Below are 59841 nucleotides of genomic sequence, written 5' to 3' on the forward strand. Positions count from 1 at the left end.
TCACAAGTATCTCTTTTTATCTATGATTGCCTTTTTTGGATGCTGTTGTTTAAGAACTCTAATAGGATGTTTAAAACACCTACTGGAGATTCGAGAAAAGTTCTTTCAAGTATCTAAATGGTCCAGTTTGGATGAAGGTGAATAGTCCTCTCTTCAACCAACAGAAGGCAGACTGAAGGTGAAACAAAAAAAATCTTGGAATTTCCTTATTGGATTTTTTGCCCCGAGTCAAGCCACTGCCAGGCATAGAGCCTGGAACAGAGTTAGGCACTCGGTTACTATTTACGGAATGAAAAAAACCTGGTAGGTAGCGTTTTAAGAATGGCAGACTCTTGACTGATGCCTAAATGCTGGTCATTGGATTTCTCGGTCAAAAGCTGTATGTCAGAACCAAGTGGGGAGCCTTTTTCATGGGCACATGCCCCACCTCCATTAGGACATCCTGGCAGGTGTCCAGACATGGGTACTTTGTGAGGTTTCTCAGGTGGTTCAGATACAACCAATCACACACACCCGCAGGACCTTGTTTCTCTATGGTTCCTGCCAGGGCTGACATGGTGATGGGTTTTTGACCGGAAATGAGAAGTTGCCTTCGGTCAAATGCCTGATTGTGTAATAAGGGCTGTAAACTCTGATTCCTGTCCTTACAACTGATATTACTACTTTATTTAAAAAAATTAAAAATTTTTTTTAAATTTAAATTCAATTTGGTTAACCTGTAGTGTATTATTAGTTTCGGAGGGTAAAACTGACATTATTACTTGAGTTTAAAAGACAAACCGTCAGGTCAGCATTTCCTCAAGCAAGTCCTGTGGAACACACACGCTGTGAGATGCTCTGACGAAAATGCTCTCTGGTCAGGAGAGGCTCCTGAATCAAACGCTGCCAGCCCGCCCCTCAAATGAGTGAGTGATTTACACTATAACTGTCATTGTGTGGCAATGTGTCAGTTCTGTGCTAACAAGACCCCCTGAACTCAGTGGTTCCCAAATACGCTGACCCTGGAACCCTGTTATTCCCGGGACACTGCTCCCATCCTGTGGAAGCGCCACAACAGGCATGCAGCCCTGACGCAGCCAGCCAGCCAGCCAGCCAGAGCCAAACCGGAGTGATGTTAATTTCAGGACTGTACCAGGTACTCTTTTATCATACCACGTACTAGAAGTACGCATTTCACTCAGCAAATCTGCACTTAATATGCAGGACTCCGTTCCTGGGGCGCAAATTATTAAAACTATTAAAACTCTCAGCTATAATTATATAATCTTTGTGATAATTAGGCTGGGTGAACAAAAACTACTTGGGTGTTAAATTCTCTTTGTGGTCATGACATTTGACAGCTTCCTCAGAAAGCAGCCAGGGAACCTTACTGTTTTTCCGGACGGAAGTCTACATTGCTTCTACATAACCCTGCTGGGTACTCTACTGTCCTCACATAACCCTGAAAGGGAAACTGGGCCCAAAATATGGTTCTTCACTTTGGTGACTGGAAACTCCCAACTTTAGCTTACAGAATACTGGGAGATAAATCTCTTAAGATCACAACTACTAACTCTTACCCCAGAGCTGCTGGTGACCATATGCCCAGGCATGCGGAGCAGCCCGAAAGAATGAGGTAAGACGAGTGGAGGAGTGATAGGGAGGGAACCTGAGTTTGAGTCACTAGATCCAGTCAAGGCTACGGCTGTGGCTACCTCTGTTCTTCAAGTTCTATGAGCCAGTTATTATTAACATTTGTGCTTAACCAGTTTGAGTTGTGCTTCTAATAACACTATGAGTCATGACTGCTACACCCTTCCCCGAGCTCACTCTCACCTACTAATGGCTGTCCCGGAGCCGAAGACACATGTGCTAAAACAAGTCTGTGGGTTAGCACAGTGTGCACACCAAGGAATGCTTGGTTTCTTAGGAGGCGTAATGGATTTAGAAAACTGTTGACAAAGGAGCTGAGACCCCCACGGAGAGGAAGAGGGCCGGCAGGCACCTTGAGCAAGGAGCACACATCTCGTCTGGAGTGAGAGGACTAGTGCCTTCTCGAGAAACTAGGCCTAAGGAGTTCATTTGTTCAGTCTTGTTGTGGGCCAGGCTGTGACACTGGGCAAGACATTTTATTAATGAACAGGATCGAGGGTGCATTTGGAGGTAGAGAAGTTCGGAAGCGTACCAGAAGTTATAGCCACAAGAACCTGTCTCCACATAACCACTCAATGTGAGGAGCTAGACGGCCCCCCAGAAGCGAGGTAATGAAGAGCTAAGGCAGTAGAGGTCTGTTTTCTCAGCCCTTCTTTGTATTTTTGTGTTAGGACTGATCCTTATTTGAAGGTCATAGGCTTTTTTATACAACAAGGTTCTGTTTGTAATCTTTTTTTATGAACACAAGCTAGTTCCCAGGAACCTCAGGGGCAGGGATGCTCACTAACCTGTCTTGTCCCTCATCTTTGAAGAGGTAGAAACAGGACTCAGTCCTCGGTGTTCTAATGGCCAGGCCATACTCCCTGAGTGCCAAATTTGAGATTTTTAAAATTCATTACAAGGAGATCAACCTGTGAGCTCTAATTATGAACTGCATGTTTTTTGTGTTCTCCCAAAATTCGTGTTGAAGCCCTAACCCCCAGTGTCTCTCTTTGGAGATGGGACCTCTAAGGAAGTGTTTCAGGTTAAATGAGGTCGTAAGGTGGGGCCCTGATTTGATAAAATCAGTGTCCTTACATGGCACCAGAGAGCCAGCTCCTTATCTCCTCACACACGCATTAAGGAAAGACATGTAAGGGCACAGCAAGGAGGTGGCTGTCTGCAAACCAGGAAAAAAGTTCTCACCAGAAAAGGAAGTGGCTAGACACTGGATCTTGGGCTTCTGGCCTCCAGAACTAGGAGAAAATATATTTTTGATGTTTGAGCTACCCAGTCCATGGTTATTTTGTTATGGTAGCCGGAGCAGACTAAGACATGCGCCCCCAAAATGATGTCAGTGATGAATATAAGCAGATTAACTATAGGACACAAAAATAAAAAAATGATGACCTGCTCACCATACTTACATTATTGCTACTGCTACCTTCTTGTCTGCTCCCAACCGGGGCAGAGAAATCCTCTTCCTCAGCTCTTCCACATCCCCCTGTATGGTACAGCTGCGGTTGTAAAAGCAGAACTTGAAGGTCACCTGATGCTGCAGTCTGAGACTCACTCTGCTTGAAATATCCCCAGACTAGAGCCTCACACACATTACACAATTCAATTCCAAAGTCAACAAGCTTTCCTTGAAAATAGATTTAATCTTCCTCAAATTACAAATGTTCTAAGTCTCTCTCCAAAACCACCACCAAAGTTCTCCTCTTGACAAATGAATTTTCTGGGGAAAAATTTTGAGGAGAGTAAAAGAAAACATCACATTTTTTTTTTTTTTAATGTTGATCCATCTAAAGGCACATAATCAAAAAATGTCAGTGTCTGACCTGCCCACGAGGTGTCTGGATCACTCCTTCCGAAGGAAGAAGGCAGACAGGAGAATCACAATCACCGCTGTGATTTGAGAACATTTTCATCTACCGTGTCAGTTAACACTGGCATAATATGCAAAGGCCAGTGGCGCTCAAGGGAAGGTTTCATGGAGCAGAGGATAACAGAGGAACAGAAATGGGGACAGGGGATGCCTTCTGAGAAGACTTATTTGTGTCCAGCTGAACATTAACAGGCCAAGAGTGAAAAATCGACATTCTGTGATCAGTGACTTCACACACAAGCTCAAGTTCTCTCTTTCTGGCACTACTGACATTCCCACCATTCTAGCTCCAAATTCTAGAAAAAGAGAAAAAGATCCACAAAAATAGAGAATGTCAGAACTGCGCATTCTGAGCCCGGAGGAATGGCACCAGTTACGTCAGTGCTTACGCGCTTCCGTGCAGGGAGGCCGCCACGCGCTGGGGATGCTCTGCACCAAGGGCCCTGTGGGCTAGTGGCGCTTCGCTTCCCCCGGCGCAGCTCCAAGCGCAGGGCTCCGAGTGCAGCTGACCTACTTGGCCATCTTGCGGATCATGTAGTTGAGGATGCCCCCGTTGTGGAAATAAGCGAGCTCCACGTCCGTGTCGAACCTCATGATGGCCTGGAAGGTCTTCCCGGTATCCAGCTGTGACGACAAAGAAGCAGAGGAGAACCAGTGGGGGAGGAGGCCAGGTAGCTGTGTCAGGAGGGATGCCCCCCCCACCCTCAGAGCTGCCCCTCAAAATATGGTCCACACACCAGCGGAGCCAGCAGCACTGGGGGGCGCGTGCCGTCCCTCGCTCCAGCCCAGACCCAGTGAATCCGGGGCTGCATTTGGACAAGATCCCCAGTCGACTCCTCTGCACAGTAAAGCACCGTGGGGTACAAATGATGGAGGTGACGGACACATGAGGACCAGGTCTCTTGGGGCAGCAGCTACTAGTGACGCAAGGGATGGTATTTTCTAGACCCTCTCCGGGAGCTGCGGGTTGGCAGAAGTCTCATTAAGGTTGTCCCGTAGGCAGCTGGTCCAGTTGCTGACCCTGGGGCCTCAGCACTGGGTACCTGCCTTGCCGCCCCTCACCTCGGGAGCTGTCGCCTTTACCTTTAGGCTAATCAAAACCTGGGGTGAGGCTCAGGAATGGGTGTGTCTGTTCACATTTTGATAATAAAAGGTGTTTTTTTAAGATCATGTGAAAATGTCCTGTCTCCGAACTTCTAACACTCTTTTCTGGGCTAAAGAGAGACTGGGAGTCAGAGGAGATAGTGGGGCTGGCTGGGGTTGGGGAGTAAGAAAGGAACTGATGGTAACTCCATGAGTAAAGAGAAATAAGTAATCCATCAACAGGTGCAGGGGGGGCACCGGTTGTGTTGTGAAGGCAGAGCAGGTGCCAGCAGAACTCCTAGGTCTAACGCACTCCTACTGACTGCCTGTTTTCCTTCCAAAGCCCACTCATTCCCTTCTCGCGGGTTTGATGATGAATGCACGGTCCCGTTTACTTGGACCTGGCACAGGGAGGCTCCAGCTTACCTTGACCTGCACTTTCATTCGTGGTGTGAGGTTTTCTGGAATGATGATGGAGTATCGTTCCCGCCCTGTGAGTCCCAGGGTGTCTGCGGTCTCCCCAGGGAGATATTCGAGGGGAATCACCCCCATTCCCACCAAGTTACTGCGGTGAATGCGCTCATAACTTTCAGCCAGGACAGCTTTGATTCCCTGAGGAGCCAAGACAGTACTTTGGACACAGTTCCAATTTTCTTTAGATACACAAAACTTTACAAAAGGCTTCTTCAGTCAAAACTCCTCTCACACCTAAATTCTTTTTAAGTACCAATGAGTTGTTTACATAAACAGTTACTCTAGTTATAAATAACACAGCAGCTGGTCTGAACTGACTGCCTACAATGTACAGGCAGCATAATAAAGTGGCTTCTCTCATCCCACCTTCCACCAACCCTCGGAGGGAGATGCTACCATTGTGCCCTCTTCACCCACACGGTCAGTGGTGGTACCTGGTAATTGAACCCATGCAGTTTGACCACACATTTAGCTGCTTTGTGATACAACATCTCTTAACACACTTCCATTGTATCTGGAATCCACACCGCAGAACAACATAAATTTTTCTTTTCTCTCCCTTGAATAGGTGCAGACACAAAAGACTTAACCGACAAAGCAACTTTCAGAACATACTACAGAGATAGGAAATGATGTGCTGCTTTTGCAATTCCTGTTTCAAGAACAGGAGATACTCTATATGGATCCGTGTGCACATGTGTTCACTCTGAGGGGGAGTGGAGGCTTTGTAAACACGTCCGATGCACGTCCCTATGCTGGGTAAGGGCTGCTTGCGGCTGCGAACCAGTCGTCCAGCCCCCTCTGCTGTGAGGAGAGCCCAGCACTGCTGCGCGGCCCAGCCCGGGGCAGCCGGAACTCTCGGGGCCGTTCCGTACGGAAGCCTCGGGCCTAGGGGGCCCCTCGCACGCCAGTTCTCTTGGCCTCCTTCAGCTCTTACAGTCTCCACCGGCTGCATTTCTACTGCCAGCCCCATCCCTAAAACCCTTTCCTCCTCTGTAATTTCTCTGGTTCTTTTCCGCAGCTTCTAGAAAAGGCAGGCTTTTGACATATTACCAAGTAATCAAAGAACATCTTTTGTTCCCCCCACAAAGCAATATGATTGATAAAAAACAAAACAAAGCAATAGGTGTGATGTTCAAAGAGATTTATCGAAGCCTGGACATCCGGAGGGCTGCCTGCCAGACCCCGCCTTCTTTACTGGACGTGTGGATATCACCGTATGCGGTGTTTCCCAAGGTTTAATTTGCTCGAGCCATAAATCCCTGAGATTGGCACCAGCTAAGTCATCTTCCCCTACCCTGAGAATGCAGGCTGAGCAGCAGGACTCCTCCCTGCTTTCGGGGCCAGGAGATGCTCCAGAGGTAAGAAACATCTGCTCCCTGCACGGCCCCTCCATGGGGACGCCTCCATGGGGACGCCTGAAGCGGCTCAGGCCCTGAAATGGCCACAGGTTCTCAAGAGCTGTCTGTCTACATCCAGAGAGAGCGTCCTTCACTCTTGAGAGTCCATAAGCCGACTCAGAGGCAGTGAAAGGCCACTGTAAGAAGTGCACTCCCCAAGTCTGTCCAAAGCACCGGTTCCTTACTTTTACCCTTCCCTGAACCTCCTGAGGGACAACACGGGAGCAGCATCTGGGCTTACAGCTCGCCTGGGACAATGGCCTGAAATACTTGGCCCGTCCTCGGCCTGAATATTAGGAAAACCATGCCATTTTTCCCCACAAAAAGAAGACATACATACACACATTTGAAAATAATTTCAGAGACTTCACAGACCCTCCTCCCAACTGCTCCATAGACACGCCCAAAGGTCCATGGTTCCCAGAATAGGAGTATCTGATCTATGGGACCGGTTCAACTCTGGATTAGCCTTCACTGAGTGAGGTAAAGGCAAATCCGTGAAGAAGCAGGAGCTGAACAAACATCACATGCTTTCCTGAGCTAGCCTGCTGGGGTCCCTCCACGTCACACTCACCAGGAGGAAAGGGCCCTTGGCTGCCCAGTCTCGGGAGCTGCCTGAGCCGTATTCTTTCCCGGCCAGAACGATCAGGGGAAGGCCTGCCTGCTGGTACTGCTCAGCAGCATCGAACACGTCAAGCTGAGGAAGAGAAAAGCAAGGTTTACAGATGCAGCAGAGTGTGGACACAGGCCAGGGGGACCTGGTGAGAAGCACAGGGTCTTCAGTGGCCCAGTCAACACAAAGCCAACAGAAAACTCAACCAATCAGTGGCCTGCGTTACAAATCTCCAATTCACCCCTACCAATGAATTTTATGTTCTTTTAACTAAAATGCCTAGTTTTTGTCCTGGTTTTAGAAAAACATTCAAATCCTACGGCATCAAGGGAAAAAAAAGAAAGTCGATCAGATTTTTCCCCCTCTTCCATTGATTAAACTATTTTAAAGCTTAGGAAACGGAGAATCCCACCTAAACCTGGGTTTTGACTCAGTCTAGAGACTCAGTTATGGTCACCTGTAAAGGGCAGCAACCACAAAGAAGGTGACGTGTTCTGAAATTATATAAAATGCAAACATACATACACTTATTTGTTTATTTTAGATAGAGAGCGAGTGCAGGGAGAGGTAGAGGGAGAGAGAGAAGCCTCAAGAAGACTCCCCACTAAGTGCAGAGCCTGGTGGAGGCCTCGATTCCAGGACCCTGAGATCATGACCTGAGCCAAAATTAAGAGTCTGCCGCTTAACACTCTGGGTCACCCAGGCACCCCAAAATGCAAACGTGTATCAGTCACCCTTCTCTACAAGGATGTCAAGGCAGAGACAGCAGAAACACGGGTGGAAGCAGAGATCAATAAGGGACAGGAGAGGATTAACTAATATTTTGGTATATATGAGAAACATCTTCCACAAACAGCTTCATTTGTTTCTCACAAAAATTCTGAATATTCTGCTGTGCCAAGACTTCACAAAGACATTTGATATCATTGCTGGTGATATGAAACAATTGTTCTTCCTGGCTACTTAAGTAAAAAAAAAAAAAAGAAAGAAAGGGAAAAAAAATCCCTCAAGAGAGGGTTTCCTTCAAAAGAAGCTCTAGAAAGGTGTGTAATCAACCTCTCAAGTAAGCTTTCCCAAACTACTATTTCGGTGGGCTGATGGAGCCTGTGGTTAGCTCCACATGACGTTACCCAAATCTGGGGAGCTTATAAAGCAACGGCTCCCTACACATTCCCTCTCTTCTAAAGATGAGGACAGGGGCGCCTGGGTGGCTCAGTCGGTTAAGCGACTGCCTTCAGCTCAGGTCATGATCCCAGGGTTTTGGGACCGAGTCCTGCATTGGGCTCCTTGCTCACCAGGGAGCCTGCTTCTCCCTTTCCCTCTGCCTGTCTCCCCTGCTTGTGCTCTCCTGCTCTCTATCAAATAAATAAAAATCTTTAAAAAAAAAAAAAAGAGGACATAAAATGTCCGTTATTGTTCCTTTCTATCTCCAGTATTATATTTAAACTACCAGTTCTCTATTTCTCCATTTTCGTTATCAATTTCCTGCTTTGATGAGGATTTAGTTCTCCCTCTCTTTTTAAAAAGATTTTATTTATTTAATTGAGAGAGAGTGCATGTGTGAGTGGAAGGAGGGACAGAAGAAAGGGAGAGAATCCTGAAGCAGATTCCCCAACTGAGTGCAGAGCCCAATGCAGGGCTCGATCCCAGGACCCCGAGATCATGATCTGAGCTGAAATCAAGAGTCAGACGCTTAACTGACTGGGCCACCCAGGCGCCCCGGGGATTTAGTTCTCTCCCCAGCCTCCCAATATAATTATGTCATACGTTTTGAGTAAGTCAATATTTGGTGTTTGCACTACACTGACTTATGTGGATGTTATTTATAGCTGAGTCAGATAATGTACTCTGAATTCCTTTTCTTGGTAATCAAAAAAATTTCCACTGGAATTAATAATTTTCTTTTTGTGTGTGTACTCACCTGTTTCTATGTCACTACCCATCAATTAATCCCCAAACACTCTGCCTAAAGTACACATCTTCTCTAAAGACATTCAAATGTATCAGGCAGTCTGTCATTTAAAAATCTCTTCCGTAGAGATCTCTCTCCAGGAGCTTCAGTCCTGTTCTAATTTGGACTGATTCTTCTCTAGATGGTGCATTCCTGTGATGGAAGAATCTTCCTTCACCAACATCCTGGGAATTGCCTGCATTTCCTTTTCCTGGATCCTACAACTTCCCCTTTTTTGGCTTATTCCCTCATTTTGGTAAAACGCATTTACCAAGTAGCTTCCTGAGACAGGGATTGAGGAGTATTTTTAAAGTTTTTGAACCTGAATGTGTTATTACTTTAACATGGGACATGGAATTTGGGGGTGCAAGCCAGTCTAAGTTTCCAGTGTTGGTTTGAGCACTTCTGATCTCCAGCACATTGCACAGAAGCTGTCTTCCCCACTTTGGAAGTTTCTAGATCTTCTCCTTTTCTCTGCTGTTCCTAACTTCATACCGATGCAATTTGGAGCTGGTCTTCCATAATCATGTGGGTATTCAGTGGATGTCATGTTGGAGTTGGATCTTGAAGTCGGGGAATTCTCCTTGTGTTACTTCCCGGGTAATTTCCTTTCTTCTCTTCTTAGCATCTCTGTTTAGTCAGATGCTGGGCCTCCTCATTTCAGTCTAATTTTCTTATATTTTTTTCTCTAATTTTTCCTTTGTCTTTCTGTTCTATATTCTGAGAGATTTTCTCAACGAATCAACTTTTCCTGTGAAATTTTTTTAGGGGCTTTTTTTTGTTAATAGCCTTTTCTTTCTTTTTTAATTACTATTTTTTATCAAGAGCCCTTTCTCGTCCTTTGATTACTTTATGCCAACAGGAAATCATTTCATCACTCTGAGAAGATAATCTTTTCTTCGTTTTCTTCTACACTTTGCATTATCTCTGTTTTCTTTCCCTTCCCCACCGTTCTTTGTCTAGGTCTGTCTTTCAAGTTCAAGGCTTCGCTCAAATGTCTGTATCTCTGATTCTGTCTCCTTATTTAAGATGAGGCTCTGAACATCTGACCAGAAATTCTATGTCATGGCAGGGCTTGTAAATTCGTGAGGTTCACTGTGACAGTCAGTATACTGGAGGCCCCCCAGTGTCTATACTGCACATCTTTCCCCTTGTCTCTTGGGCATTCTACCAGCTAACTATCTTTAATAGTTTGTTTAACATCCCTGCTCTTCACTGAACACCTATCTACTGGGTGCTGACTTTGTGTTGGGTCCTGGTGATCAGTGATTACTTATAAACAGTTTGCTTTACCAAAATATAATCTGTTACAAGTGAGGTGGTATGGGTGGTGATCAACCGCACTGATGTTGGAGCCAGACTCCCTGGGTTTTGCTTTGAAGATTGTTTGATTGATTGATTGGGGGGGAGGGGCAGAGGAAGAGAGAGAAACTTATGCAGACTCCGGGCCTAGCACGGAGACTGTTGCGGGGCTCGATCTCACGACTCTGAGATCTCGGCCTAAGTTGAAACCAAGAGTCGGATGCTCCACCGACTGAGCCACCCAGGTGTCCCCAGACTCCCTGGGTTTTAATCTCCATTTTTATTATCTTAAAAGATGGACAATTATGGTACCTCCCTCAAAGGGTTGTTATGAGGATTAAATAAGTCAATATAGGCAAAGAGTTTAGAACAGTACACGGGATGCAGTAAATTCCATATAAATACTAGCTGTTATTATTTTTAAGTAAGTCAGGAGGGTGATTTCTCAAGTAACTTAAACAGTTCTCAAGCAGCTCTGCAGCGTCTGCAAAGGGAAGGGAAGCAACACCGAGGACCCATGACACGCACCAGATACTCTGCTCTGTGTTGTATACACGTCTTTCCATTTAAGCTTAAGCCTCAGAGCCTTACAGGGTGGATATCCTATTTCGCAGGTCAGAAAAATGAGGCTCAGAGAGGGCAATAACTTGCTGAAGGCTCCACAGCCAGTATGTAGGACTCAAAGCACAGGCTCTCCCTCCCATCTGGGAATGAAGAGTTCCAGCTGTAACAGGCCAACTGCAAAGGGCTCCCGTCAGGACCCAGGCAGGCCTCCGCGGGCCTCTATGTTCCTCCTCCTCCTCGTGGAATGGGGACTTAAATGCTAATAAAGTCATACAATAGCACCTGTTGATAAATGTCCTCTATCTTAACCTGGAAGTTCCCCCTTAAATACTCTGAACTGACCACATTTCACTCAGAGGCTTTGTAAATTCAACTCCCAGGAAACCACGAAGCAGAATCTCTAAGCAGGAAGAGAAAGTTGTAGAACTTAAAAGGGCATCTCTGTCCGTGATGAACTCTCTCAAAACAAGAGGTAGCATGGGGCTATGAAGAAAAAATGAGACCCAAAGGAAAGTGACTGTGTAAATATCCAACCTCCCAGAGCCTGACAAAGACACAGTACTCACAATTTCTCCAGAAGGCAGATGTATAGTCTGTGGTGCCTGCTTGTTCAAAAATTTGTTTAATAAGCGAATGTTGGCAAACGTCCCCCGTGCCATGATGGCATCATTACCTCGGCGGGAGCCATAGGAGTTGAATTCTCGTGGAGTCAAGCTAATAATGTAAGCAGGAGAGGGGCTAGGTTAGTGAACGGAGCAAAGATAAAACTTAGCTTCCATTAAAAAAAAAGAGAAAAACCATAGACCCAGATATCCCTCTAAGTCTACTAAGCATCGCTTCTCCAAGGCAGCAAAGCTGTTTCTGTATCTTCTGCTGAGGGGAGAGTCAGAGGTCAGAGGTGGGGCAGTGAAAGGGGGAAATCAGCATTCTCCCAGGATCAACTTCTAGTCTTATAAATCTGGGTAGAAAAACCAGGAGGAACTCTAATGAGTATTTATTTTACTGATTCAGTAGGGTAGCCTAGAAAACTTCACAAGAGATAAAATATTCAAAATGGGTAAGAAAAAGGAAACCAAAAGAGTAATCAGTGTGGGCCAGTCAGGTGGAGTCAAGAATGAGGGAAACACAAAATACATTCTGTAAACTACCTGGAAGGGGGTATAAATTTGTCCCCAAGTCATCAAGAACTCAATGTATTGGGCAGACACACAACTGGCAACATGATTTACATTTCTCATAAGATAAAAATCAGAGTAGTGCCAAAGAGACAGAACAGCTCTTCCTGGTCTTGAAATCAAGGAAAAATCTTGTCTGCGGGCTCCAGTTAAAGGCCACTTTGTGATAGCAGGAACATCTTACAATTAACACAGCGGCTAGCTCACCGAGCTGTTTCTTAAAATGCTAGGATGTATGTGTGAGTGGTAATCTGATCTCACGGTGAGATGTGATCTGAAGATTGAGAGTTTAGGCTTCAGGAGCAGGTGAGCATGTCTATAAACTCCTGAAATTATATCCAGAATGTTGGGGATACGTGCACTTTTCTGGGAAGGTATGATATTTCTTTTCATTCAATTCCCTATACAGTCCATGTCTCCAAAGTGTCAACAATCAGCAATCAAAAAAATCACTGCTTGTTTCCTTAGTTTCTTTCTCCAGCCTCAACCTCTTTGTTTCGCTGTTTGTTGGTGAATCCTTTTCTCCCATTCATTCATTCATTCATTCATTCAACAACTCTTTATTGAGCCCCAGCTATGTGCCAAGAGCTGTTCTCAGGGCTTGAGGTAGATCACGGAACGACACAGATGAAGATCCCTGCCTTTGCAGGGCTTACATTCTAAAAGGTGGAGACAAAGAAATAATCAAAATAAGAAAATGAGTATCTTACACAAGTGTTACTAGATTGTGGTTAATAACTGAGGGGGGGGGAAAGTAGATTAAGGTGAGGAGAACAGGAGTCCAGTGGGGGTGACCTCATGGAGGAAGACTTGAACTGGCAAGGGAGTTAGCCAGACAGCTATTCTGGGGAAGAGCATCCAAGAGGAAAAAACAGCCCGCTCAACCAAAGGCTCTCAGGCAGAAGGGTATTTGGCCTTGCCTGGAACATTCAACAAATGAGGCTGCCACCGGTGTAGCCAGAGCGGCGTGGGGGAGGGGGAAGAGCAGGGATTCGCCGACCCCTCTCGAATATCACCTGCCCTTCTCCGCTCGATGACTCCCACTCAAAGTACAATCATATCCCTTTAGAATCTTACCATATGCGTCTGTGTGTAAGAAGTCCCTGTACATTTAATACAGTAGTTGCCCCATGTTAAAAAAAATCTTGAGATGGACTCCTGTGCATCCCCTGCTCCAGAGGTGGGCTAGCTTCTGAAACTTCCAGCACTCCTATCTCTGGGGAACGTGGAATACTTTTGCTCTGAACACGACTGTCCCATAGGATGCACCAGGAGGAGGCAGGGACTGAGTGGGGCTCAGTAGGGTGGGGAGGCATGAAGAAAACACCTCAGCCACCAGGAAAGCGAGATGGGGCCAAGGCCGTTTTCTTCTCCCACTGACAAAAAAAAAAAGGAAAGAAGGAAAGAAAGAACGAAAAAGGTGTTGGATTTTGTTCTTAGATTAGCTCTGGGCCCATCCCTGAAGACACTGATTCGGGAGGTGCAGACGGGAGCCAGGAATGTTGATCTCCCCAGATGATTCTCATGGAAAGTCAGATCTGGGACGGACTCCGATCACTCTTGGCGTATTAGCGGACAGTAGGTAATACTGGGAGAGTACCCATTGAAGTCAGTCTGTGACTGAAGGATCGGCCGATGAATGTGGCAGCGGCAAATCTGTAGTCAGTCACTACGTGTCTCAGGCAGGAGGCGGCATCGCAGGGCAAGGGACACCCCTGCCGAGTGCGCCGCAGGCTGAGAGCAGAGCCTGGACTCTAATGGGGGCACTTGCGCAGAAGGAAGATCCCCTCTGCTGGGGTTTCCTTGCTGACAAATCTCCCAAGGAAGCTGGGAAGCAGTAAACAGATAGGGTGACTGGTTTTCAAGCCTCAGGGTTCACTGAAAAATCAGTCTGATTGAAAAGAGAACATGTGAAAAGAAATACTGGCCTCATTCACTCCATTTCTGCCTTTTAGTCTTTCTTCCCCTCACTCACACTTACCCTCTGTTAGTTAAGTACCGAGCAGCAGGGCTGTTTCTTGCAATATTTCCAGCCGGAGAGATGTGGTCCGTTGTTACGGAATCCCCCAAGTTTAACAGCACGTAGGCATCCACTATAGATTTAGGGGGCTGGATATCCAAAGTCTAGCAAAAAACACAGCAAGTTAGTGCTGGCTCAGGTTTTCTCCAGCAAGTCACCAGGGAGTCTGAACAGTTTCCACAATGCACCGTGGACCCAAACTGGATGACAGCTGTACATCGCTGCACAGAAAATTCTAGGTTTTTTGGTTTTATCAGGGGTGCTTAGAAAAGTAAGGTGAATTTACTCAAAACATTTACATCCCACCCCTGAAGGGAGGCAAAGTATTGAGACTATTCCCTCAAAAGCAATAGCGATACAGCTGCAAATGACCTTCTCTGTCTCCACATCCAGGGAACTCAGATGCTGAGGACAACCAGAATCCTGACTTCCACTCCCCCCTTCCCACCCAGGAGAGCACAGACTCCTTGATCGTCAGTTATATGTAAGATTTCCCTTATTTTTTTGAGTATAAGGTTTAAATATAGCAGGCCCGGGGATGTTGTGCGGGGACAGTCGATCCCTCAGACTTTTCTATGTCCAGGTGGTACAGGATGGCCAGGGTGTCTCCACACAGCCACACAGAACCCCTGGACAGAGACACTGTAGGCCCATTAGAACCAAACACCCCAGCTTCTCAGTATTGTCTGCTCGGGTTTGTAAAGGTTTCAGTGGAATGCGTAGTCAAATCAAGGACAGAGGGTAATCAAGTAGATTCTATAAGGAAAGAAACATTTTGAAAAACTTATTTTGTTAAAAATAAAATCATACCAGGTTTTCAAAGAACGGTGGTGACTTAATGTATGTAGATTTGGGATTCCAGCAATATAGCTTGTCCGATGGGGCTGCTAAGGCATTCCAGCTTTCATTCACGGTCTTACAAACAAAAAGATAAAAGAAAGAAAAGCAAATCTAATCACATTCCACTCTAAGGAAAGTTTGACATGCAAGAAGAAACTATATATTCTAAGAGTACAATAAAAACCATTCTTAGTGTAAGACCCTCCAGGTACGCCAAGTGAAACAGTCAGACAAAGACAGATACCATGACTTCCTTGATATGTGGAATCTCAAAAACAAAACGAACAAACAAAGCAGAAACAGATCCATAAACACAGAGAACTAACTGATGGTTGCCAGAGGGGAGGGGAGGTGCGAGGATGGGCAAAAAGGGGTACAGGGGAGGGGGAGGTACAGACTTCCAGTTACGGAATGAGTAAGTCACGGGGATGAAAGGTACAGCGTAGGGAATTCAGTCAATGCTATTGTGACAGAGTTGAACAGTGACAGATGGTAGCTACACCTGGGTGATGCACAGAGTTGTCCGATCACTACGCTGTCCACCTGAAACCAATGTAACATTGTGTGTCAACTATACTTCAGTAACACCAAAACCAAAACAGTTCTGATTCTAGTCACACACAAGAGCTCCTTTACACTAAGACAATCTCATGCCCAATGACTTAAAAATACATATACACTGTGATAGGCAGCCTTGAAGATGGCCCCAAGGACCTACCCCCCACCTCCCTGGCATGCACACCCTTAAGCAGTCACCTTCTGCTGAGTGTGGGCTGAACCTAGTGACTCATTTCAAAGATCAGGTTATAAAGAGACTGCCTTCTGTCTCTCTCACCCTTTCCTGCTTGCTCTGATGGAAGCCAGGACCATGCTGTGAGCTGTGAAGAGACCCCCGAGCAAGGCAATGAGGGAGGCCTCTAGCGAACTGTCAGCAGGGAACTGAGGCCCTCAGTCTGAAAGCCTATGAGGCGTATTATCCTGCCAACAACCATACAAATGGCCTTGGAAGTGATCCTCCCCCAGCTGAGCCTTCAGATGAGCTGCAGCACCAAAGGACACCTTGGTTGGAGCCTGAAGGCAGAGGCACCCAGGTAAGCCACACATGGATTTCTGAACCACAGGAACCATGAGATAATAAATGGTGTTTCTAAGTTTTGGGATAATTTGTTGTACAGCAATAGATAACTAATCCATACACATAATATAACTTAGAAAACAATAATTCAGATAGTACCAAAGGGGAAATTATTTACTCTCTGAAGACTGGCGGAAGTAGACGTCCAGGTCATGTGGACACTGGATAGCAAATGACCGCTGCTATGCATTAAAGTCAGCTTGAACTGTCTCCACAGGGCCATGACCCCGGCCTTTGGAGAAATGCATTTAACCCAACGCCCAACAAGCTTGCTCTGACCACTTCCTGATGAGCAACTTGTGGGAGGGCATGGTGCATGAATCTATCCCCATTTGACCCTCTTCCCCAGAGAGTCTGCTCTCTTATTTCAAACCCAAGCCCCAGTCAGCATTCCTTGGGTCAGCCTAACACAGATGGCAGAGAAAGGAATAACATCTAAGGGTCTCAGAAAATGATACTGAGCACCCCCCCACATTTTCTCTCTATTTGTCAAATGCTCAGAAAGGTTGGTTTATTTATTTATTTATTTATTTATTTATTTATTTATTTATTTCAATAGTTTGGTGCTCTCTCCTCAGTGGCTTTTTAAGCATCCAAATAGTTCTGAGAGGTATATCCAACCAATGAACTCTACCTCAGTGACACTTGGGGCTGGGGCGGGGGGGGGGTGCTGGCTAGGAATCACACACAACCTAAGGCCTCTCTTTTTGAGGCTGCTGCCAAATCTGGGAACCTTGTCCAGATCTGGGAACATCTGGGGAATGTAGAGTGTGTAAAAATGTAAGTCACAGGAGAAAATGACCGAGAACCACTTCCTTGGTTATCTGAAGAAAGAAATGTGACTTTCTCTAGTTTCCACCGCCATCAGCCTCGGGGTCTGCAGAGATGCCACAAAGGAACGGCTATCCCCTGAAAAAATGAGGGCAGAGCGGGTGGGGACCTCACCTCTATCTTCTGGTAGACCTCCTTAAACATGCCAGGGATCACGTACTGACGCTCCACCGCCTGGATCTCGTCTCTGGTTGGCCAGATGTCTTTCAGAAATACCTGTTGTCCCTTTGCATTGACCCCTGAGGAAAACAGGTTTATTAAGGAGAAGAACTGCATTTAATCCCCCATTTTCATGATCCCATCCAGTCAAATCCCGTTCTCTGTGGTAGAAATGTTCTGTGAAGTCCATGCAAACACTGTGTAGTGAAGCATGAATTGCTGGCGCCGTGGGATGTGGGTTAGGCTCCTGACAGCCTCTCGTCACAATGTTTTCGGCACCCAGTCAATACGTAATCTTGCTTCATGTGTGCTTCGGCTTAAAAACACCTTACCTAGTACATCCTGCTGATGCGTTAATGCCGAAGTCCCAGCCAACAGCACTACAACTCATGCCTGAACAAAGTCTGCCTCCCACAAGGCACCCCACAGCCTTTCTGGGCTTCCGTGCGCTAGGCAGCACTTGGGCACTACGCTTGGGGGCTATTTTAAAAAGTGAAATCACCAAAACCACAAAAATGTGGAAAGACATGGCACTACACAGAGCACGAACAGGATATGTATTTACAGTGTGAGAGCTGAGGGGAGAAGCAGAGCCCTGCCTCGTTTGGCTGCAGCTGAGAACGCACACGTTGAGTGACACAAAGCCTGTACCCCTCTGTGCGTGTCTGCAAATGACCATGGAGGCAAGACGAGTCTTGATTTGGGGGTTAAACTACATTTTAGTGAAGAGGCAAATCTGCAAATATCGAATCCACACATAATGGGATCAACTATAGCTCTAGTGGGGCTTTCCTAAAAGTGAATTGAAGGGGCGCTGTGTCATAGTATTGAATCTACTGAGAACGGACTGAGGAGGACACAGCAAGACCTCCAGAGGGAAGGAAACAAAGCATCATTTCTCCAGATTTGGGGAAGTTGAACTATCTGGGATGTGTTCCTACAGAGGATACGTTAAAACAGTGCCTCGCATTAGATAAAAGCAGGAGCTAGAAAGAGAAGAACTGGGGAAGAAGCCAGAATAGCATGCTCTCTCTGACTTTGCAGATTAATTTCCTTTTGTCGTCCCTTGTCCTTGGTTGCTTCTAGTCTGTTCCAGTTCTGTCTTCGCCATGTATGGGGGAGAAAAGAAAAAGACTCTCCTCATCTTTGTTAGTTCTAGTAATCGTTATTTATTAAGGAAGGTGGTCACTTTTCCTCCAGTGATATTTTCAAATTCACCGGAAAACAAACAAGGGCAGCCACACAAACGACATCTTACCCAGTGGCTCTTTCTCAAAGTTGATCCTGACGGTCCCAGCAATTGCATAGGCTATCACCAAGGGTGGAGAGGCTAAATAGTTGGCCCGGGTATTGGGGTGGACTCGACCTTCAAAATTCCTGTTCCCAGAGAGTACTCCGACAGCGACCAGGTCTCCCTGAGTCCGGCAAGAGAAAGATCAGGTCACAACGGAGAAGGGGCCCAGGCTTCTTGTCTTAGACCACCTGCTGAACTCTCCCATCACGGGGGGAGTTCTTTAACCTCCCTTTCAACCTGGTCCTCTGCCTGCAGGGAGAAGAGCACACATGGGTGTCCCTGGGGAGACACTCTGGGTCAAAGGACACCGAGAGACATGGTTTCTGCTCCCGAGGAAATCCCAGGTGTGTCAGAAGGCAGCATCCTGGTGACTTCGCCACCCGGGGCCTGAGAACAGTTGAAAGCTAAAGGAAGCCACTCTGACCTCCATCGGTTCTGTAATTCAGGCAAACCAAATCGTGCTTCTCAACGCTACAGAATTTGCGGCCAAAAATCAAGGCCATGCAGTGTAGTTTTGATTCCACTGTTTGCGTGGAGATGTGTCTGACTTGGAGCCAGGTTTCCGGTGACCAGGCACACAGAGGCCTGGAGCTGTCTGTAGTGCAAGAGCCCGTGTGTGCCAGGCACTGCTACAAGTCCTTCACGTCCATCTCCGTGCTCACAACTCTGTGAAACAGGTCCTATCATCGCCAATTTACAGCTGGGAAAACTGAGGCACAAGGTAGACCGCTAGTCAGGTTAGCTTGACTCCAGAGACTGTATGTCTAAACACATTCCCTGCTGCCCTGGGCCTTCCTGAGGCGACCAGCCTTCTGGGCACACATCATATGAAAAGAGCCAACAGCTCCGAAGCCCCACAGGCTCCTCGGCCATTACCTGCGTGATGGCTTCGACCACAGGTTCAGGTAAGGGCCCGCTGTTGCCGATGCAGGTCATGCAACCGTAGCCCACGACATCAAACCTAGGCGCAGGAAGAGAAGCAAGGCGGAGAGTGAGTCTCAATGAGCTGCTCTGCCGAGGACAGTTCTAGAGACCGCTGACTTAAAGAGACCGGCAGCACGTGGAATAATTGTAGTACTGTTCCTATAAAGCTTTCACTCTCAGGAGGGTTGTAAAAAAAACAATCCTTCTCATCCAGATTAGGAATAGTGTGGAAACTGGAGAAATTGTATTTGGTAACAAATGACTCATTTATGCCAAGGAATTAAAACATTTTTAGCCATGGTAAGTGATTATTTTCATACCAAACAGCAGCCTCTCAGTTGCCGAGTCAACGCTAGCCCATCGCATAACCTCCGTCAACTGAGAAAATGCACCCCGTCCTCCAGAAGGGTGCAGCACGACACCATAGCACAGGCTTGATTTCAGCCCTGCTTTGCCCTTCAAGGGCACCCTTGTCTGATGAACAATGAGCACAACTGTCCACAGGAGGGCCTGACTCTGTGGGGACGTAAGGGCTGAAGTCTCCTCACTGGCTGACAAGACTCATTAGATACCATCAGATGAGCTGATGTGTGTTACATGGTGACGCGGCGAGACACATGTGGAATGAAATACAACCCGAGCGCCGGTGTAAAAGAAAATTCCTCCTCACCCAAGCTGGGACAGGTACGGCATGACCCCACTCTCTCGCAGGTAGTAGGTGACCACACCGCTTCCAGGAGACAGGCTGGTTTTGATGTAAGGCTTCACGTTCAGGCCAGCATTCACAGCTTTCTTGGCCAAGAGTCCTGTGAAATGGTCAACACCAACACAGTGTGGGGTGGCTGTCCACTCCAGGTGCCAGGGCGGGTTCAGGAAAGAGACCGAGCCCTCGGTCTGCGTCGCCCGCCACTGCCTGACAGAGCCCCCATTCGTGGTGCTTTCTGCTCTTTCTGCTGCCGAGCACCAACCAACAGCTCACTGGCCCAAAGTCATTTACACGGACGCAGTAAACTCAGAATTAGTCAAGGAAATGGAGAGAGATCGGCTTTTTTTTTTTTTTCTCAAGAGATAAACTTAAAAACATTGAGGAATATATTATAGAATAAATTTTAACTTTTGGAGGGAAAGCAGTCTTTCTAATTACGTTTTATTTGGATGAAAATTATAATTGGTAGGGCCCTTTCTTAAAGGATATGAACTGTGTACTGGTTGGTGAGGAATGCAGTCAGTCTAGAGTAAAATTCTAGTCCCCAGGTATTCTTTTAAAGTAGAAAATCAAGAGCTCTAGGCCACTGGAATTTTGGCAGATACAGAGACTAGTACAGAAACACTGGGTGCTCTCTTAACAACGTATCATAGAATTTGGAAAGAAATGAGGAGTGGGGGTAAAAAGGCACAAAAAGCTATAGACAAGCTGGTGACTTGTCTTGAGGAAACTTGTTTGCCCCAGACAAGAAAACCTTAGGGGTCAACAGATGAATTCTTGGACAAAGAAGGTTTTCCTTATGTACTTGGGCACTTTATAAAGAAAGAACTCTTCAATGATCTTTGGTCTGTGGACACAACAGGAACTCTTGGGAATGATAAAAAAAAAATATCTGGACACTAAAGAGACTTCTATTAATAAAACTCGGCATGTAAATATTAACTATTTGACCAGAACTGCGTAACAGCCAAGTAAGTTTTATCAGCCAGTGCCCCGTGCCCTAATTCAGATGCACTTACAATACTTCTAAGAGACTGAAGTCCAGTGTACAAAAAGGCCTATCAGGGGTTTTAAAGAGACTAATCTGTGATATGAAAACAGTTTTTTTTTTTTTCTACAGTCTGACACAAGATTCTAAGCTTTACCAGAAATTCATCTTTTTTTTTTTTTTGCTTTCTTCTACTTATTTTCTGCTTTAATTCTAAAGATTAGTATGTATTAGGTATTCTACTTTACATACTTTGCTTTGAACACTCATTATTGTGTAAACACTTCTGGACCAATGAATCTCTGCATCTGGCAAAGACAAGGTTCGGGGAACTACACGTAGATTCAGGTAAGCCCCAGGGTTGTGTCTTGAGAGATTCTCACCCACATGTCCACATGACCACGGGGAGGAATTCAAATGCACTCACCTGCTCCTAACATCACAGACGGGTTACTGGTGTTTGTACAGCTAGTAATAGCAGCGATGACCACCGACCCATGAGTGAGGGTGAATTCGCTATTATTATAGATAAACGTCTTCTGGTCATTATGATGGTCCAGAGCAACCTGGAATCCTTTAAACCCTTGCTACGGGAAGGAAAAAAAAAATGGAAGAAAAAAACCACAGTGAAATGGTCTCACTTTAGAAGGAAAAGAAATACCTTGGTAACTATAATTTTAAAAGCCAATTTTTAGCAAAATATAAACATCTCATCTGAAATGCTACAGAAAACTGAAAGTCCTCTTTATTGTTTTTAAACCTTTATAAAAGGCAGTCATAATTTCTGACTCTTCCTCTGCTTTGAAGTCCTATTAACAGTGACTTGCTTCTCATCTCAAAAATGGAAACGCTATAACTACAAATTTAGTTCCAAATTAGTCTAATTAAACCCGATGACATTATTGTAGAGCTTCATGGATATGAACCAAGGCCACTGATTCTAACATGATGGAAACTTAGAAAAAGGTGTCCTTTTGGCCAGATTCAACTAATCATGGTCAATAAGGCAAATTAAGTACAGCTGAACATTTGGTGTCATGCTGGTGGCCCCAGGATAAAACTTATCAAGTATCTTAATCATCATTTGGGGAGATGTTCATCGAAAATCTGCATAAAAGATGCTAGGTACTTTGTGGAGTATAAAGGTGATTCTGACACACATCATCTACTCAAACATACAGTCCAATAAGGGAAATCAGACCTGCAAATAATATAAAGGACCAGCAATGTAAGTTCAAGAACATGGATGCCATCCAAGGGTTTCAGACCAAGTGTCATCAAGGTTCAAACGAGGGACCGATGACTTTCTATGAGATGTGAGGCCATGCTGTGGAGTCTGAGAGACACCGACATGCAGGGAGGGGGAGGAGCCATCCAGGTGGGTGGAGGAGGGGCATGAACGAAAGTACAATGGCCAGGAAAGCTGGGGCAAGTCTAGTACACAGTGTGATGAGAGTTATAGGAAAAGCAGATGTGTGGGCTGAGTTGTGTTCACAGATGGTAAAGGGCTCTAAGGAAGCTGTGTGGCCCTCGGCTAACGGGAGAGGCACCGAGGACTTCAGGATGGAGAAGAAACGCCCTCAGCGTCAGGCTTCGGGAAGCTGCGGGGTGGTGGTGGAAAGCAGCGTGGGCTCTAAGACACGGGGCACAGGGCTGGGTTGGGAGGGGGGACTTCCACCTGCCTCTCCCCGGCCCCTACCTTGGCTCCGAGGCAGTTCTCAAAGTCCTTTTTCATGTCGGTTACAGCGACTTTGTCCTGAGGCCTTTTTGGTCCACTGCAGCAAGGCACGACCGTTCTCAAATTTAATTCCACAACCTGTCCACCCAAAAGAGAAGGAACTCAAGAAGTGACATCGTACCTTCGGAGAAAAAAAACGCAAGCTGGGCCACAGAGCCGAAAACACCACAACCACAAAAACAAACTAAACCATCACATTCATAAACAAGGACTCAATGTTCTTTTTAATGCTTAAGGAATGAATTTCCAAAGATCAGGACGGGCATGTAAGTGGCGTGGGACAGGCAGGAAGCCTTGTCACCTCCCAGAAAGACCAGGGTGTGCACCCAGCTGCTGGCCAGCGTCTTCTATGCATCCGTCTTTGCAAAGCAGCTGATGCATCCTTTTTAATGGTGAGCTTAGTTTGAGATGGGTTTTCTACTAAGATGATACATAAACCATTGTCCTTTTTTCTAAAATGACTTGGTAGGATGCCGCCATTCAGGCATCAATGCCAGGCAACGGGCCTGGGTCTGATTGCATATTTCCGTCCCTCAAGTATACTATGAAACAAAACCAGGATCCCACATCTAGGTGACCCTCTGGGCTTGCCTGTCCAGAAAAATGTGGAATCAGTTTGCCCCCTAGAAAATGAATGAAGGTAAATCACTGGATAAACCGGAACTAATTGCCATGCTCTACCCCTATTTCTTTTTCTTCTGCAATGATGAGATGAGCCTTTAAACAGCCCTACTCCCTCTGGCGAAGCCATCTTCAAAGGTCTTCCACATTAGGGGAGTCAGTCAGTAGGTCAGAAATGGGGTGCCCACTCAACTTAATGGCCAGGAGAAAAGGAAGAAGTTATTTTATGTTTACAATCCCTTATCCTCTTAATTGTTTCAGTCTTTTAAAACCTTGTTCTTCTGTGATGACTTGGCGGTGACTTATTTCCTACAAGTACACCCCCTCAGAAAAAAACATACACAACTATGGGGCGCCTGGGTGGCTCAGTTGGTTAAGCGACTGCCTTCGGCTCAGATCATAATCCTGGGGTCCCACAATCGAGTCCCACATTGGGTTTCCTGCTCAGCAGGAAGTCTGCTTCTCCCTCTGACCCTCTTCCCTCTCATGCTCTCTATCTCTCATTCTCTCTCTCTCAAATAAATAAATAAAATCTTTAAAAAACAAACAGACAAACAAACAAACAAAAAACATACACAACTAAAATCACTGCCTCCAGGAAAAGGAAACACTCTCTCATACCTGGGCAAAGTCTGGGTCTTGAGAGGGGTCACTGAAATCCCGAAACATTCCTACAGCTTGAAGATACTTTTTCATCTGCTTTACTTTTTCTTCATCACGACCTAAATGGGTATTTTAAGAAATAACAAGTAACAGAGGTTAAGATTTCCCGGTGAGACGAATGCCTCCACCAGCAATTACACAAGGAAGGTGCATTTCGCTTACACACACACCTCAAGTTTTGCTGATATTTCACCTTTCTGTCTAATATTCTGACTCTCTGGCTCATGCTGCTATTTACTGGGGATCATTCACTGATCTGGACTATTTTCTGAAGCAGATTCTGGTCCTACCTGTAAAAACTCCCCCTCTTTGGTCCTCATCCTCCATTCAGAGGACCTCAGGCTTAGCACATCGTCAGAGCACACCTTCATCACTAAGATCACTTGCTTCCCATCAAAGAACCAGTAGTAGAATACCAGCACAGACATCTAGGTTTCCAGAATACCTGAGCTCTTTCTACTGGCCACACCACGTCTATGTTATATTTCTGAAATCCCGACAACCATTTTGATTCCATAGAGAAAAGGAAAAAAAAAAAAACAATAAATGTGACCATGTGCACTCCAAGGGGCAGAGGCAGAAGGCAGGGCTCTGATCCTCAGAGTTCCAGGAAGCCTGACCCAGGGCCTTCCGCTCTCACGGGTCTGCACTTACCCGTCTGCACCAGGTACTTGATGCTAACGTCATCAACCGGGAAGAAGGCAGCAGTTGCTCCATACTCTGGACACATGTTTGCAATTGTAGCTCGGTCAGCAATGGACAACTGGGGTACGCCTGGCCCGAAAAACTCCACAAATTTGCCCACTACCCCCACCTGGCGCAGGTGCTGAGCAGCAGAACAAGAAAAAAGCTTGAGACTCAACAGCCCATCTTTAAAATGCAGAGCTAGCACTTTGTAATTCTTACAAACTAGCCTGGTGAGTAAACATAAAAAATAAACTGGCCCAACATATTTTTGATTACTTTAAAAAATAAAATTTAAAAAGTAATGTTAACTAAATATGGGGAATCTTGGATTGGATTGGATCCTGGAACAGAAAAGGGTCATTATTGAAAAAACTGGAGAAGTTTCTAGTTTAGTTAATAGTGTTGTACCAATGTTCTTAATTTTGATTAATATACCATGGTTACGTGGGATGTAAACATTTGCGGAAGTTGGGAGTTTTATCTGTAAATATCTGTATTTACAGATAAAACTCTCCTGTAAATCTAAAACTATGTCAAAACAATTATTACAAAAAAAAAGGAAAGGAAAAGTAATGCCCAAAACACAGATAACATTAATAAAAGTTTTCCAAAGTGAGAAGGATTTTTTCTCTCTAATGAGATCACTGGAAGCGCCTAGAAGTGCTAAAATTTAAATAAATTCTTTCACCCTAAACAGTCTTGCACTAGTAAATAAGGAAGAGGGTATAACGAACAAATTTCCTGAACACAAGTACAAGTTCATTGTAACCGAAAGATCTAGCCAGTCTGACTCCCATCTCTTTTCCAGACATGCCATCAGCCAGGGCTGGGGCCTCCGCGGCTCACCTGGCCCTGCACAAAGCCAATCTCACCCGCAGTGTGGACAGCCACACCGACAGGCTCTTCAGGTTACGGAGGCTTCCGCTAAATTCTATGGGCAAGTCCTACATCATTCTACATTTGAAGAACAATGCACAGACCTCTGTGATAAGCTACAGTATTCAAATAAATGCCATTCCAAATTCCATAGGGATTAAATCAAAGAGAAACATTTTTTGGACTTTAACAGGATAGTAGTTATCCCTAACACTCCAGGCCTCCTAACTTTACAACCAGAAAAAACTATGGTTGTGATAATAAAAAAAATCACTTTTCTAATAATCTTGCAAAATGAAACTGCTCTCCTTTTGCAGAGCAAGCAAATCACACACACACAAAGAAAAGATTATTTCTTGCAAAAGCTAAAGAAAAAGGAAAAAAAAAGTACTATTTCCAGCTTGGAGAAACATCTGTTACAATAATGTAACTTTGAAGGGAATTTAAAAAGTCAGACATTAAAGTCATAGAAACAGTTTGTTATTTACACATAAAGAAGAACCATGTGGAAAAATGTAGTCAAAGTATAAACACGCTTGGGAATGAGTCTTACAACCTTGGGATAGCGCTTATTTCTAGGAATGCGGAGGATGGCCTTAGCCATAAATATTTCATTTTATTTCTTAAAAAACACCCACAGGGAGAGCTCTGAAGCAAATGTGGCAAAATGTTACCATCTGTTAAGTCTAGGTGGTGGTGCATATGAATGCCATTTTAACTTCTGTGTATTTGAACTCTTTCACACTTTCAGAATATTTTTTTGAAGAAAAGGAGCCATGCAGCCGAGGAAGAGTAAAATGGACATTAATTGTCTAAAACTTAACCACAGAACTCTCCCCTTATCTCATCTCTTTTTAATAATCATCAACATCCTATTTCCTAGAGCACATGGAAACCAAGAGGGACTCCATCGTGCATTTGCTCCCTGTCCTTTGTCCCAGAGACCATCCAAGACCACGGGAGAGGCAGCATATCGTTACCTTGGTAATGGTGAGCACGATGTCAGTGGACGTCACCAGAGGGTGGGGATTTCCCACCAGCTTGTAGCCAATCACCTGCGGAAGCACCATGCTGATGGGCTGGCCCAGCATGACCGCTTCTGCTTCGATTCCGCCCACTCCTGCAAGGAAGGCATGACGGAAGAACGCTTTCAGTGTGCCTCACTATGTCCCTCAAGCATAACCCAACCCGCTACAGTGCTGTGCTAGTGTAGTAAAGTGCTTTACTAGTGTAGATCTGGGGTCTGTAAAGAACAGCTATCTTTTCTGGATTTCCCTCCACAGAATTTTTAACAAGTATTTCTCAGAATGTGGTCCCCAGAACACCTGTATCAAAATCCCCTTGATTCTACACCAAGTGGAGGATGGGGTTTGGGAGTCTCCATTTTTTAACAAACAGCTCAGGTGATTTGCATTTATTCTAAATGTCCCTAACCTTTATTCCAGTTCATTCTTCCAAACATTATTACTGAGTGCCTACTAGGCATCAGGTACTTTTCTAGGCACTGGAAATCCAGCAGTAAACAAAGGCATGCAAAGTCACGCTCCCGGGATGTCACGGGATCAGTGGAAATCAAGCTACACACTATAGAACAGCATATATGGAATAGGAACCCCGGAACGATACTCACCCCAGCCGAGGACACCCAAGCCATCAATCATGGTAGTGTGCGAGTCCGTGCCCACGAGGCTGTCCGGGTAGTAAGAGCCATCGTGCTCGAATACCACTCTTGCCAAATACTCCAGATTCACCTGGTGGATGATTCCGGAGCCGGGGGGGATAATCCGCATGTTGCGAAAAGCCTGAGAACCCCACTAGAATCGAGAACGCAAAGCACACCATGAATACCCGCTGCGTTTCTCCGCAGCCCATCTCCTTGGCACCTCTCCTTGTACCCAGGTATATAAAGAAACAACCAATGGAACCAAACTCCGCCCGTACCTTTAAAAATTCAAATCGTTCTCTATTTCTTTCAAATTCCAGGTCTTGATTCTTCTGTAAACTGTCTGTCCTGTTCAGAGAGAAAAGCTAAATGTATAAATTTTAAGGCTTCAAATGTTACTAGTCGAACTTATAGGTGATAAACACACTGGCAATTTCGTCCACAGGCTTGCTGGGTGGTACTGATGCATTCATTCACATGGGAAAGGAGAGGCAATCGGCAAAAGTAAAAAGAATAATCATTATTTGCTTCAAGTGATCCCTACCACACCTTTAAACATGGTGAATAGCAAACATTAAGTGAATTTAAGTTGAAACTAATCTAATCACAAAGCCTGACTTTTAGGAACAGATTCTAGACACCTGACATGTGGAGACGGCCAGACAAAGACAGGTAGGTGCTCCTTGGGCAAAAAAGGACTAGAAGCACTTAGCATTTACTCGACAAAGACCACATTCAGTTACCACACTGATTGTTTTCTCTAGGTGTGAACAGTCTCCAAGGTAAGTGTCAGTTGCTTTAATGGAATCAACTCCTGAGGGTGCCTTAGAGCAGGGGGCCACAGATTCTACCTCCACAGGCCAAGTCCAGCCCAGTATTTATACACGTTTGGCCCTGAAGCAAGCCAATAGTTTTACATTTTTAAAAGTTGTTAAAAAAAAAAAAAAAAAGGATACGTGGGCAGAGACAGTATGTAGGCAGCAAAACCTAAAATATTTACTCTTGGTCCTTAAAAAAAAATGTGCTGATCCCTGATGTAGAGTATGGATGTCTGTGAGTGTGTGTATGTGTTAGCAAAAAGCAAAAGGTAGAGAGAAAGGAGATGCCAACACAGGGGAACGAGGTAGGATAAGAATGCTGCCCCCGAACAGCAGAGCCTCTGGACCCTCTAGACCAGGTGCGGCTACTCCTGAAGGTACTCATCTCCTTCTCACTAGTACACTGAGGCCTCCATCCACATCCCCATTTCCAATGTCTCTGGGGCACCTGCATCAGGCATACCTCGGACACCACACAGTCAACGGGTCAAACCCTAATGCATGAGCTTCCTTCCCGAATCTCATCCCCATCCCCATCTGTCCGTATCATCTAATGACCTCCCCTCCCACCACTTAGTTTTTTACAACTATCAAAGCATTTATTCCAGAAATAGCCTAACTGGCTCCTGTCAGTCTATTCAGCCTACCTTTGTACCGTCACCAGAATCCATTCTCTAAAACACAGATCATGACCCATCTGGAACCTGCCGATGGCTTCCCATTTTCTACATGAAGTATGAATCCCTTGCCTTAAAAAACAAAGTCCTTCCATGTGACTCAAGCTTCCTTTATAAGTCCTCTGCTATCTCCTGGTCCAAACTTTCTTCAACTTCAGCCACACCGAAGCCCTCAAACTCTCCCAAACCTCACTTCCCTCACGCTCCATTCTCTCCGTGTAGAGTGCCTTTTCCAGTGCTTCCCTCTTTGTAAACCCCCTTTGGGACCTGGAGCAAGTGATGCTCTCGGCAGAACCCTCTAGACTCCCCGGGTCAGGATGATTTGCTCCCTTCTCCGTGGTTACTACATTTACCAACCGCACTGTGTTCTTTACTTTCTCTCTTCTAAGCTAACCTGTTTCTTCAACAAATACTCGCACACAGTAGGTCTGTTACATGGATTTAATTTTTAAAAAGGAAGGAAGGCATCTTTGGGACACTGCTCTTAATCATATGGGGCCTCCCCTAGCTCTTCTGCTTGGAACACTTGTGGACGACCAGTCGGGGTCCCTTTCCCTCTTGCCTCCAACACTAGAAGGACATCAGAGCTTCTCCCAGCAGAAAAGCAGGGTTGGAAGGGCAACATTCACCCCGGAGAACGCTGGCAAAGTCAGTCTGACGTAAACAATGTGTCCACAGGACAAGCAGAAGCCAGAAATGCTGAGGCTGTTTTAAGACAGGTTAATTCCGGGTAAAAACCCATTTACGCATTAAAACAAAACATCTTTTTTGGCTCAAATTAACAGTTCTAGTTCCTGGAATGAATAAATGGACCTAGAATTCGGATTCTTCTACCACTCAGAACTTCCCTAAATTCACCAATCGACTGAGCTTTAAATAAGGTCTCTGAATATCAATGGCCTCACAGACTAAAGAGGAAATTTCTCCTTAGTTACATAATTTGAATTCAGATTTGGACGTATGCCAAAGTTTCTGAGTATTACATTTAATGGTACTCCAGAAATTCACAAACAGTATTTACAGAGGAGACAGTTTCCATACCCATGAACTCCAGTCAGAAATTGTTATGATATTCTTATTGGGACTTTTTTTTAAAAGATTTTATTTATTTAAATAAAATAAGGAGAGAGACAGCGAGAGAGGGAACACAAGCAGGGAGTGTGCGAAAGGGAGAAGCAGGCTTCCCGTTGAGCAGGGAGCCCGATGTGGGGCTCGATCCCAGGACCCTGGGATCATGACCCGAGCCGAAGGCAGACGCTTAACCGACTGAGCCACCCAGGCGCCCCCTGTTGGGATTTATTTTAAAAAAAAGGTTATTTTAAAGAAAACTTTGAAAAACTTAAATGAGTTAGGTAGACTTTCCATTCCTCAAAATGGTGAAGCCAATTATTATTATTCAAATCAGGCAAAGAGCTCAGAAATACTTAAATGAGAATATTTATCATCCGAGCACCCCTTCACAGTTTTTCTAGCTCATTTCTGGAAATAGCTGGAAATCAGCACAAAGCACACAGTTCCACAAAAGTTGAGACATATCACATTTAATTCCTTGCAAAAACGAAGAGCGAGCCTGGGAGGTCAAATTGCAAAACCAAACTCGAGCAATAAAAACAAAACACCACCAGTGAAAACACTTCTAATAGAAATGTTGTCTTTAATTTAAAAAAAAAAAGTGTTTGCTAGATTTGGATATCAGTTTGGATCAAAGTCCTCCTCCCCTCCCCCCACCCCCAGAATTTGCTGTTTTCATAATAATGTTTTCAGTAGTGCAGTATAAATGAAAAGGGTCCATAAAAAATTGAAACCAGAGTTGATGGATTTCAAGGTTTAAAGAGGAAAAACAAATTACAGTGAACTTCGTGATGACCCAGATTCCTACTGCTTAATAAACAGTCAGGAGCTCTTTAAATTTTGAGTCAAAAGACTTCAGACTTTAAAACAATTCAATTCTGGGGCACCTGGCTGGCTCAGTTGGTTAAGCGACTGCCTTCGGCTCAGGTCATGATCCTGGAGTCCCGGGATTGGGTCCCGCATCGGGCTCCCTGCTCTTCAGGGAGTCTGCTTCTCCCTCTGACCCTCTCCCCTCTCATGCCCTCTATCTCATTCTCTCTCTCAAATAAATAAATAAAATCTTTAAAAAAAAAATTCAATTCTGTCCCCACCAGTCCTTTCACCTTCCAGGCAGTGAAATAAAGGTAAATCATCAACACCAGTGAGAATCTCCAAAAAACATAAAGTTGCCCCTGATTTTGTGAGGCTACTTTTATAACTTCTGAAGTGGGGTGTTAGGAAATATCCTTATTCTCAAATAGAATAACATTTTGTGTATGAATTTTTAATTTTTCCCTTTTGACACCAAACCATTAAATTGAGCTCATGTGATTTAAGGGAAAAAAAAAGATAAGCTGCCTAAGGATGAGGTTAGAGTCCGAAGGAAAGGGAACAGCTGCTGAGGATCTGTTTGTTCCAAGAACCATCAATTCAGGGGACAAGGCAGATTTCTCTTTGTCCTGAGTTTATCTGGTTTGGATATTGGCAACATTCATCTGAGAACAGCCAGTTACCACAATTCTCTTGAGGCTGAATGGAGCCCACTTAAATCCACAAGGAAAGCAAGTATTTTTTTTTTCTTTGAATGGTTTGTTTCATACTCTTAAATGACTTTTTATTATAAAAAACATAGCTTCTTATCGTCAAAATAAAGAACAGTTACAATCCCACAGATAAATCATTTAGCAGCTTGTCACCTCTTTTTCTAATCTTTTAATCTCTGTATAACTTTTCATCTAGCTGAGATCATGCTATACACACAATTTATATCTGACTCATTGAGCTACGACATGAGCATGCTCCAAGTGTTATTAAACACTTTATAATTGTAACGGTAAATGTTACCTAATAATTCACTTTAAGGACAGACCATAATTTAATACATCATTCTCCTTTGTTGGACATTAAGAACGTTTCTAGGTTTCCATTATTATAAATAATACTTTAATGCATACTATTTAGTCATTAAGCGACTCCTGAATTTCCAGATTATCTATGAAGGGGTAATGCTCAGAAGTGGAAATTCTAGGACAAAGGATATGACAATTTCTAATAATCTTCACACTGCTTTCATCGTTCCTAATTTATAATATTATTAGCAGTGTATAAAAGTGTCTCCCTCATGACACCTTTATAATTAAATGTTTATTTTCTAATCTTAACTATATTGATAAGAGAAAATGGTATCTCAAGAATTTAATCTACTTTTTTATTACTTCTGAAGTTGAAAAGGTTTTATATAGTGTTTACTGTTGCTTTTCCTTTTATTGTGAAATCTCCACTTTCCTTTGCCCATTTATCTGTTGGGTTTTACTATTTTTTCATGGATTATACACACTTTATATATTAAGGATATTAACCCTTTGTCATTTGTGGCAAATATTTTTTTTAAGATATTTACTGTTAACTTTGAAGTCATTAAAACTATAGTTCTTTGTTCTTTTATGCTTCATTATTGCTTTTAAATTTAGAAAGGTCTTTCTCCTCAAGACATTTGATACATACATACTTAAATTCTAAATTTTTTGATGATTTAATTTAAAAAATAGTAATGCTTTAATTCTCTAGCAAATAATTAATTTCCCCAGCACTGAATGTGGTATAGTTCTTTCTTTCCCCACTCACAGTTGATAATAACTATTTAGTTATTCTTCTAGCAGTACCTGGTTGCCCTCCCTGTGTAATCCTGCAGTTACTTCTGCAACAGATGGAGTGTATTCCCCACCCCTAACTGAGGGCTGGACTGTGAGACTTGCTTTGATTTATGTCACTGGAGGAGAAGTGATTCTATGCCTGCCTGATCTAAGCCTCATGAGATATTGTGGGTTCCCACTGTGATCACCAGATAGCTGCTTTCTCCTTCAACCTGGGCTCCAGAAGAAGTAAAAAGAAAAAACCCCATACATTTAAAAAAACAAACAAACAAACAAACAACCTACCCACCCCCCCACCAAATCTTCACTGGAAAATCTATAGTAAGTTTGAGTTTTTCTGAATACATCTTTTAAAGACTTTCTTCTTTTGTTTACCTACATACACACACAAAGAAGACTTGAACTGCAAGATTTTGCACAAAACAGAAAACCCAAGTATTCATTCTAATCTCTCACCTTCTGTTGAAATCCACCTGGATGGAATGATCAATTACAAGATCGGCAGGACAGATGGGGTTTATTTTCTCTGGATCTCCTCCTAACTTCTTCACGGCATCGCGCATGGCCGCAAAATCAACCACGGCTGGCACCCCCCTAAGAAAAGAAAGCATTAAGCAGAAGACAAAATCGTTGAACAAGCATCCTTGGATTTGTCAGCTTTGGCCTCCACTAACAACACTGGCCATGAGACAGTTTCATCAGTGGGGCGAACAATGGATGACTCAGAATAGTGGAAGCTTCTAAACACCTTTCCTTGAGCAGACTTTGGTTTTAAATGCCAAGACTGAGTGGTACCTCTACATGCAGTTTTGTCATTGCATTAAAGTTAACAACAAACAGGGTCTAAATAGGGACCATGGCAAAGCAGGCACTTAAAAACTCGGGACTGTTATTGCCATGGCTGATTCCCATTCATGTGGTGGGGTGACAAAGGCCTAGAGAAGATGCATGGATCAGACCTCCACCTTCAGACCAAATTTAAAGAAATGGATGTAATTCAGAGAATATGCTATGAATCAAATTTAGACTAGGTGAATCTTTCCTTTTTATTATTTTCGAGGATAAAATTTGCCCTCTAGACTGGTCTTCTAGAAAAATGAAATTTGGTCTCTAGAAGGAATAAAATAACATCATTTAAAAATGGAAAGGTATAGTGTCTAAAAAAACCAGACCATGATGGGGAGTAAAGACTCCTGGGAATAGCAGCATGTGAACTGGGGCTTGTGACCTACAAGTCTCCCCTAAGGGGACAGCACATCACTGTTCTAAGGGCAGCTGTTTTGAAACTGGCTATGTGGGTGATGGGGTGAGAGGGACAGAAGGTTCCAAGATCGCTCTACTCCATGCTACTTCTTCCGCCTTCTGCTAGTATACTCAACACCGGGATCTCCAAGACCAAAGATGATGACCTTTGCCATTGGAAAAGGTGGAGTGACTATACATCCCAATGTGTCCAAGACAATGTCTTGCTGTCCAGGATAACACACCCCTTACGTTTTCAAAAGTGTCTGGATATTGGGTGATAAATTATACAGGCACTGTGTGTGTGTGCACGTGTGTGCGTGCACGTGTGTGCGCGCACGTGTGTGTGTGCACATGTGTGTGTGTGTGTGTAAAGCTTTCTCTAAAGGCTGACAAAGGAGGCAGTGAAGAGCAGAGTGAAGTGACATCAGGCTCACGTGAAGTCCTGCAGTATGACGCGGGCAGGCTTAAAGGGCACTTCTATGTTCTTATGCTGCATGACATTCCAATTTAGGATATTTTCAATGTCATTTTTCTTCACCAAAAATTGATCACAGTTCCGAATGGCTGCCTCCAGGAGAACTCTGATAGAAAATGGTAAGCGTTCTAGGGAAAAAAGGAGAAAGCATAACAAAACCAACAAAAGCCATGAGACACCTTCTCATAAGAGCTATTTAAAGCCAATCTCTATATAAACTTGATACAAGGCCTCAGACTACTCTTCCAATAGGGAAAGAGGGGACGTTTAAACTGATTTCCACAGCTTAAAATGTAAGCAGATCGAATGGATTTAAAAGACATTTGGTACTAGAAAATATCCACAGACTAGGTAAAAATAAATATTACAGTTAATTCTTTCATAATAAATTGTTGCCTTACCTTGGATTCCAAAAACAGTTTCCCTTAAGTTATCATCAAAGAAGTCAATCTAGATATTTACTGTATTATGTGTTGGCAAGTAACACACACAAAGTAATATTTCTTATGAAAACTAGTGTTTAAGAAATGAGAAAGTAACTCCTTTACAACTATTGTAATTAAGACCAAAGACAGCCCCATGCACCTTTCAAAGGAAACACAAGCCTAAACACCATGTAGGATGGCCCCTGGTGATGGGTCTGAGGATAAGACAATGATAATTCATAAGAAAAACTATTTTGTTTATTTATAAAAGAAATGTTCTATCCTGATCTATGAAAATTATTCACGAATATTATTTGGAAAAGATCAGAGTGCCAAGGTAGAAAAGCAGAGGGTTTGGAATAAAAAAGACCTGTTTTTGTCCAATTCTACTACTCACATAGTTGTTTTTTGATCATGTCACTGACCGTCTGGGCCTTAGCTTCCTCAGGACTTCTTACATTTTATAAACATGGCCTTATAGGTCATGTTATACAGATTAAATAATATATATGTACAAACACTCTATATACTATAAATGTTACATAAGTGTCACATGTATATAATCATTATTACTTAAAAATGGGCAATGTAAGAAAGATGTGTGTGTGTGATTTTGTGTGCTTAACTCAAGACCATTCGGCCATTTCTGCTACTCCCTCTCTCAACTCTCCTAAAGGCTAATTAATTACATAGCAAAGAAGATTCTTAACTGCTGTGAGAACAGTTACATCAGAGAGCCATGTACCTACCATATCTTGAATCCTTCAATTTATTCAAATTGAAGAATTTCTTTCCTGGTTGTGCAGGATCCAAAGGCTCAACAAGGTGTGCAAAGGGGTTGCTCATGATTCTTGATGGCCACGTGTCCCTGGAAAAATAAAAAAGAGAGAACATTTAATGTCTACTCTCAAAGCTGGATTTCACTTATTCTGAGGCGTGTTTGCCTTCTTTAACAATTATGGTACATGTTCACTTTAAGACATCACTTATCTTTTCAAAGTAGAAGGGCGTGGCATACATGACTACAAGAACGATATCTCAGCAAATAAAATGGGCTTCTGTGAAGCTATTGTGAAAGCTAGCATTTGCCTCTCAAGAGAGTATAAAATCCCGAACGTCTTTTGTCTTATGCCTACAACTGTCCAACTTTCTTCCACTGATAAGATATGCTCTGTCTCACGATAAATCCTGATACATGAGCAGACTTCTGAGCTGGACTCCTGTCTTTCTTAACAGGAGGTAAAAGGTCCATAGCAGACGACATGCAATTGTCCAAAACTTGAACTTTGGAAGTGGGGGCTCGGAAGCAGCTATCTTCTGTTATAACAGTCTCTGCAGCATTTGGAAATAAATGTGTTAATACAAAGTCTTCCTGGTTCACTTTTGCACATGGTGGCAACAGAGTGTTGACATCAGGGAATCTGTTACCACAGTGGGCATAAAGGCCCAAACTTCACAGATATGTTTGGAGGAGACCCTCTACCCCAGCTTCAGGCAGGACTTAAGTTTATCTTTGTATAAATTATAAGCAGCAAACAAGGGAGGACACTGTTCCTAGCCTCTACCACACAGATAAACAGCAATTTCAAATAACTGTACAACTCAGAGCAAAACACACTGGAGTAGGAGTTGGAAGACTTGCTTTCCAGTCCTACCTGTTGGGCAAAAATCCTCCAACCGATCCATTCCCCAACAGTCTTAATTTTGAGTTAAGAATAGTAATGTTTCTGGGGTGACTGGCTGGCTCGGTCGGTGGAGTGTGTGGCTCTTGATCTCGGAGTTGTGGGTTCAAGCCCCGCACTGGATGTAGAGATTACTTAAAAAGAAAATCTTAAAAAAAAAAAAAAAAGTAACATTTCCCCAATTAACCCAGGAGTTTTATGAATACTTAAATATTCAACATATTTTGGGGATGACTGATATGGAATGATCAATATATTACCATAAAATGAAAAAACACACGCGGGCATAAGTTGAGTGATATCGCGGGTTCCGTTCTGGACCACCACAATACAGCAAATACTGCAATAAAGTGAGTCCACTGAAATTTTTGGCTTCCCAGTGCATATAAAAGTTTATACTGTATTCTATCAAGTGTTCAACAGTATTATATCTAAAAAATAATGTATGGACTTTAATTACAAAAAAACCTTTATTGCTAAAAAACGCTAACCATCATCTGAGGTTTCAGCGAGTCATCACCTCTGACCATAGATCAGCATACCAAATGCAATAATGAATAAGTTGGACATATTATGAACATTATCACAATGTGACACAAAGACACGACGTGAACAAATGCTGTTGGGAACATGGTGCCAAGAGACTTGCTCTTTGCAGGGTTGCCGCAAACTCTCAATCTGTCAAAACCGCAGTGTTTGCAAAGCACAATAAGATGAGGTCGGCCTGTACAGGAAAGACTGTTTGTGGGGGGATGGAAAGGGACAAGTGGTTCTTGTCTCCACAGACAGGCCCCTTTCTTCATTAAAACACAGAAGGGACTGGCTGTTGGGACAGGGGCCGGGAAGTCAAGACTGGGAATAAGACTCAGTTTCCACTGTACATCCTTTGATATTGTGTGCCTTTTTACCCATGTGCACATATCACTTTTTGAAAACTAGTTCCAAGTTTTAGAGAAATAGCTATTTGTGCATGTACTTAAGTCCAGTGCTAGGTGATTCTGGGGAAAGGCGCTGATCGAGAAGCAGTCCCTGCCTGCCTGGAGCCCGCTGTGCTGGAGGCGAGGACAAGCCAGACGTCTGTCATGGGCACCAGAGAACGCAGGGGAGAGTGTCTTCCTGCAAGTGTCTGTGCTAGGAATTACTTCTTGCTCCTAGTAATTCCTCCAGAATCATCCCTCTCTCTGTGTCAAACCCTAGAGGGGGCCAGGCGCCTGAAATCTGCCAAAATTCTATGGTGAAACCAATTGCTAAGTTGTACCCATATTGGCCTGGAAGCAGTGAGGCTGAAATGTGTCCATTTACTTCCCCGGAGCTTACAAATGCCCTGGGCAGAACTTCAGAAGCCTCACTCCATTCCCGCTCCTCCCACCACCCTGCGGAGCCTGCCAGTATTTCAGGACACAGCGACCGATGCGGCTTCCATGGAAAATGGCTTGTGTAAAGTGCTCTGCCGTCTGCTTCCCTTTTTCCTTAGAAACTAGTTAACTGTCTAATTTCACTATGTTAATGAACCAAATTCTCCTTGCAGGAGCTAAAAGAGAAAGGAACCAGTCCCTGGTTACTCAGTAGCAGCACATTAAGTACCTGGGTACCGGTGCATAAATACCCAGGGCGTTACACCATCTTCTTTAATTTTGGTGACATCTCTGTAAGTGAAAGCATATCATTATTTCCATTTTACAGCTGAGGAAACTGCAGCTCAGAGAGATGGAAGAACTTGCCTAAGGACATACATCTAGGAAGAGGCAGAGCTAGGTTTTAAATCCTGGCTCCTCCCCCCGGGGCAACAACAACTATTCTAAAGGTGGTGCTGGATAGAGCTCACCAACCAGCCCCACAGCTAGGAAAAAAAAAAAAAGCCAGAAGAGGCTCATGGGCCTGGGAAATCCTCCTCCTGGAACTCAGAACTCAGTTTGGAATCCTGGAGTTGCCTTTCCTCCTTCCCAGGGTCACCCAGCACGTCGGTCTGAGCTCGGCATCATCACATGTCCCTTGCACGTTTTACTGAGCCACAGGTCAGTGGAAAGCAATAGCAGCTGTGTTGTGGCAACCAAAAACTGGTTTTGCTTCCAAGTTGGGAAACAGTCCTTTCACACCACCTGGAGGGCTCTGGAAATCCCTCCCCGTTTCACTCACGCTATCACTCCTGTCTTAAATTGCTTTATAGGAGCTCCCCATGTTTCAGCAATCCCAAGAGAAAGCCAAAAACAACCATGTTCCAAGGAGGGTGGAAGGGAGAGATCTTTGGCTTGGGAACAGTCCAGACCCAAAGTAGAATCTAGGCATCATAAACGCTTCCTAGGTCTGCCTTCCCCTGGCCATCCTCCAGCCTCAAGTAGTACTGCAAAGCCTGCAGACTCCAAAACCACCCTTGGTCTGGGTTTCATCTGGAAACCCCGCCAAGTGGCCAAGGAGCCCTTCCTACTTCCCACATCCACATAAAGGGCACACACCATTGTTTCAACTCCTTTCTTTTCTTATCCTCCATCCTGCCTTCCCTCTGCTTTGTTCCTGTCCTTTTTCTGTTTTACCTAATCCCCATTCTATACTCCTAAAAGGGAGGCCTGAACAAACAGAGACAGTTCATTGTGGATTTTTTTGGGAGAGGGTGGAGTGTTAGCCTAGTTTTTTTTTTTTTTTTTCTTTTTTTGGGGGAAGGGTTTGTGTGCATGGAAATCTGCTTGGGTGCTACCTTTTCTGTTCCACAGAAAAAGACAGGATTGCATGGAGGCAAAGGAAAAAAAAAGAGGAAAAGACAAAAGAAATTAAAAAAAAAAAAGAAAGTTAAGAAGGGAAATGTTATCTTTTAAGCAGTGATGTTGGAGAACATTTGGAGCTTGTGCCTCACGAACACTTGTGTTCAGAACCGTCAGACGGCTGAGCATTATTCGCCCCGGCCTGTGAATCAAGTAGGACACACGATCGGTGCTTATATAAAAGGAATTTAAAAAGAGACACTGCACTGTATTTGAAACCCTTCACTACACCTAGCTCACACTCTAAAATCAGGAAAATTATTTGGTTAAGAAACAGTGTCTTTCGAAGCTAACCCACCCTGAAATACCAGCTGGGTGACTTGTCCAGTGTCATGATGCCCTCAGGTACATCTTGTGCACGGATGCAAGGAAGAGTGGGCGTGGGAAGAGAGTATTGAACACCAGAGTTTTAAAGTAAATTACTAAAAATACTAAACATTAGGCACAGGCGGACAGATCTGAGACATTTAACAAATGAACCATGCTGCTGGTAAAAAAGGTACAGGGAGTTCAGAGCCATCGTTCCTCCCCAATCACAGTCTTGATGCCAACCAGCCTTTGGTCTCAATTCTGGACATGTGCAAGTGACTCGGAGAGGCACCATCATTTGTGCTTATGTCGCATGGCATTAACACCCCCCCACAATGCCCTCGGGAGTCCTTGTCCTAGGTGCTATGGAGGTGATGGGACAGAATCAGAGAATGCTGAGCCTTCTGGAAAGAACCTTAGAGATGTCATAGCATTTTCCTGACCAGGAAACAGAGGCCCCCAGAAAGAAAGTGGGGTCACTGGATTTATGAGTGGTAGACCTAGAAGAAAATACAGCTGATTTTTCTCTCCAGTGAAATGCAAATTTCTGGCAGGGGGAAAAAAGAATGCTTAAAATCCTTCAAAAGTAAAGTTGAAAAAAGTACCACTTAGGCACTTTCACATATCACAATCTTCTGGCGCTTCTGTGAGCTAGTTCTCTAAGCATTGACTGAGCCTTCCATGTGGTTCAAAATTCCAGAGAACTGACTGACAGCTACACTTTGGGAAAGCAACTTAGGGCTAGGTTTTTAACAATCTGCCCTGGGTGACTGAGTTTATTCTGAGAGGCAGAAGAGTAAGGGCAAATAAATTTTACTGATATAAATATCAAACATACAATTCCTTACTAAGATTCAACATAAGAAATGTGAGCAAAGACTCACATTAATATAAGTGGAATAGAAAAAGTTGCAGAATAACATATATACTAGAATCTAATTTAAGTTAAAAACTTCAAGACTATTAGTATATATTCATTCATGTACACACATACCATCATATATGTAAATGATACAGAAAGATCTAGAATAAAGTTAACATTGATAATCCCTAAATAGAAGAAAGAATACATTGTGTAAAGGGCAGAGTGGGGTGGGGTGGGGAGGACTTTTAACCTCTGAATAGAATCCAAGTTTTGTTTTCCATAAGTATGCTTTCATTTGTCACTTACTTTAAAAAAGCTGGAGCAGTCGTTTTCAATTTTCGGATAAATACCTATAGAGGATATTTCATACAGGAAGAAACGGTGTCTCTATAAAACGAAAACTTGACCTCCTGGGCAGTATCTTTCCGAAAGGAAGATAGAACAGTTCCTAAAGTTCCTGGAACCACAGTACACAGTTCTTTCTTTAATAATGTCTGATGAGGATTTATGTAAAAGTAGATATGTGACTACTACTCTTTAGAGAAATCTGTTCTGTTCCCCAAACTATGTCCTTCATCACCACTGACGCGGTGCAATGGTTCCGAGAGAATCCAGGAATGGTTCATATTTAACTTTAGATGGACCAGGTGCATACTGCATACAGGTCAGCCATGATCAATGCAAGCGGGACCCCTTCCTATTCACCACCGTCTCCAGCCCTCTCTCCTCTCCCCCCTCCCCCAACAATCCCAGTAGGAGACCGAACTTGCTGCACTTATCAAAAATATTACACTAAGAAATAGATGATCATTGCAGAAACATTAGAAAGTGCAAATAAACAAAAAGAAGAAAATAAAAGTCACCATTGGAGTTTGGAGTTTGACTTAACATGACTTTTAAATGGATTAGCCATCACATTGTTTTGTGATGTTTTGCTTTTTTTTTTTCACTCAGCAATACATCTTTATCAGGCCATCGTGTGATATTTTATATCACTTTTAACTGCACTATAAAAATCTTACAGATATACAAAAATTTACTTACATCTCTTGTTATTAAAATACTTAGTTTGTTTCCAAGTATTAACATTCAAACAATGCTGCAACCTTTGGACACTCTTCTTTGAGTAGGTCCTCAATCCATTTCCTCAATATAAATTCCTAGCTTTTGGTTCCTGGAAGTAGGGCAGCTGGGAGAAAGGATTTGCATGTCTCCATTCTGTTAAACATTACCACGCGGCCTGGGAAAGGCTGTGCCTATTCAGGACCCTTCTCTGAGGGCAGCGAATGCAAGTGCCTCAACCAGACAACGTAATTCTTTATTACTTTTTGCCAAATTGAGAGATTAAAAAATTAATCTTGGGCATTTCTTTAATTGCTAGTGAGGGTGGATACTTTTTCATCTGTCTCTTGGCCAGGTGAATTTCTTCTTTTGTGAAATGTCTGCCCAAGATGGCCTCCGGTGACCAAATGTTCTCATCTCTGAGGGGGACTTGACTGAGCTATTAATGTGGCTAAGACATGTAACCCTGGAGAGGCAAGACAGCCATGCAGGGAGCCCGAAACTCTGATGGGGCCCTAAATTTTACTCCACGCTGAGATACACCATGAACCAGGTTGGTTATAGCAAGGTAAGCGGCCCCTTTAGCTTAAATCATCGGCAAAATTCCCATTTGGTTCAGCGAGCTCTGCTGTTACTCAGACTGAACTTCCAAGCCCAGACAGCAATTGTGCAGATGGGTTTTGATGTGGGAAACAAAGGCAGAATAAAAATTATTAAATTTCCTTACTGTCTACAGCCCATTGACAAGTCTTTGAAACAGGCAGAGTGACATTCTTCCAGGGACTCAGCTCCCTTGATGTTGACACTTTGATAAGGGCAAGAGGCAATCTTAGCCCAACCCGCAGGATCCTGTAAGTCTACTTTAACATACAAAAATTCCTTTGGGAACTTCCTTTATCTCTACCTGCCTCCCCCCAGATACATGTTGGAAATCATCCTCCAAGCATATGACCCACCGATATACATCTGAAAGGTCTCATGACTGAGTTTTTACTAAACAATATTAAATGACCTTTCTCAGCAATAGGTAAGCCCCCTCAGGATCCTAGGAACCTTGTTTCCAAAATACCCGAGAGGCTTACACTATCCCTACCCCACTCCCAACTTGCAAGTTTATAATGGGCTGCTCCTCATGGCCCCAGTGTAGCTCTTTCTGCCCACGGGCCCTGTCCACCCCCCCCCCCCCCCCCCGTGCTTTAATAAAACCACCTTTTTGCAAGGTGCAAAGCCGTCTCAAGAATTCTTTCTTGGACGTCAGCTTCGAACCCTAACCAGGTGTGGGAGACTGAGTTCCGAGTCTGGGCAGCGCAGCGCAGCGCTAACCCATCACTCTTGCTAGAACATCTCGGACCGCACACCTGGCTGGCAGTGAATGCTACACCATGATGCACAGCCAGATTTGTAGAAATGCATGGAAAAGTCGACTGACTTAAGCTAAATGCCAGTGATCAGATACAGTAAGATTTGTCTCTTTGAGTCACTTTCCAGCCTTTGGAGTTTATCAATCCAAGATTTAGCTGCTTCTGTTGTCAGAGTTGAATCCTCTTAGGTTACCTTATGATACAGAAAGAGGCACAGGTATGAATGGGCTCTGCAACCAACCTCAGGATGTCCAGGCACCAGCAGGAATGGGCGGAGAAGAGTAATCCTGAGCGGCAAAACTCCTGCCAGTGGTGGGGTGTGGAGGACAGAGGTTTTGTGTATTTTGGGGAGTGGTGGGGAGTGTGTGTATCAGTTTCCAGGAGAGCTTGTACAGTTTGAAAGAGTTTGTAGGTGATTAGTCGAGAATGGTCTAAAGTACAATCAAGACATCCTCCGAACAGTTTCTTTATTTAGGATATCCAAAGACACACGAGAGTGGATTTTTAAAATCTATGCCAACAACAGAAAGAGGTTTTCTTTTCTATTTCGTGTGGTTACCCATCTCTCTTCCTCTCATATTTTCCTAAATATACCCATCCTGAATTTTCATGGTTTCCAACTCTAAAGTTAAGGTCACTGCATCTCTAGAGTTCACTTCAGTTCACTATAAGGAGTAGCTGTGCTTCATTTCTTTTCTATTTAAAGAGAAATTAATTGGTCCCACTTCCCAAACTGACTGTTGTGTATCTAAACATCATTCTACTTATAAACAACTTTTTGTCAAAAGTGAGATTCCAAGGATGTCTGTGTCAGCATAAGGAAGACTGAGGTCAGAACCATGCAGGCTGGCAAACCACCATGACTTGTCAACTGGATTTTTTCCACAAAGTGGGGAACTAGAAAGATTAGTTCTTTGCTTAATTTGACGTAGCTGCATCTGGAAACCTGGAATAACTAAATATCTCTGGATTTTCCCAGAGACCAGGTCACGTCTTTGATCCTGCTAGCTATTCGTAGATTAAACACACACACACACACACACACACACACACACACACACACACACACACACACACACACACACACACACACACACAGAGAGAGAGATCTCTTAAATGGGACACTTGTAACCGAAAGAATTTTGAATGAGAAGCCGTAAGAACAATTGTCTATTTGGGGAGAGAATAAAAAAAAGAAAAAGAGTAGTGCAGAAAGACGGTCTTGCAGAAAGGAATAGCTCTATAACAATATAACCAAATCCATTAACACGTCTCTCTTGAGCACTAACTATATGCAAGGTGCACTCTATGCTGTAGAGCACGAATAAGACTGTACCTTCTGTATCAGAAAGTTTTGCCATTATACGATGACTAGTCTTATTTTTGCTAAATTTTTAAATTATCAGTTTATTTTCACTTATTCTTCTTCTCATCCTGGACAACTGCTCAGAAGGCTGTACATATATTCCTAGATTTTTAAAAAGAGCCGTTAAAACAGTTTTGAAATGATTGAGCTCCATTCTGAATGAGCCATATAACCTTTCTGTGCCTCAGTTTCCCAATCTGTAACATAAGTTTAGCCAATGATCCTAAAAAATGTCCCTCCTTTATTTTATTTTATTATGTTCTGTTAATCACCATACATCATTAGTTTTTGATGTAGTGTTCCATGATTCATTGTTCGCGTATAACACCCAGTGTTCCATTCAATACGTGCCCTCCTTAATACCCATCACCGGGCTAACCCATCCCCCCACCCCCTCCCCTCTAGAACCCTCAGCTTATTTCTCGGAGTCCATAGTCTCTCATGATTCGTCTCCCCCTCCGATTACCCCCCTTCATTTTTCCCTTCCTACTATCTTTTTTTTTTTAACCTATAATGTATTATTTGTTTCAGAAGTACAGATCTGTGATTCAACAGTCTTGCACAATTCACAGTGCTCACCATAGCACATACCCTCCCCAATGTCCATCCCCCAGCCACCCCATCCCTCCCACCCCCACCACTCCAGCCACCCTCAGTTTGTTTCCTGAGATTAAGAATTCCTCATATCAGTGGGATCATATGATACATGTCCTCCTCTGACTGACTTACTTCACTTAGGGTAATACTCTCTAGTTCCCATCCACGTTGCAAATGGAAAGATTTTGTTGTGTTTTTTTTGATGGCTGCATAATATTCCATTGTGTATATATACCACCTCTTCTTTATCCATTCATCTGTCGATGGGCATCTTGGCTGTTTCCACAGTTTGCCTATTGTGGACATTGCTGCTATAAACATTGGGGTGCACGTGCCCCTTCGGATCCCTACATTTGTATCTTTGGGGTAAATACCCAGTAGTGCAATTGCTGGGTTGTACGGTAGCTCTATCTTCAACTAAAAAAGTCCCTTCTAAGTGAAAAAAATTCTATGATTCATTCACTCATATTCAACACATTGATATTAACCATCCAATATGTGCCAGGAACTGTTTTAGGCCCTGGGGAAATACCCAGGAACAAAAGTGACAAAGTCCCTGCCCTTGTGATGCTTCCATGAGGAAGGGGGCAGTAGGGGAGGGAGAAAGACCATACAACTAAAAAAATACACAAACAGAATGTCAGAGGGCGACGAGCTCTGTCGATAAGCAGGATGAGGCCATTATGGAGTGCTGGGCCACAGAGGGTACTAGGAGATCACAGGAGGTCTCACTGCTACGGAGCCACTGAGCAGAGCCTTGAAGGAAGTGAGGGGACGAGCTACCGATGATCTGGAGGAGGGGTGAGATCATGTGCAAAGGCCCTGAGGTGGGTCTGAGGGAAGGCACGAAACCAGACTCAGGTGAGTGAGGGCAGAAAAGGAGAGAAGGTGTAGAGGCAGCAGAATTGGCCACTGTAGGAACTGTGACTAAAGACAAACTAAAGACAGAAGGAGCACTGTCCTAGTTTTACACTTGGTTTAAACTGGAGATTTCCAACATCAGAATTTGTTAAAGTCTGATACGAAATTAAGTCATAACATGAAAATACGAGATGGCATTTAAAAAGTAGCTACTTCCTGAAATCTAACCCTTCTGTTTCCTTGAACTTCATTATTAAGTAACCCTGGAAATTTTTAACGATGTACCATAAAAATGATCATGACTCACTCGGCAGATGTATACAGCCACCACTGCCAAAGGCAACAGTGAGGATGTGGGGACACGGGCCATGGCCACCGCACTGTCTGATCCAACAGCCCCTGTCTCATGAAGACTCCCGGTTCTCGGCTTGCCGGCTACGCCAGCACATCATGTCTGATTCCCAAAGGAGAAAGGCTTCCCTGACACATCCTTCAAGCTTATTTTAAACTAACTTCAATAGCACAAACTCGAAAGAACAGAAATAGTTTTAATTTCTGATATCACTGTGGTTTCACAAGGTTTTCACAAAAAGTTTCACAAGTACAAGCAGTTTCACAAAAAGTCTTGTGAACTTCAGAATTCATATTCCAGAGATGCACTGCGAAGAGAAAGTCATCATGGGGTCATAAAACATTTGGCCAGAAAGGAAAGGAAGAAGTAGGGCAGGGCCCGCCCCCCGCCCAGGCCTCCTGACCCAGGCCTCTGCCTCTGACCTCATCCTGTCCTCATTAAGGTCAGTCCTCAGCTCCTTCTCGGAATGTGGGTCCCCTACCCGGTATCAGCCCACAGTGCTCAGTGGGGCTTCAAAAATGACACCTGCAGACACCCCAAAAATGACATTTGCAGAACCACGTCCTATTGCATCTGACTTCTGAGAGGAGTGGGGTAGGCAGACAACTGTGTTTTTAAAAGCATGACAGAGCAGGCCTGGTTGACAGCCATTCTTTAAGAAAGCTGCCTGATTTCCTTGAGCTCCTGAGCTAATTTTGTAGATGTTTGGTAATGAACTTTTCTAACCCAAATTTTAGGAAATAGAAACAGTGTCAGTGCAAAAGGTAGGGTGTCAGGCTGCCAGGGTCTCATAGGGCGGCCTTGATCTCCATGAATTCGCCCGGTTTCTGAGGTCGTCTATCCCCAACCACCTCAGAATTGCTTGGACTCGAGAAGGATGACTCACGCTAGTAGAGCTCCCAGAAGCTTGAGTTATAAACCCATTATTTGCTGATTTTCCAGAAGAAAGGCAATTGCCAGGGGGACCCGATGCTCCTGTTTTTGGACCATCACGTTCTTCCCCCATTGGCAGTACAGCGATGTGGTCAGGAGCTGGAACTCTGAAGCTCAACTGCAGGCTTGTTGAGAGGCGGAACTGAAACTCAAAATCAAGTGCACCAGACTCTGGAGCCCACCTGTTAGGCAGCTCTGCCCTAGTTCCATCAGTGGCCCACACAGCGACATGGCATCTGTCTGCAATTGCCACCTCACTGCGTCAAAGATGTGACAAGTAATAAGACAGCATCAGACGTGGCTGGTACCTGAGCCTCTCTGGGTTGAGAAGGGATGTAAGTTCACTCATACACGTGACTTTCACGGACCACTGGGATAAAGAGATAAAAGTCCCCACTGCTCTCAAGTCACACACAGACTGCTGAGGAGTTAATGGCAGCTACAGCAGGGGTGAATGGTGATACAGAAGCCTCTAGGGAGAGCAGCTAATTCAGCCTGGGAACAGGGGCACAGGGAGGCCTCCAGGCACAAGCAACACCATCCACGAGCCTCCCAGAACTACACGGACGGTGGGAGTCACTGAAAGAATATTCTGGGCAGAGAAAACAGGACTTGTGAAGGCATGGAAGTGTGACCCTGTGGGAGTCAGGAAGTCCCAGGCAGACGAGGTACAGGGTGCGTGCAGGCGGAGCTAAGACAGGCGGCAAAGAGAAGGGCAGGGACTACATCTTGGGGAGCCTCACCAAAAGGCTCAGATTCATCCTGAAGACAGGGGGCACCATTAAAGGATTCTAGGCTGGACTCCTGAAGACCTGATTTGATTGTCCAAGATCACTCGGTAGTCACAGGGACTGCCTCAGGGGAAGGATGCTGACTGGTGTTGGAGAGGCAGGTTACAGCGCTGTGACAGTCACCAGGTCAGAAAATGAGGTCAGAGGCAACAGATGCCAGCGAGAGTTAAGCAAGCAGAATGGACTGAGGATGAGAGATGAAGAAGAGATCTAGGACAGCTCCCATGTGCCTCATTTGGGCAAACTGGCAGAGCCAGTGATGGAGACCGGAGCCAACATATCAGTTTTAGCTATGGTGACTTGGGGATGAAGACATCCAGCAGGGAGCTGCCTAGGTGGGTCTGGAGCTCAGGAGCTCTGGGCTGGGACAAAAGTGCAGAAGAACGGCAGCAGGTGTAGGCATTACGTCATGAGTGCTCCAACAATCCATAAGCACTGCAGCTGGGGACACGTGCTGGGCGCCTGTGGGGTGCCAGGCACCTCGGCCACGTTGTCTAATGTGGTCCGTTAGTGATCCTGTGAGAAAGGCATCACCATCCTGTTGTACCAGCAGGAAGACTGAGGATTAGAGGGGTTAAGTAAGCTGCCAAGGCCTTGTGCTGTTAAGTGGCCAAGCCTGGAGTCAAACCAGGCCCCGGGATGCCGGGGCTGACTCTTGCACCATGTTGCCTCAAGACGGCAGCACAAGTGATAGAACTTATGGTCACTCCTCATACAAAAACCCAAATTAACCAAATGGATTTAAAAAATGAAATCTCATATTAAAACAATCTTCACACTCCAAGGTACATTTGTCAAGACTAGAAAGTCAACCTCTCTTTCCCCTAAGATATCCTTGATTTTGACAAAATCGGCATGATAGGTAACTTTGAAAGGATGAGTTGATGTCAGTAATACAGATAATGCCAGCATTTAAAATGCAACTGATGGGGTGCCTGGGTGGCTCAGTGGGTTAGGCATCTGACTCTTGATCTTAGCTCAGATCTTGATTTCAGGGTTGTGGGTTCAAGCCCCACATTGGGTTCCACGCTGGGTGTGGAGCTTACTTAAAAAAAAAAAATGCAACTGATTCCTTCACTGAGCAAATAAAGCTTTTATGCAACATACCACCCTTAAAACCAATCCTGAGCCTCGTCCTTCTGCCACCACTATTACTTTCTATATGCCTCTCCTAGTCTAGCTCTTGCATATAACAGACCGTCAGCAATGATTTATTCACCTCTCCTCTTCTCAACCAAAAATTCAAACCTGGTGATCATGTAGGAGGATACTCTTAGACTGACACACCTTCTTCATGAACTACACTACAGTGTATACTTTGCTTTGTAATTTTATAATAATGGTCATAAAAGGATGATGAGGATAAGGAATTAACTAAGTCCTCCATACAAATCTGTTTGAGCAAGAGCCCAGGCAAGTCACACTATCCAAAGATGGGCTTGCCCAGAGTGCTCCTTAAGTCAAGAAAGGACAATGAGAGAGAACCACACCAGTACGTATGCACAACAGCCTTGCTAATTCATCAGAAGGTGAATTGATTCTTACAACAAAAGACTAAGGCAGAACATGAGGGATCTGAGAAACGACTCGTTCAGAAAGTACGAGATCACGTCGGTGGTTCTACAGCATTAAGGGATACATAACTTACCTCGACAACCTGGTCTGTCTCCCAAAGACATATAATATTGAAAAAGACAGTTTCCTATCTTTGCCCATTTGCAACATCTAATCCCAAAGCCCTTTTGGTTTCCAATCCACGCTTAAACCGAAATCTTGCCTCAGGCAAGATGCACTCCATCTCCCTAAACCTAAGTTTGCGTATTTGCAGATTTAAGGTAACAATACTTGCCCTGCACTCCTCTGCCCCGCTCCCGAGGGCTGCCGTGATAGCTAAACACGGGGATAGGTGAAAGCACAGAGTACACAGGGAACTCCATACCTGTGAGCCACCGTTATTCACGAGACTGGTATCAACTGACTTCATGGGGCATGTGGGTCCTACATGTAGCCTGTTTCTTTTACTGAAAATTTAAATCTACATTTTAAAACACAATGGATATTCTAAAATAGAGTCAGGGTCACTCTTACCTAACTGGGGTAAAAAAGCATTCTAAAAGGAGAGAAGAGCTACGGGCTCCAGGTATATATGTGAAAAAGGGACAACAGACCATAAAGAAAAATTATTATTTTCCTCAAAAAAAGTTGCCTTTCTATATTGGCCCAAATTGAAAATTCTTTTCATCACAATTCTTTAAAGTCTTTTAAAGTCCTTGCAGGCAAGGGGTGCCTGGGTGGCTCAGTCGGTTAGGCCTCCGACTTTTGATTTCGGTTCAGGTCACGGTCTCAGGGTCCTGGGGTAGAGCCCCCCTTGGGCTTCATGCTCAGTGCAGTCTGCTTATCCCTTTCCCTCTGCTCACCCCCCCATAATTAAATAAATCTTTTAAAAAATAAAATAAAATAAAATCCTTGCAGGTGAGATAAAATGCTCTTGGTCCTAAGCTATATCTGAACATTTTCCGTTTAATGTGATGCGTTTCTTTTATAATTGAAAATTTTCCTCAACGAACTTAATCAAGTCAAATTAATTTAGCGGATATTTCTGAGCCTCTTCCCTGCATTAAGCACTGTTAAATACCACCGGAGAGAGGGAGGTCAGGAAAATACTCATTGTTTCATAAGAACAGTACAATCTAACAAGGAGATAAGCACACAACTAACTATAATATGTTACGAGTCATAAGAAAGTGCAGGAAAGAGGCAGCTATGGTCGGGGGAATTGAGAAAGGCTTTACCGAGCACTGGGAGAAGGAATGAGGGCAGACTGATCTAGACTGGTAGGTATAGATGAACCAAGACTGGCTAAACGTTCCTAATTGTTGAGGCTGGGTTTATACTCTCTCTACTTCTTCGTATATCTGAAATTTTCCATTAAAAATAGCTAAAAAAGAGGGGCTCCTGGGTGGCTAAGTCAGTTGTGTCCAACTTTTGATGTCAAGGTCCTGAGGTCAGCCCCACATTGGACTCCACACTGGGCATGGAGCCTACTTAAAAAAAAAAAAAAAAAAAAAGAAACAAGGCCATTTATTCTAGGAAGATGGTCAGCTGATAGCTCCTCAGGTAATGGCATGAATCCTATGAACTTTCTAATCTCTGGGTCACCTGGAGGGAGAGGGAGGGGCTGAGGTTGTAGCCGACTCCACAGGGAAGGGGACAAGCACAATGTGACTGAGGTTGGTCAGGGGGCCCGTTTTTGGTTCCCCAAGCCTCTTGCTCCATACTTGTTTCTCTACTTCCTACCGGGAGCAAGGGATTAAGCAGGCTCTGCCCCAGGGCAAGTCAGGAGTAACTGAGTCTAAGAAAAATGAAGGCAACTGTGTTGTCCCCATTATACAGGTAACTGGGTGGTTACTTTTGGTCCTATCAAATTTAATAGTTGTTCAAATTTAATGCTTCTATCAAACGTAATACTTGTTTAATACATGCTAGAAAATACTGATTAGCAAAGTGAAGAAAATTAAAAAATCAACTGTATCCCACCAGCAAGAAAAAAACCACTCAGCATCTGGCATATCCTTTGCCTTTGTGCATGTGTGTGCATGCCCGTATACCCATGCACATGCTTTCTCTCCTCTAAGAACAGGAAGGACCACAGGAAAATATTCCTGGGTAACACGGTTTTAAGTGTAAAAACTATACTTCATGACAGCTCATGAAACAACATTTTACAACACTAGTTTAAGGGCTGCATAGTAGTCCATTAAAGAACACTCGTCTGGTACTTGTGGTCTTGGACAGGGGCTTAAGTCGTCTAATAAAATGTTTTGATCTGAGAGGCCTCTCTTCCAATATTATTTTGAATCAATATATATAGTAGTATATATACTAGTGAACTGTGATGTGACAGTTAAAATAATTTGTTTTCTTAGGGGAGAAGAGGTGGTGGTAATATTCTTACCACAGAAATAATCTTATTTTCCTTTAAAAAGTATAAGTTGTTGGGATTTTAGTTTTTTGTTTTATTTTTAGGTTATAAAAGCAATACATGAATGGTGCAGGGTAGGCAAACACACAGTATTACAAAGAGTAGTAAGTAAAAATTCCCATTTTTTTTCTACCCCATTTCACTGCCCAGAACTGGCTCCTGGTAAGAGCTTGGCATGTCTGTCTTCCAAACATTCATAAGGCTATTTTAAACACATGGAACAATAATCGCACAGCCACATATCCTAGGTACATATATAAATATACAAATATGCATGTATACATATGCATACACACAATGTACATATACAGTGTATGTAACATAAACACATACAATGACAATTTTCCTTCCTTTTTTTTAAACACTTCTTTTGTCCCTCTCCTTGGAATCAGAATAGCTATTAGAGGCACTACTGGTTTTTGCATAAGAACACCCCAAATTCACATGCTGGCTTAGATTGCAGGTCTATCAATCCCAGCATCTGCCGCGGCTCCTGAGAGAGAGGCAGTTGGGAATAAAGACACCCTCCCCTCCTCATCGTCCATCGCTGTGTCCTCAAAACGTGAACATACTTGGCCTTTATTTAAACAACCTACTATGGATGCTTTTTCAATTGATTCCAAATCCTTTGCGGTTGCCACTTCTAGCTATACCTGTCTTCGAGCACCAAATCTGTGGTATTCACGGATAAAGCCCTAAAGAATGTACTTTTCCATGAAATTATCTCCTCAAAGGCGTGGCTCCTGTTCTGACATTCTAAGATGGGACTGCAAACTATGGCCCAGCCCCTGTTTTTGTAAATAAAGTTTTATTGGAACCCAGCTGTGCCCATTCATTTGCATATTGCCTAGGGTTGTTTTCTTCACACGGGAGCAGAGCTGAACAGCGGCAGCGACTGTGACAGACTGTAGAGCCCAGGGGGCCTAAAGAAAAGTCTACTGATTCATGTTCTAGGATATGGTAAAAACAGACTTTTTTTCCCTATCAAAAGTTCTGGAGGAATTGAATCACATACCTCATACTCGTACTCGGTGTCTCTGTCTAGGTTAAAGAGTTTATTTTATTATTATTATAATTATTTTTAAAGATTTTATTTATTTAAGAGAAAGAGAGAGAACACAAGTGGGAGGCCGGGGGAGGCAGAGGGAGAAGGAGAAGCAGGCTCCCCGCTGACACAGGGCTCCATCCTCGGACCCTGAGACCAAGAGCTGAGCCAAAGTCAGATGCTTAACTGACTGGGCCACCCGGGCGCCCTTAAAGAGTCTCTTTTTTAAAAAATACAGGTGACCCTTGAACAACAAGGGTTTGAAGTGCATGGGTCCACTGATCCACAAATTGTTGTCAATAAATAAAGTACAGTAAAGTAGATGTATTTTCCTTATGATTTTCTTCACATTTTATTTTCTGTAGCTTTATTGTAAGAATGCAGCATATCATACATGTAACATACAAACTGTTCATTAATTGTTTATATCATTGGTAAGACTTCCGATCAGCAGTAGGCTATTCGTAGTGAAGTTTTTCGGGAACCAGAAGTCTTACCTGGATCTTCTACTGCGCAGCGGCTCAGTACCCTTGACCTCCATGTTGTTCAAGGGTCAACCGTACAAACAAAAAAGCCCACTGGCTCTGACAGCAGCAATGCTGTGCTGGTAAACCTTTAACCACTTGCTCTCTGCGGTGGGGGAGCTCTGGATTACACCATTTGCTGATTTCCATGGTGTGGACAGTCCCATAAAGGCTAACTTCAAGCTAAAAAAATATGTGACGCCCTTGAACATGGAGTTGGGAGGAGATGCATACAAATGCTAATGCAAACTAGCTCCTGCAAAGCCCTGGTTCCTCGGACATCAGTGGTCCCACCGCCCACTTTAAAGATGTAGACACTGAGGCCCAGAGAGAGTGTCTTGCTCAAGGCTGCCCCAGTGACTGGAACCCCACTAGAGCTCATTTCCCAGTACAGGGTCTGGCGGCCCCCAGGGAATCACTTCCCCTGTAAAAGGAAGAACAGAGGAAAGAAGGCAAAGGAAGTTCTTCACCAGGCACATTGTAATAAATGCTGGATTTATCATTATCTTTGCAGCTTGCGACTCTGGCTTTCTCAGCATGTACTCTGAAGCACACAGCGGGTAGGGGTAGTGTTCGTCACGCAGGGCCAGGTTTCTTGCGAACACTCGACAGTGGCCTGTCTCCGTTAACCAGCACTTACCTAAGCTACCAGACTGTGAACTCCAGAAAGACAGGGGCTGCATCTGTTTGTGCTCACTGCTTCCCCCCCCGCCCAGTGTCCAGGACAGAACTGGGCACTTGGTAAAGTGGATAGTCAATAAATTAAGTACTGAAGGGATAAAGGCATGAGACACCCACCATCAAAGTGGTGCTTTATTCCAAGAACACAGCAGGTGCACAGAGATCCCATTCCCTTCTCCCTTCTGTGGCCAGGGCAACAACATGCAATATGCTCATGTACTTTAACATCTCTCAACTATCAGCTGCAGTATCCAAGCTGCTTCATCAGAGCAGGAGAGGCTCTGTGGATGGAGGAGCAACAGGGAGGACAGAGTTAGAGAATCATTTTCCTTTGGTGAATATACGTATGTAATTTCTATCTGGAACTTGTTTTGACAGAGCATAAAGCCAAGGAAATAAACCCATGAGGGATCCCACCTACCACAGAGCAGGGCGCAGAACATGGCTTTCTGGTAGGGGCTGAGGCAGGGCCGCTCCAGGTGGTACACCTCTAAAAGTGGAAAGTGAAAGAGCAGCAAGACTGGGGAATCCTAATATTCCAACGAGCTCAAGGCTACACAAGTACAAACAGCAATGAACGTGGAGGAAAGGAAGGCAATGTTCTTTTGGAAATGACTTTTTGACTACTTGGTGACTCTCACACCAACCCCTAACACACTTGGCATGGGCTCCCCGTGGCCACTTCTCTGAACCCACAGGTCCTGTTTGCCACATCACTGCTGTGATCTGGGCACACAGACAGATCAGCTCTGTGGGCACAGAAACAACCAAAGCCATCTGTGAGCCTTGCTGAGTTTTCAGGAGGCCACTCACTGGGGCTCATCTCTTATGTGAAGACCTAGTATTTAGTTTCCAAAGCGAGATCAAGCTTGGTCCCAAATTCTAGAGGTTAACATTGTTCATGCATGGGGTTTAGAGCAAGCATCCCAAACAAGAAGCAAGACCAATGACTGAAGCCTCCAAAGAATTTCCTACACCAGTGGTTCTCAAAGTGTGGCGCAGGAACTCTAGGTATCCACAAGATCAAAACAACTTTCATTATAATACCAAGAAGCAATTTGTCTTTTTCACTGTCACATGTTCAGGAGTATAGGTGGAGTTTTCCAGAGGCTACATGATGTGATATTGCAAGACTGAATGAAGAAGCATATATTAAGAATCCAGCTGCCTTCTATTAAACCTGACATAAAGACATTTGCAAAAATATAAAACAACACCACTCTTCTCAGTAACATTTTGTTTTGGAAAATATGGATATTTTCATAAAATGCTATGTTAATATATAATAGGCCCACTATTTTAAAAGATGGATTATTAAATATGGTAAATTTTGTTTTGTATATATGGTAAATATAAAAAATATAACTCACATAAACAAAAGGTAGAGGAATTTTTATGTGTAAAGGGGTTTTGAGGTCCCCCAAAAGTTTGAGAACTGCTGTCCTAGAGGCTGTGTCTCCCTGCCCCCAACCCTGTGAGGAGGGTTATGTGTGTTGCAGGAATGATGTGCCATTCTGATGTCTGGCTGGATTAGGAAAGGCAGCTCATTTTCCTTCCTGGATCTCTGAATCTATGAGGGTAGGCTCTGTGCCCAACTCTTCCACCTCACCCCATTTGCCCCTCACCACTTGGTGTGGATTCCCCGATCTGCCGGCTCTGTGAGGATTTCCCTATTCTGCAAGCCCGGGAGCGGTGGTGGGAACTCCCTCGTGAGGCCCGCACACCCTCCTGGGGTCAGGACACCCCAGCGAGGCCCGCACACCCTCCTCTGGGTTAGGATCCGCCAGTTCGGCCGGCCTGCAGAGCCTGGACGAGGACTCCCAGTGAGGCCCGCACAACCTCGGCGAGGACTCTCCGGCGGCATGCCCAGTCAAGGCAAAAGAGGGACGAGGAAAGCCATTTCCAGTCCCCGAACCCTGTCCCCAGCGCGGCACAGGCTGGAGACAAGGCGGAGAGGTCAGTCCCCAGGAGCTAGTCCCCTCCCCGATTCTCCCCGGGGCCTTCCCCGGCTTTTCTCCAGCCCCGGGCCGCTCTGCGCACCTCAGTCCCGCTCAGGGAAGGAGCCTCGGGCGCCGCGGCAGAGGCTCGCGCCGACTGCCCCGGGGACAGGGCGGCCGGCGCTCCCGCCCCGGGACATCCGTCGGGCCGGACCGGTACTCACCGCTGAAAGCCCAGCCGGGATCTGACGGGCTGGCGGGCGCCAAGTGCGGGGCTAGTTCCAGTACGCTGCGCGGTTCCAGCGGCCGCCGCCTCCGCGCCCCTCCCCCTGCCTCCCCCGGGGCCACCGGCCGGTGGGCGGAGCAGGGGCGGGGCGCGGGGCGCCGGCCTCGGGCGCCGCTGGGCCGCGGCCGGAGGGGCGGGGCGGGGCGGAGTCTGTCCCGGCTCCCCGCCCGGCCCGGATGGAGCTACTTGGCCCGGGGCGGGAAGGGGGCGGTGGCTAAGGGCTCAGCGGGAGGAAGCGTGCCGACGCGTGCTCGGTCGGCTTCACCTCTGCGGGCCCACGGCCTGGGACGCGGGGGACTTTCGCTGACTCTGAGGTATAGGGTGGGACTGCCCGGCTCCCGCTAGGAAGTGAGCCGAAGGAGTGGGGAAGAAATGTCGTTTTTCTTTTTTGCTTTTAAAAAATGACTTGGCTATAAAGGTAGAGGCTTCATTCTTTGACAGCTCCCGTACGTGTAATCACGTTACCCCTCTCCCCACCGCCTCGCCCCCTTTCACCCCCTTGTGTCCACCCCCTACCCCTACTCCCGCCTTAATGCCTTGCAAAACGTACCAAATGGGCATCGGAATCACGCTGACATAATAGGACTTCGACGTTCCCATGGTTATGAATGCAAAGTTTCTAGTGTAAAAAAATTTTTTTAACGTGTGACAACACTTTATAATGCAGGCTGTTCACCAGTCGGATATCAGGGGAATGGCTGAGAGTTGACCCTGAGTGGGCCTTCTTCCCAAGATCTGCTTTTGATTGATAGGTTGGTTGGAGTTGCACCCTTTCAAACAAATGTGAGTAGAAATAACTGATTAGATCTTTCTAGATCAAAAGTGGTGAGGTTTTCCTGCCAACTTATATGGAAAATTACTGTAGTTTTCTATCTTGAACATCTGAATAAACAGCTTATAGGACGAATAGCTAATAACTAATACTAATTCCCACTGCTACTAGTTAGTTACCATTCTGCTTCTCTGTGCAGGGTCCTATGGTTGGATCTTCACATATCTTATTTAATTCAACTCCTCCATCTGTCCTATGAAGTAAGGAATATTACCCCATTTTGCAGATATGAAATGCCCCATAGCTGGGATTCAGTTCTCATGCCTGTTTGTCTTCTAAGCCCATACTTTTCTCACCATGCTATACTAGGGTACAGCTGTCCCCTAATTATATCTAATTTTTAAATATAAAGGGTTATATTTAACTTTGAAAAATGAGATATTTACTGTATTTCCAATATGGAAGAAAACTTTCTTCCCACATGCTTCCTAAATTCACATTCACCCATTCTTCTTATGCACATTCATTGAACGAACTTTCCTTGAGTGTCTACCATATGCCAGAGGTTCACCACAAACTCTGAAAAATAATAATAGAGTTCCCTTGGAAGTTAGGGTGATAATGTTCAATGATAACAGACATCTAGTATGTCTAGTACATCATTTCTTGACAGAAAATGATAAAATCCAAACTCTAAAGGGAATTGGAATTTATTAGTAAACACTGGCCCAAACCATGAAGGAAATCCAGATATCCTTTACTTTTTAAGAGTCAGTGTTCCACACTTCAGTTTTATGAAAGACTTACAGTCCTACCTGTTTCGCTAACTGAAAGAAATCTGAAAAGGATTTTCACTTTTACGAGAAAGATGAAAAGTGAAAATAGCATTCAGTGTTTGTTTTGCAGCAAGCTGTTAGATGGGGAGAGTGGCCCCGCCAAGCTCCTCCCAGAACTACACTCAGCAACACAGCATCGAGCCACCAGAGCTTTGGACCGTCTGTGAGCATCTGTGCTTTATCTCGATTGGTTTTGTGCATCCCTTAGCAAGATGTGTCCTAAGGTATCAGAAAAGCCTAAAATAAGTTATTTTGTGGATCTGGGAATGCTCAAAAAATTTTCCACAGAAGGTAATGGTGATTGCTTCTTTGCTTTTCGCCATTTCGGTTTCCTAGGAACGCTCCGCTTTCGGAGAGCAGGAGAAACCTGTAGTACCCACATCACCGGGCTCTGTTGCTCTCAGGAAGGTCACCAGTGACATGCAGATTGCAAATCCACTGGCCTGTCTTCTGTTCTTGTCCTCACTGACTGCTCTGTGTTATTTGACACTGGTGACTAGTCTTTCCTTGTCTTCTCTAACCATCAGTCTGCTCCCTCCTTCCTGTCGAGTTTCTTCCGCATTCTGAATCTTACTTCTGGAATTTGGATCTCATGGTGCATTGAGAAAGCTAAACATTTAAGGGGTTTAGAACCATATTACTAGGCTTATATAGGGTCCGCCTGATAAATATTTCAGTCGTGGCACAAAAGACTCTGCAAGTGGCCTAGAGGAGTATATATACTTTATGGACCTTCTGAGAAGAAGTCATCCAGGTGTGGAGCTTGTCAGGCACCGCAGATGACTCCAGGGGCTAGTGGCAGAAGGGCCTTCAGTTGAAGCCATTGCACTGTTCTAGCAGTCTCACCTGCCAGAAGCTTCTGCTGCCATAAGAACCATGAGGATGTGGTCAGAGACCTGTTATGCTCTGAGGAATGTCTCATCATACTCCATACTGACTTCAGTTACTTGTATAAACTGGACTTCCTCAGTTTATAGAAAGGTCCTGAAAACTGTACCCAACTAACTTTATATCATGTTTTTCAATTTATAATGCACTTGCACACATATCATTTGATAAAAAGGAAATGGTGTCAGAGAAAGGCAGTCTGAGAGCACATTTCTCCTATCTCCTGGTGCCATTGAAAATATACGTTCACATGCTGTTCTCTTGGAGAGACTGAGCTTGAGAGTCGGACCACCTTCTGAAAAACACCAGTGGTGGTTCCCAAACTGTTTCTTGGAATCACCAGAGGGCACTTATTAAGAATACTGCCTCCTTGGGACACCTGGGTGGCTCAGTCGGTTAAGTGTCTGACCCTTGATTTCAGCTCAGATCATGATCTCAGGGTTGTGAAATTGAGCCCTGCGTGAGGCTCCATGCTGGACGTGGAGCCTACTTAAGAGTCTCTCTCTCTGTGTCTCCTTCTGCCCCCTCCCCCCCAAAAAGAAAGAAAAGAACACTGCCTCCTGTGTCCCCCACCACCTAGAATGTTGATTCATGAGGTAAGGGATGGGATCTGTGCTCAGAGTCTGAGGAATCTAAACACTGCGGGTGATCTGGCATGTCCACAGATTGGCACCAGGGAGCAGCTGCCTGAAATATATGCCATGAGGGTGAGACCATGTCAGTTTGTTCATCACCCCTAACACAGAGCCTGGAACACAGTAGGTGTTCAATATAAGTTTGTTGACTCTTACTTACTGTCAGTTTCTTCCTGCCCCCTACTGTATTACACTTTGTTCCATGTTCTCTAGCATGGCCCAGAGGGGGAAACATCAGCAATGCATGAAGTATAAGGTGGTCCTTTCTGAAATTCTTTTTTTTTTTTTAAGATTTTATTTATTTATTTGACACACAGAGAGAGATAGCGAGAGGAGGAACACAAGCAGGGGGAGTGGGAGAGGGAGAAGTAGACTCCCTGCTGAGCAAGGAGCCCGATGCAGGGCTCCATCCCAGGACCCTGGGATCAGGACCTGAGCCGAAGGCAGACGCTTAACGAACAACTGAGCCACCCAGGCGCCCCGGTCCTTCCTGAAATTCTTGTTTGAGGGAACTCTAGAATACCCATGTTCATCACTCAATGTATGTCTTCCTCATACTAGAGGAAGTTTGAAATAAATGTTTTCCGTTCCTTTAAAAAATGCTTATTCATAATAGAGAAAGGCAGTGATTAGCCTCGTCTTGGCCCCCCCCAAATATCCAACTGCCACCCCCTTCCACAGCCATCATCTACTTAATTTTTGTGCTCCCTTTCTTACTGCCTCAGTGCCTGAGTCCTTGAGCTGCTTTCCCAAGGAACTAGGAACTCCTG

General features: G+C 44.5%; 1 protein-coding gene across 4 annotated transcripts; it reads right to left on the minus strand.

Moving 5' to 3' along the window:
* Positions 1-3252: 3252 nt before the first annotated feature.
* On the minus strand, positions 3253-56006 carry ACO1 (aconitase 1). 4 transcript variants are annotated; one of them, XM_027614410.2, is made up of 21 exons: positions 55879-56006; positions 35300-35418; positions 34085-34253; positions 32862-32999; positions 27485-27554; positions 27174-27357; positions 26524-26663; positions 24635-24806; positions 23939-24039; positions 22658-22774; positions 21386-21545; positions 19935-20070; positions 19217-19301; positions 18305-18461; positions 17002-17126; positions 14892-14996; positions 14043-14185; positions 11453-11600; positions 7031-7153; positions 5009-5194; positions 3253-4123 (listed from the first exon to the last, which is right to left on the minus strand). In XM_027614410.2, the coding sequence occupies exons 2-21, from the start codon at positions 35394-35396 to the stop codon at positions 4010-4012; spliced, it is 2670 nt and encodes an 889-aa protein (XP_027470211.1). In that variant the 5' UTR covers positions 35397-35418; positions 55879-56006; the 3' UTR covers positions 3253-4009. The 4 variants fall into 4 exon arrangements, with proteins under 4 accessions (XP_027470211.1, XP_027470213.1, XP_027470214.1 ...); XM_027614412.2 differs by lacking the exon at positions 55879-56006 and adding an exon at positions 55758-55788; XM_027614413.2 differs by lacking the exon at positions 55879-56006 and adding an exon at positions 53835-53857.
* Positions 56007-59841: the final 3835 nt, after the last annotated feature.

This window comes from Zalophus californianus, chromosome 13 (genome assembly GCF_009762305.2).
Source record: "Zalophus californianus isolate mZalCal1 chromosome 13, mZalCal1.pri.v2, whole genome shotgun sequence".
NCBI classification, from domain to species: Eukaryota; Metazoa; Chordata; class Mammalia; order Carnivora; family Otariidae; genus Zalophus; species Zalophus californianus.

What these genes read in the sequence shown, in the direction of transcription:
- ACO1 (XM_027614410.2), bottom strand. Translation starts at nt 35,396, where the DNA reads ATGAGCAACCCCTTTGCACACCTTGTTGAGCCTTTGGATCCTGCACAA. An exon ending in AGGTCTACCAGAAGATAGAG is followed by an intron (nt 14,997 to 17,001) that starts GTGAGGTCCCCA and finishes TTTGTTTGTAAG; the next exon opens with ACCGTGAATGAAAGCTGGAA. An exon ending in CGGTACTTAACTAACAGAGG is followed by an intron (nt 11,601 to 14,042) that starts GTAAGTGTGAGT and finishes TTACATTATTAG; the next exon opens with CTTGACTCCACGAGAATTCA.